Source organism: Arachis ipaensis, chromosome B7 (assembly GCF_059453495.1).
Source record: "Arachis ipaensis isolate K30076 ecotype BB chromosome B7, ASM5945349v1, whole genome shotgun sequence".
Taxonomy (NCBI): Eukaryota; Viridiplantae; Streptophyta; class Magnoliopsida; order Fabales; family Fabaceae; genus Arachis; species Arachis ipaensis.
This window is the reverse complement of record NC_142442.1, coordinates 140,607,518-140,679,606: the sequence shown is the minus strand read 5'-3', so window position 1 is coordinate 140,679,606 and position 72,089 is coordinate 140,607,518. Positions and strand designations below refer to the sequence as shown.

The 72,089-nt window shown below is 33.9% G+C and overlaps 2 protein-coding genes and 1 long non-coding RNA gene across 4 annotated transcripts in view; 1 reads left to right on the top strand and 2 right to left on the bottom strand.

The window, feature by feature from the left end:
- The first annotated feature begins 21,405 nt into the window (after positions 1–21,405).
- On the top strand, positions 21,406–39,729 carry LOC107606245 (symplekin). 2 transcript variants are annotated; one of them, XM_016308271.3, is made up of 27 exons: positions 21,406–21,872; positions 22,483–22,642; positions 22,904–22,996; positions 23,694–23,796; positions 23,897–24,059; positions 29,223–29,397; positions 30,018–30,146; positions 30,286–30,885; positions 30,990–31,607; positions 32,092–32,157; positions 32,584–32,697; positions 32,801–33,046; positions 33,667–33,714; positions 33,804–33,935; positions 34,654–34,815; positions 34,923–34,985; positions 35,319–35,429; positions 35,533–35,616; positions 35,689–35,736; positions 36,101–36,175; positions 36,353–36,448; positions 36,851–36,931; positions 37,011–37,082; positions 37,780–37,824; positions 37,900–37,983; positions 38,621–38,724; positions 39,251–39,729. In XM_016308271.3, exons 1-27 carry the CDS (start codon positions 21,670–21,672, stop codon positions 39,363–39,365), a joined length of 3,990 nt encoding a protein of 1,329 aa, XP_016163757.1. In that variant the 5' UTR covers positions 21,406–21,669; the 3' UTR covers positions 39,366–39,729. The 2 variants fall into 2 exon arrangements, with proteins under 2 accessions (XP_016163757.1, XP_020962202.1); XM_021106543.2 differs by having other exon boundaries at positions 21,407–21,872; positions 33,804–33,929.
- A 2,616-nt stretch (positions 39,730–42,345) lies between these two features.
- Positions 42,346–45,750, bottom strand: LOC107606244 (auxin-responsive protein IAA9). Its single transcript, XM_016308270.3, has 8 exons — positions 45,522–45,750; positions 44,673–44,741; positions 44,004–44,454; positions 43,561–43,787; positions 43,248–43,474; positions 43,007–43,148; positions 42,774–42,835; positions 42,346–42,649 (listed from the first exon to the last, which is right to left on the bottom strand). The coding sequence occupies exons 3-8, from the start codon at positions 44,412–44,414 to the stop codon at positions 42,627–42,629; spliced, it is 1,092 nt and encodes a 363-aa protein (XP_016163756.1). The 5' UTR covers positions 44,415–44,454; positions 44,673–44,741; positions 45,522–45,750; the 3' UTR covers positions 42,346–42,626.
- Positions 45,751–71,711: 25,961 nt separating this feature from the next.
- Positions 71,712–72,089, bottom strand: part of LOC107608482 (uncharacterized) — a 1,334-nt gene continuing 956 nt past the window's right edge. Inside the window, exon 3 of the long non-coding RNA XR_015892305.1 lies at positions 71,712–71,726. This is a non-coding gene — a long non-coding RNA (uncharacterized LOC107608482). The remainder of the gene's footprint in view (positions 71,727–72,089) is intronic.

Sequence of the window (72,089 nt, the reverse complement as noted above, 5' to 3'; positions counted from 1 at the left end):
GACAAGGAGAACCAATTGATCTAGTTGTGAAGCTTAGTTTGCTAAAATTAGTTTTGATTGTGTTAAAAAATTTTGATTATGAGTTCTGATTATGTATTTTATCTGTAATTAATTGATTATGTTAGAAATAAGAAAAGAGGTGAGATTGGAGATAAGGTGTTTGATTAAATGCCTTTAAGAGAGTTGAATTGATTATGAGTTCTGATTATGTATTTTATCTATTATTAATTGATTATGAGTTTAATTGATCATTGTCATAGAGGCATACAGGACTCTCAGAGATCGTGGTCCCTATCCTGCTGCCTAGGTCGTGAGAGATTTCCAAGGCAAATTTGTGGTTTATTCCGTTTGACAGTGGTTCTAAAACTGCATTTTATTGCTGCAGTGAGTAATCCTTGGTCTATCTATTTCCAAGGCAAACTTGCGGCTGCAGTGGCTTGTTCCGATTGACTTGTTGCAATTGAAGGGAATTTTGGATTCGGATTTGGTGCCATTGAAGTTGAGGTATATACTGCTGAACCCATGCTTATGTTTATCTATTTAATTGCCCTTCCATTGTGTTATGTGAATTGATGTCCTTATCTTTAGTTATATTTTCATCATCATATAATAGAATGGTTTTTATTTTAGTCTATACATTATTGTTAACTAACAACCAGAATTAAAATCTTATATGAGTGTCTTGCCATGTCGGAGTGTTCTTTCACTATGAGTGTCTTGCCAGGATCCATCTAAAGGAGGTGGAACTTGTGGATTTGATATATAGAGAGAGTTTCATGTGCCTTTATGAGAATGGAAATTCCACTACTCATTGCAAAGTTTCGATTGACTTGTTGCAGTTGAAGGGAATTTTGGATTCAGATTTAGTGCCATTGAAGTTGAGGTATATACTGTTGAACCCATGCTTATGTTTATCTATTTAATTGCCCTTCCATTGTGTTATGTGGATTGATGTCCTTATCTTTAGTTATATTTTCATCATCATATAATAGAATAATTTTTATTTTAGTCTATACATTATTGTTAACTAACAACTAGAATTAAGATCTTATATGAGTATTTTGCCATGCCAGAGTGTTCTTTTACTATGAGTATCTTGCTAGGATCCATCCAAAGGAGGTGGAACTTGTGGATTTGATATATAGAGAGAGAATTTCATGTGCCTTTGTGAGAATGGAAATTTCATTACTCATTGCAAAGGTATCTTACAACCTCAATAATATAATTCTGCCCTTTTAGTAATGATCATGAATTGAATTTTGTATGTTATTTTACAGATTATAATGTTGCACAGCACAATACGAGGGCACATGTAATTGCAGGTTGTTACTGCCAATTGAAGTGGTGTATTGATTATTATTCATAGCAAACTTTTTCAAGTTGAAAATGAGGGTAATGTGTTGTGTCCGCAGGAACAATAATTGGCATTTCGGTTGCTGGGGCATTTGGAATTGGAGCAGGTATCTGGTACTTGAAGAAAGTGAGAGCTAAAGCATCAGTAACATGTGGAGTCCAAAGCAATGAGAACATACTCTTCTGTCTGATATATAATTCTTTCTTTAGAATAAGTTACGTTAATAAATTTTTTATCTTGTTGTACTGTATAAAATTTGATTTGTTATACCTTTGGGGATAATTTTGACAATTCATTTTATATATATTTATTACTATTATTTCTGTTTCATTTTATCCAATCCCTTTTTTTTAGTATGTTCTTAAGATAAGATATTTTGAAAGTTAAAAAAAAAAGAGAAAGTATTTTTGGTATAATTTATATATAAATAAGCAAAAGAATGATAGTGACAACATAAAAAAGATTATAGGAATATCTTTTTTGTTGTAGAATCATTGAATAGGGATTATAGGAATATCTTTCATTGAATATTTATAGTTTTATCGAATTTTCAATTAGGTCCCTATACTTTTTTTCTTTTCAATTGGGTCCCTAAGGGTATACATGTAATTTCACAATTCACTAACATTTTTTTGACGTTTAACGTTATTAAGGACTAAATTGAAAAAAAAATTAACGTATAGGGACCCAATTGAAAGGAAAAAAAAGTATAGGGACCTAATTGAAAATTTCGCGAAACTATAGGGACCAATAGAGTAATTAAACCTAAAAAAAATTAAGAACATAAAAATAAAAGAACAAAAATTCTTTGGCAAACAAAAGACTAGTTGGTGCACGAAATTGTGATGTCCAGGCTCGAACAATCCCTGGTAATGGCTCCAAAGCTTGGTGCTTTGATCTTAATTCATAATTTTCACAACTTCGATACAACTAACCAGCAAGTGCACTGGGTCGTCCAAGTAATACCTTACGTGAGTAAGGGTCGAATCCCACGGAGATTGTTGGTATGAAGCAAGCTATGGTCACCTTGTAAATCTCAGTCAGGCAGATATAAAGTGATAATAGAGTTTTCGAAATTAAATAATAAAATAGGGATAGAGATACTTATGTAAATCATTGGTAGGAATTTCAGATAAGCGAATGGAGAGGCTTTTCGTTCCTCTGAACCTCTGCTTTCCTGCTATCTTCATTCAATCAGTCTTACTCCTTTCCATGGCTGGCTTTATGCAAGGGCATCACCGTTGTCAGTGGCTACATCCCCTCCTCTCAGTGAAAGATATGCTCACATGCTCTGTCACAGCACGGCCATTCATCTGTCGGTTCTCGATCATGCTGGAATAGGATTCACCCTCCTTTTGCGTCTGTCACTAACGCCCAACAATCGCGAGTTTGAAGCTCGTCACAGTCATTCAATCATTGAATCCTACTCGGAATACCACAGACAAGGTTTAGACTTTCCGGATTCTCTTGAATGCCGCCATCATTCTAGCTTACGCCACGAAGATTCTGGTTAGGAGATCTAAGAGATACTCATTCTAGCTTAATTCATGTAGAACAGAAGTGTTTGTCAGGCACGCGTTTATAAGGGAGAAGGATGATGAGCGTCACACATAATCATCACCTTTATCACGTTCTTGGGTGCGAATGGATATCTTAGAAGCGAAATAAGATGAATTGAATAGAAAACAGAAGTACTTTGCATTAATCTTTGAGGAACAGCAGAGCTCCACACCTTAATCTATGGAGTGTAGAAACTCTACCGTATGAAAATACATAAGTGAAGGTCCAGGCATGGCCGAGATGGCCAGCCCCCTATTGTGATCTAAGATAGCATACAACTGATCAAAGACGGTCAAAAAGACTAGTAAAAGGTCCTATTTATAATAAACTAGTCACTAGGGTTTACATGAGTAAGTAATTGATGCATAAATCCACTTCCGGGGCCCACTTGGTGTGTGTTTGGGCTGAGCTTAAGTGTAGCACATGCAGAGGCTATTTGTGGAGTTGAACGCCAGTTTCTGTGCCAGTTTGGGCGTTCAACTCTGGTTTTGGATCCTTTTCTGGCGCTGGACGCCTGATTTGGGCAGAAGGCTGGCGTTGAACGCCAGTTTACGTCATCTATTCTTGGCCAAAGTATGGACTATTATATATTGCTGGAAAGCCCTGGATGTCTACTTTCCAACGCAATTGGAAGCGCGCCATTTCGAGTTCTGTAACTCCAGAAAATCCACTTTGAGTGCAGGGAGATCAGAATCCAACAGCATCAGCAGTCCTTCTTCAACCTCTGAATCTGATTTTTGCTCAAGTCCCTCAATTTCAGCCAGAAAATACCTGAAATTACAGAAAAACACACAAACTCATAGTAAAGTCCAGAAATGTGAATTTAACATAAAAACTAATGAAAACATCCCTAAAAGTAACTAGATCATACTAAAAACATACTAAAAACAATGTCAAAAAGCGTATAAATTATCCGCTCATCACAACACCAAACTTAAATTGTTGCTTGTCCCCAAGCAACTGAAAATCAAATAGGATAAAAAGAAGAGAATATACTATAAATCCCAAACTATCAATGAAACAGAGCTTCAATCATATGAGCGGGACTTATAGCTTTTTGCCTCTTGAATAGTTTTGGCATCTCACTTAATCCATTGAAGTTTAGAATGATTGGCATCTATAGGAACTTCAGATTTCGAATAGTGTATTGACTCTCCTAGTTCAGTATGATGATTCTTGAACACAGCTTCTTTATGAGTCTTGGCCGTGGCCCTAAGCACTTTGTTTTCCAGTATTACCACCGGATACATAAATGCCACAGACACATAATTGGGTGAACCTTTTCAGATTGTGACTCAGCTTTGCTAAAGTCCCCAATTAGAGGTGTCCAGGGTTCTTAAGCACACTCTTTTTTTTGCTTTGGACCTTGACGTTAACCGCTCAGTCTCAAGTTTTCACTTGACACCTACACGCCACAAGCACATGGTTAGGGACAGCTTGGTTTAGCCGCTTAGACCAGGATTTTATTCCTTTAGGCCCTCCTATCCACTGATGCTCAAAGCCTTGGGATCCTTTTTATTTGCCCTTGCCTTTTGGTTTTAAGGGTTATTGGCTTTTTCTGCTTGCTTTTTCATTTTTCTTTCTATATTTTTTTTTCGCCTATTTATTTATTTATTTTTTTTCTGCAAGCTTTGTTCTTTGCTGCTTTTTCTTGCTTCAAGAATCATTTTTATGATTTTTCAGATTATCAAATAACATGTCTCTTAGTCATCATTCTTTCAAGAGCCAACATATTTAACATTCTTAAACAACAACTTCAAAAGACATATGCACTGTTCAAGCATACATTCAGAAAACAAGAAGCATTGTCACCACATCAATATAATTAAGCTAAGTTCAAGGATAAATTCGAAACTCATGTACTTCTTGTTCTTTTGAATTAAAACATTTTTCATTTAAGAGAGGTGATGGATTCATAGGACATTCATATCTTTAGGACAAAGTTACTAACTACTAATGATCATGTAATGAAGGCACAAACATGGATAAGCACATAATACAAAAAACGAAAAACAGAGAAAGCAAGAACAAGGAATGAATCCACCTTAGTGATGGTGGCGTTTCCTTCTTGAGGAACCAATGATGTCCTTGAGCTCTTCTATGTCTCTTCCTTGTCTTTGTTGCTCCTCCCTCATTACTTTTTGATCTTCTCTTATTTCATGGAGCATGATGGAGTGCTCTTGATGTTCCACCCTTAGTTGTCCCATATTGGAACTCAATTCTCCTAGGGAGGTGTTGATTTGCTCCCAATAGTTTTGTGGAGGAAAGTGCATTTGAGGCATTTCCGGAATCTCATGGTGATGAGCTTCTTGCGCCTCTTGAGCTCCATGACTGGGCTCTCTTGCTTGCTCCATCTTTTTCTTAGTGATGGGCTTGTCCTCTTTGATGAGGCTATCTCCCTCTATGTCAATCCCAGCTGAATTGCATAGGTGGCAAATGAGGTGGGGAAAGGCTAACCTTGCCATAGTGGAGGACTTGTCAGCCACCTTGTAGAGTTCTTGAGGTATAATCTCATGAACTTCCACCTCTTCTCCAATCATGATGCTATGGATCATGATGGCCCGGTCTATAGTAACTTCAGACTGGTTGCTAGTGGGAATGATTGAGCATTGAATAAACTCCAATCATCCTCTAGCTATAGGCTTGAGGTCCAATCTTCTTAGTTGAACCGGCTTGCCTTTGGAGTCAATCTTCCATTGAGCTCCTTCTACACATATGTCCATAAGGACTTGGTCCAACCTTTGATCAAAGTTGACTCTCCTTGTGTAGGGGCGTGCGTTCTCTTCCATGTATGGCAAGTTGAACGCCAACCTCACATTTTCCGGACTAAAATCTAAGTATTTCCCCCGAACCATTGTAACATAGTTCTTTGGATCCGGGTTCTTACTTTGATCATGGTTCTTGGTGATCCATGCATTGGCATAGAACTCTTGAACCATTAGGATGCCGACTTGTTGGATGGGATTTGTTAGAACTTCCCAACCTCTTCTTTGAATTTCATGTCGGATCTCCGGATACTCATTTCTTTTGAGTTTAAAAGGGACCTCAGGGATCACCTTCTTCTTGGCCACAACATCATAGAAGTGGTCTTGATGGGTTTTGGAGATGAATCTTTCCATCTCCCATGACTCGGATGTGGAAGCTTTTGTCTTCCCTTTCCCTCTTCTAGAGGATTCTCCGGTCTTAGATGCCATCAATGGTAATGGAAAAACAAAAAAGCTATGCTTTTACCACACCAAACTTAGAATATTGCTCGCCCTCGAGCAATAAACAAAAGAATAGATGAAGAAGAGGAAAAAATATGGAGAGGGAGAGGGAGATGTGGTTTCGGCCAAGAGGAGTGTAGAGGGGTGTGTTGTGTGAATTTGATGAAGAATGGAGGTCTTTATATAGGGAAGGGAGGGGGGTTAAGGTTCGGCCATATGGGTGGGTTTGGGTGGGAAATTGGTTTTGAATTTTGAAGGTATGTGGAGTTTATGAGGTAGGTTTATGGGGAAGAGTGGATGGATGTGAGTGGTGAAGAGGTGATGGGGAAGAGAGTTTGAGGTGATTGGTGAAGGGTTTTTGGGGAAGAGTGTTTATGGGGTTGTGTGAAAGAGAGTGGTGAGAAGAAGTGAGTGGAGGTAGGTGGGGATCCTGTGGGGTCCACAGATCCTGAGGTGTTCAAGGATTTACATCCCTGCACCCATTAGGCATGTAAAAATGCCTTTGTACCCAACTCTGGGCGTTCAACGCCAGGTTGGTGGCCATTTTGGGCGTTCAACGCCCATTTGTGTGCCATTTCTGGCGTTGAACGCCAGAACCATGCCTGTTCTGGCGTTCAGCGCCCAGAAGCTGCCCATTTTGGGCGTTCAGCGCCAGAACCATGCTCTGTTCTGGCGCTGAACGCCAGACAGATGCTCCTCCAGGGTGTGATTTTTCTTCTGCTGTTTTTGATTCCGTTTTCAATTTTTCTATTTATTTTGTGACTCCACATGATCATGAACCTAAGAAAACATGAAAAACAATAAAAATAAGAATTAGATAAACATTGGGTTGCCTCCCAACAAGCGCTTCTTTAATGTCAATAGCTTGACAGTGGGCTCTCATGGAGCCTCACAGATGTGCAGAGCTTTGTTGAGACTCTCCAACACCAAACTTAGAGTTTGGATATGGGAGTTCAACACCAAACTTAGAGTTTGGTTGTGGCCTCCCAACACCAAACTTAGAGTTTGACTGTGGGGGCTCTGGTTGACTCTGCTTGGAGAGAAGCTTTTTCTGCTTCCTCTCCATGGTTGCAGAGGGAGATCCTTGAGTTTTGAATACAAGGGAGTTCTCATTCCATTGAAGGATTATTTCACCTCTGTCAACATCAATCACAGCTCTTGCTGTGGCCAGGAAAGGTCTTCCTAGGATGATGAATTCATCCTCTTCCTTTCCAGTATCCAGGACTATGAAATCAGTAGGTATGTAAAGGCCCTCAACCTTTACTAACACGTCCTCTACTTGTCCATAAGCCTGTCTTCTTGAGCTGTCTGCCATCCCTAGTGAGATTTTAGCAGCTTGCACCCCATAGATTCCCAGTTTCTCTATTACAGAGAGAGGAATGAGGTTTATACCTGAACCAAGGTCACACAGAGCCTTAAAGATCATGGTGCCTATGGTACAGGGTATTATGAACTTTCCAAGATCCTGTCTCTTCTGAGGCAATGTCAGTTGATCCAGATCACTTAGTTCATTGATGAACAAGGGAGGTTCAACTTCCCAAGCATCAATGCCAAACAATTTGGCATTCAGCTTCATGATTGCACCAAGAAACTTGGCAGTTTGCTCTTCAGTGACATCCTCATTCTCTTCAGAAGAGGGATACTCATCAGAGCTCATGAAGGGCATAAGGAGGTTCAATGGAGTCTCTATGGTCTCTAAATGAGCCTCAGAGTCCTTTGGTTCCTCAGAGGGAAGCTCCTTATTGATCACTGGACGTCCCAGGAGGTCCTCCTCCTTGGGATTCACGTCCTCTCCTCTCCTCAGAGGTTCGGCCATGGCGCTTATGTCAATGGCCTTGCACTCTCCTTTTGGGTTCTCTTCTGTATTGCTTGGGAGAGTACTAGGAGGGATTTCAGTGATCCTTTTACTCAGCTGGCCCACTTGTGCTTCCAGATTTCTAATGGAAGACCTTGTTTCATTCATGAAACTTACAGTGGCCTTAGATAGATCAGAGACTAGATTTGCTAAATTGGAAGCATTTTGTTCAGAGTTCTCTGTCTGTTGCCGAGTTGATGATGGAAAAGGCTTGCTATTGCTAAACCTGTTTCTTCCACCATTATTGAAGCCTTGTTGAGGCTTTTGATCCTTCCATGAGAAATTTGGATGATTTCTCCATGTTGAGTTATAGGTGTTTCCATAAGGTTCACCTAAGTAATTTACCTCTGCTATTGCAGGGTTCTCAGGATCATAAGTTTCTTCTTCAGAAGAAGCCTCTTGAGTACTGTTGGATGCATCTTGCATTCCATGCAGACTCTGAGAGATCATATTGACTTGCTGAGTCAATATTTTATTCTGAGCCAATATGGCATTCAGAGTATCAACTTCAAGAACTCCCTTCTTCATAGGCGTCCCATTACTCACAGGATTCCTTTCAGAAGTGTACATGAACTGGTTATTAGCAACCATGTCAATGAGTTCTTAAGCTTCTGCAGGCGTTTTCTTGAGGTGAATGGATCCACCTGCAGAGGTGTCCAGTGACATCTTTGATAGCTCAGATAAACCATCATAGAATATATCCAGGATGGTCCATTCTGAAAGCATGTCAGAAGGACACTTTTTGGTCAACTGTTTGTATCTTTCCCAAGTTTCATAGAGAGATTCACCTTCTTTCTGTCTGAAGGTTTGAACATCAGCTCTAAGCTTGCTCAACTTTTGAGGAGGAAAGTACTTGGCTAAGAAAGCCGTGGCCAGCTTATCCCAAGAGTTCAGGCTGTCTTTAGGTTGAGAATCCAACCATAATCTAGCTCTGTCTCTTATAGCAAAAGGGAAAAGCATGAGCCTGTAGACTTCAGGATCTACTCCATTAGTCTTAACAGTATCACATATCTGCAAGAATTCAGTTAAGAACTGAAAAGGATCTTCAGATGGAAGTCCATGAAACTTGCAGTTCTGCTGCATCAGAGAAACTAACTGAGGTTTCAGCTCAAAGTTGTTTGCTCCAATGGCAGGAATGGAGATGCTTCTTCCATGTAAATTGGAATTAGGTGCAGTAAAGTCACCAAGCATCTTCCTTACATTATCATTATTTTCGGCTGCCATCTCCTCTGCCTGTTCGAAAATTTCTGAAAGGTTATCTCTGGATTGTTGTATTTTAGCTTCTCTTAATTTTCTCTTCAGAGTCCTTTCAGGTTCTGGATATGCTTCCACAAGAATGTTCTTGTCCTTGCTCCTGCTCATATGACAAAGAAGAAGGCACAGAAAAATAATAATAATAATAGAGATCCTTTATACCACAGTATAGGGATCCCTTTGTGAGTGGAAGAAAAGAGGGGGAGACAAAGAATGTGATGTAAAGGAAGAACACAACTGTACGGATGGAAGAGATGTGAGATGAGACGTTAGGATATGAATGAATAAATAGAATGAGATAGGGGAGGGATAATTTTCGAAAATTATTTTGAAAAAGAGTTAGTGATTTTTGAAAAATGGTTTTTTGAAAAAATGTTAGTAATTTTCGAAAATTTTTGAAATCAAAAATAAAAAATAAAAATAATTAGTTAATTAAAAAGAAATTTTTGAAAAAGAGGGAAGATATTTTCGAAAATGAGAGAGAGAGAGTTAGTTAGGTGGTTTTGAAAAAGTTAAGAAACAAACAAAAAGTTAGTTAGTTAGTTGAAACAAATTTTGAAAACCAATTTTGAAAAGATAAGTAGTTAGGAGGTTAGGAAAGATATTTTGAAAAGATATTTTTGAAAAAGATAAGATAAGAAGATATTTTTGAAAAGATATGATTGAAATTAGTTTTGAAAAAGATTTGATTTTTAAAATCACAATCAATGACTTGATTCACAAGAAATCACAAGATATGATTCCAGAACTCAAAGTTTGAATCTTTCTTAACAAGTAAGTAACAAACTTCAAATTTTTGAATCAAAACATTAATTGTTTATGTTATTTTCGAAAATTTGATATAAAAATAAGAAAAAGATTTTTGAAAAATATTTTTGGAATTTTCGAAAATAACTAAGATATTTGAAAAAGATTTGATTTTTGAAAAAGATTTAGAAAAAGATAAGATTTTCAAATTGAAAATTTGATTCGACTCATAAGAAACAACTTGATTTTAAAAATTTTTGAAAAAGTCAACTCAAATTTTCGAATTTGATGAGAGAAAAAGGGAAAGATATTTTTTTGATTTTTGAAATTTTTATGAAAAACATGAAAATTATGCAATGCATGAAATTTTTAGATCAAAACATGTGATGCATGCAAGAATGCTATGAATGTCAAGATGAACACCAAGAACACTATGAATGTCATGATGAACATTATAGACATAATTTTGAAAAATTTTTAATGCAAATAAAATATGCAAGACACCAAACTTAGAATTCTTTAATGCTTACGCACTAAGAATTCAAGAATGCATATGATAAACATGAAAAGACACAAAACAAAAAATCATCAAGATCAAACAAGAAGACTTACCAAGAACAACTTGAAGATCATGAAGAACACTATGAATGCATGAATTTTCAAAAAATGCAAGATGCATATGCAATTGACACCAAACTTATAATGTGACTCAAGACTCAAACAAGAAACACAAAATATTTTTGATTTTTATGATTTTCTAATATTTTTTTTTTGGATTTTTATTTTATATTTTTCGAAAATAGTTTTAAAAAGAAAAATAAGGATTCCAAAATTTTTAATATGAATTCCAGGAATCTTGCCATGTTAGTCTAAAGCTTCAGTCCAGGAATTAGACATGGCTCACTAGCCAGCCAAGCTTTCAATGAAAGCTCCGGTCCAAAACACTAGACATGGCCAATGGCCAGCCAAGCTTCAGCAGGTGATTGAGGATCAGCAGCAGGTTGATTAGCAACAACTAGCTTGCTCTTGATAACAAATTGCAAGCCTCAGTCCAAATAAATTTAGACATGGCTTTACAGCCAGCCAGGCTTCACATGCTTCATGAAACACTAGAATTCATTCTTAAAAATTTTGAATAGAATTTTTGAAAACATTTTTAAATTTTTTTTTTCCGAAAACAGATGAGAAAATTTTAGAAATATTTTTGAAAAATTTTTGAAATTAAAATAAAAAAAAAATTACCTAATCTGAGCAACAAGATGAACCGTCAGTTGTCCAAACTCAAACAATCCCCGGCAACGGCGCCAAAAACTTGGTGCATGAAATTGTGATGTCCAGGCTCGAACAATCCCTGGTAATGGCTCCAAAGCTTGGTGCTTTGATCTTAATTCATAATTGTCACAACTTCGATACAACTAACCAGCAAGTGCACTGGGTCGTCCAAGTAATACCTTACGTGAGTAAGGGTCGAATCCCACGGAGATTGTTGGTATGAAGCAAGCTATGGTCACCTTGTAAATCTCAGTCAGGCAGATATAAAGTGATAATAGAGTTTTCGAAATTAAATAATAAAATAGGGATAGAGATACTTATGTAAATCATTGGTAGGAATTTCAGATAAGCGAATGGAGAGGCTTTTCATTCCTCTGAACCTCTGCTTTCCTGCTATCTTCATTCAATCAGTCTTACTCCTTTCCATGGCTGGCTTTATGCAAGGGCATCACCGTTGTCAGTGGCTACATCCCCTCCTCTCAGTGAAAGATATGCTCACATGCTCTGTCACAGCACGGCCATTCATCTGTCGGTTCTCGATCATGCTGGAATAGGATTCACCCTCCTTTTGCGTCTGTCACTAACGCCCAACAATCGCGAGTTTGAAGCTCGTCACAGTCATTCAATCATTGAATCCTACTCGGAATACCACAGACAAGGTTTAGAATTTCCGGATTCTCTTGAATGCCGCCATCATTCTAGCTTACGCCACGAAGATTCTGGTTAGGAGATCTAAGAGATACTCATTCTAGCTTAATTCATGTAGAACAGAAGTGTTTGTCAGGCACGCGTTCATAAGGGAGAAGGATGATGAGCGTCACACATAATCATCACCTTCATCACGTTCTTGGGTGCGAATGGATATCTTAGAAGCGAAATAAGATGAATTGAATAGAAAACAGAAGTACTTTGCATTAATCTTTGAGGAACAGCAGAGCTCCACACCTTAATCTATGGAGTGTAGAAACTCTACCGTATGAAAATACATAAGTGAAGGTCCAGGCATGGCCGAGATGGCCAGCCCCCTATTGTGATCTAAGATAGCATACAACTGATCAAAGACGGTCAAAAAGACTAGTAAAAGGTCCTATTTATAATAAACTAGTCACTAGGGTTTACATGAGTAAGTAATTGATGCATAAATCCACTTCCGGAGCCCACTTGGTGTGTGTTTGGGCTGAGCTTAAGTGTAGCACGTGCAGAGGCTATTTGTGGAGTTGAACGCCAGTTTCTGTGCCAGTTTGGGCGTTCAACTCTGGTTTTGGATCCTTTTCTGGCGCTGGACGCCAGATTTGGGCAGAAGGCTGGCGTTGAACGCCAGTTTACGTCATCTATTCTTGGCCAAAGTATGGACTATTATATATTGCTGGAAAGCCCTGGATGTCTACTTTCCAACGCAATTGGAAGCGCGCCATTTCGAGTTCTGTAGCTCCAGAAAATCCACTTTGAGTGCAGGGAGGTCAGAATCCAATAGCATCAGCAGTCCTTCTTCAACCTCTGAATCTGATTTTTGCTCAAGTCCCACAATTTCAGCCAGAAAATACCTGAAATTACAGAAAAACACACAAACTCATAGTAAAGTCCAGAAATGTGAATTTAACATAAAAACTAATGAAAACATCCCTAAAAGTAACTAGATCCTACTAAAAATATACTAAAAATAATGTCAAAAAGCGTATAAATTATCCGCTCATCACTAGTCCATATAGGTACCCACTAAAACAGGCACAACACTGTCCAAAATTAACGCTTTTGATTTTTCGTGTGGGAGAGAGAAATGTGTATGACAATATGGTGTGAAGAGAGAGGTGTTTTATTCGGCTATGGGATGACACAAATCGGAGGCACCGATTTGTGATTTCGAAAAAAAAAATTTTAATGTTAAAATCGGACCGTCCAATTTTTATTTTAACAAATAAAAAAAAATAAAAAATACAAATCGGACCCTCCGATTTGGAGTTTAATTTTTTCTTCAAGCAAATCGGACCCTCCAATTTGTAATTTATTTTTTTCATCAAACAAATCGGACCGTCCAATTTGAATAAAACACCATATAAAAAAAATACCTAATTTTCCAATAACAATGTATTACACATATATTTCAATATAAAAAAAATTAGCCCAAAATTAAACATAAAAAAAAAAAAGTAAACCTTGATCAAAAAACAACAAAAAAGCTAACCCCTAAGTTCAGTAGGTTGCACTACTCATATATAGGGAATATCCTCTCTAGTAGAAAAAATAATTGACACTATCTAATGTTTAATCTTAACTCTTAATAAAATTAACGTCTTAATTATAATTATCATTATGACTATCTCTTCTCAAATTCTATAAATCTTCTTTTTTTTCTTTTCGACTCCACACTTCAATTGTCTCATTTTCTTCCGCAGTAGTAACAACAAGAAAAAATTTTTTTCTCATCTTTTTTCTCCTGTTTCAGCAGTTCTATGGGACAATCGCAATCGTTGATGGCAAATAGAAGTCTCGCATTAAAATTAGAGGGCCAGAACCTAAGGTTGTGTTTGTTTTATATATGGATGAAGACATAGACACAAATATATAAATATTAAAGATATATAAATAAAAAGACACAAATATTTTTACTTTGTTTGGTAACTATGCACAAGACAGAACATAAATTACAAATATCAATATTATCCTTATCTCCCAAAAAAAAAAGAATCACCACAGTCACTACTATTAAGGATAAAAGTAGAAAAACTTATGTCTTAGCTTTTGTATCTTAGTGTCTCAATAAAATGGCAGTACACAAATTTTATGTATTTGTGTACCAATGTGTACCACCGTGTCTTTGTTTATTTTATATATTTGAAAATCAAACATGAAACATGGGTGTGAGTGTGTCACCGTGTCTCAAAATTTGGTGGACACACCCACTAAACAAACACTGCATAAAGGTTCCATTTTCCGAGGTATGGCTGCACAACACGATGAACAAGAAGAGAAAATTGTTGAGACCTAAAGTGGAATCTAAGGTTGGAATGTACGTATATGGTGTAACCGCTTATGATCTTAGCCATATTGGCCATGCTCGCATCTACGTCAACTTCGACCTTCTTTTCAGATTCTTTTCTCTTTTTCTCCTTCAATTACTAAATCCCTAAATTAATAATCCTTGTTGATAATAATTAGTTTGAATTTATGTGGTTAACTTTATAATTAGACAGATACCTTAAGCATTTAAGATATAAAGTGTCTTATGTTCGTAATTTTAATGATGTGGATGATAAGGTGAGAAAAATTAATTTATTTTTCTTTTTTATTTGAATTGCGATAGTTTGGTTGTGTAAATTTTAGATAATGATGTTGTGGTATATATAATAGTTTTCTTTGCTTGCGATTAGATACTGAAAAAGGAACAATACAGTAGATAAAAAAAACTCATTTGGTTGTGTTTGCTATTCTACATTATTTTATTTAATTCTTTTAATTTTTTTTTCTTACTTGTGTTTGCTTCTGAAACTGCTATCTTTTTTCCCCAAACAAATATATTTTTAAGATTCTATTTTTTGAATTAGGCATTTTGTGTCACTTTAAAATAAGTAGAGGAGAGAAATGAGATTATGGATGTAAATTTTGCCTGCCTGTGTGAACAATTTTATTATTTCTATCATCATTTTATGTTTAAGATTCTAATTTATAATAAAGTTCAATGACTTTACTTGTTTATGGCCATTTAAGTAGTACCCTGTTTTCATCATTTAGACCTTAATAATATTTAATGGTGATTAAATTTTGATTATATTCTTTTGTTATGCAAAGTAGTCATTGCTTTTAATTGATATAGGCCCCGCACACTTTCTGCAGCAGAAAAGGAACCAACCACAACAAATCATGTAGCAGAGCAATCTGCCACGCTGGGAATATAGGCCCGCACACTCTCAACATTCAACAAGTCATACGACAGAAACATCTGCCACGCCGGAGATATAGGCTCCGCACACTCTTAACAACAACTCGTCATGCAGCAGAACAATCTGCTACGTCAGAGATATAGGCTCCGCACATTCTCAACAACAACTCGTCATGCAGCAGAACAATCTGCTACGCCGGAGATATAGGCTCTGCACACTCTCATATAATCCAATAATCTCATCATTACAACTCCGAGTCCTCGACTCATCTCAACCATTGTTCATCGACCTCAAATCATCACTAGTCATCACCATTTCTCATCTCAATTCACTTTCAATTACCAAATCTCAACATTCCAAGGATATAGTGCCTGGCACACTTTCCATATCCAACAAGATCATCATCAGTTCTTAGTTCTATCTCAAACTCATTGGTTCATCAATTTCTCAAATTCGTTGTCAGCAATCACAATATTCACCACTCTTCCTTCTCTCTCAACTAACTTATCTTCCATACGGCAGAAACCTAAACCTCCGTTTGCTAACTTTTCAAAGTAAAACTCAAATAAATTTTCTTAAGACATTTCCCATGTTTCAAAGCCCGAGAATAAGCCAAAGAGTCATAAATAGGTGTCACAGAAGCTTACAAACTTGTTGGGAAGGTGAAATAGTTGAAAACAAAGTTTAAGTTTGAGAAACAGGGCATGTGCGTACGCACAAGGGTGTGCGTGCGCATGCCCAAAGGGATTTTTAAAAAGTGTGCGTACGCATAGGGGTGTGCGTACGCATAGGTACCAATTTTCACAATTTTGTTCACTCGCACAAGGCGTGCTAGCGCCCCCAACAGACTGACATTCCCAACATGTGCGTGCGCACAAGTTGTAAAACTCCATTGGTTATGTGCGCGCACAGGTTGTGTTAGCGCTCGAAACAGAAGCCATTCCCCTATGTGTGCGTACGCATATTTGTGCGTACAGGTTTAAAACTTCACAGGGGTGTGCGTGCGCGCAAGGCTGTGCGTGCGCACATACCAGAAATTACAAAATTCTGCAACTTTGTAGAATTTCAGATTTTGACACCAATCTTTGAATGATCATAACTCCTTCTACAAAAATCCAAATTTTACAAACTTTATATCGATTTAAAGAGTTTCAACAAACTTTAATTCTAAATAAGTTTCAACAAATTTTAAAAACTGAGGCATAAGTTATGATCAGACAAAGTTCACCAAAAATAAACTTTTACCAAAAGTTCACAATTTACCAATTTCTTCATTTTACAACTCAAACCAACCAAAACCAAATAACACTTTTCCAAACTTCATTTTCCATCAAAATCTACCCTTTATAACAGATTATACCATTCTCAACCATCAAACCTCAAATATATGATACCAAAGTCAATCCTCCACCAACACTTTCATCAATCATAATTCAATCAATACTAAACATCAAAATCAATCTCATTTCATTTCAATTTCAATCTCTCACACCATCTTTACCAAATTCAACATCATGACTCATCAACATTTTCCAAAGAAAAATCATCAACTCATCATAATCCACATCATTTATCAATAATCTTAACACTCACCTTCAATTTACCAATAACATCAATACTCATCATCAATCATCAACCATATCAACAAACCCTCATCAACAACAATAAGTCACACATTCATCATCAACCTTCATAATCATTAAATACTAACAATCATCATCAAACTCAATATATTCCTCATACCAAAACTCCATATCATCATCACCATCATACAAGTTATTCCCAAACACCAAAATCACATACAATTAAACATACACCCAAAACATTCAATCCTATCTTAAGGTCAACTAGCCTAAGTTTCCAGAAACATTACATATTACATAAAGAAAACCGAAACCATACCTTGGTCGATTCCCAAAACGCACCAAACATCAAAGCGAAGCCACCAAACTTGATCCAAAGCCTCAATCCAACTCCAACAAACACCAAAACTTAATCTAACATCATAAAACATACCAACATCAAACCTAAAATTCACAAAACAACCAAACACAAGAGTTTTAGTGAAACCTTACCTTACCCAACGAGATTAGGGGTAAAATCCAACAATTACCCACTACTAGAGATCACATAAACAAGCAAAATCACAAAATCTACTCAAAACCAAACCCCAAAAATGCAGAAACTTAGGGCTGGAAACTGGAGTGTGAAATGAGAGATCTTACCAGATTTTTTTAGGTAGAAATGAAGAGCTCGACAAGAGCTTCGCGTGGCCGCAAATGACTCGTCAATCGGAACTCTGGATCAAAAGTTATGGAGCTTTGAAGGAGGAGGTGAATAGTGACAATGGGGTTTCACCCCCCACCATCACCTATCCGAGTTCTCTCTCTCTCTTCCCTTCAAAATGAGTTTGAAACCAAATCACACATATATATGTTGGACCTTAGACCCGGTTTGGACCTGGTCCAACCCGTTAGCGTTTTTAGTCCGTTTGGCCTACTTTTGGCCAAAACCTTTAAGACTAGTGTCCGGTTTTCAATTATAAATTATTTTTATCCTTTCAAAATAATAAATCAATTTTTCAAAATCTTATTCTCCCAAAATACGCGATACTAGACAGACTAGAGCCGGTACTGCCAGCTTACGCGCCAGTGCGCATTTTTACAAAAATCTTTCGAAAAAGATACATTTTCCAACTCAGGAAAATTCATTGAAATCAAATTTCACCTTTAAAATTTCAAATTAAAACTTCTAAATTTTAAATCTATCTCGGGCACTTAAAATTATTATTTTTAACAAAACGGTTTTACGGAAAAAACTCCGATTTTTACACCAAGAGATATGCGACTCATGAGATATTGGTATGAGCCATTGTGCAGGTTATGAGGCTCAGGAATAGGCTCCACATTTGGTTCATCCTTGGGTAACATGAACCCCATTTCATTAGGAGGATGTTGTTGTTGCGTTGCCAAGAATGGATGAACCGGCATCAGAGGAAGCTTTGCTTATCCATGGCCAAATCCAGGCATCGCCAAGTTCGATAGAAGAAGTTGATTGGCAGAGCTGCGAATTGTGAGGGGAAAGGTGGTATGGTGGCCGGACAGCGCTACTGCGAATTGCGAGGGAGAGGTCACTGCGGTGGTCAAGCGGCGCAGTTGCCAACACGAGGAAGAGGGGCTATGGTGGTCGTCTTTGTTGCTGCAAATTTTGGAATGGAAAAGGATTGTGATGGCCGGGCGACGCTACTACGAATCGCCAAGTGGGGTGGGGCTAAGGCGTTCGGCAGTGGCTGCGGTGCGCGAGAAAGAAGCCGCGATGGCGAACGGCGTTCGACGGTGCTGCATCTTGTGGTGGTTAAAGCTACGACGTTATTTTCCATCGTGGCATGGTAAAAGGAGGAAATGTGAGTTAAAGGAGAGGAAGGATTGAGATGGAATGGGAATGTGATGTGACAGAAGAGGTTACATTACTTAACCCTAATAATTTAAATTCAAGATTTGATTATTCTAATAAATTGAAAATCTGATTTCAATAATTAATTTAACTTTTTTTTTAAACGGTTGTTTACGTTGTTTAATATTTACATTGTTACCTATACTTTCTCTTATCCAAATTACAACGCAAATAGTTTGAAACCTAATCCATATGTCTTTTTCTTTATTTTGCATCAATTAGGATTGCTTCATGAGTCACTAACCAGATGAAAGAATTAAACTTTTCTAGTTCATTCTGTTTATACCCTGACCCAATGCTAAGACCCAGGATCTAAGTAAAAAGGCCCAACCCCAAGGGGTTGACCTCACCCAGTACCAATCTTCGTCTTAGGAAGTCGGTACTCGTCACGACTCGCTCTAAAGAAGTCGGGAACGAGGGTTAGCTGGCAGATAAGCACTCATTTGAATGAATAACCGCCCCTAGAATCTCTCTACCCACTTCCACAAGCCATATCTTAACTTCCCTAAGATAAAGGGACGGTTAACACCCTAAAAAAGTGGCACTACTCCAACGGTGGTTATTGGTTCACCACTATAAATACACTGACACTTCTCAGGTATCTCGAAGTCCCAATACTCTCTAGACCTGCTAACGCCTTTGCTGACTTAGGCATCAGAGTGTCTTTGCAGGTACCACCCCCCTCTCCTCTCTCGAACAAGTCGGACGGAGCCAGTGGATCGTCAACCCACTTGCAAGCCTCCTCTTTCATACGTTTGGGCCAACCAATACCATCTAGCCCATCAATCTCCGATTACCCAGCGTAACACATTCTATTTTTAAGCGAGTCTAAAAATACGATCAGGAGGACCCGTGTCGTCTTAAAGGAGAGATAGGCTAACTTGAGATTGAAAGTGCCATTGAAGGAGGGAGTCCAAAAAATACAAGCAGGACCTTACCAAGATGAAGGAGGGAAAAGGGCTGGAATTTTGTTCACAATTGAGTCCAATAACCATCTTCGAAGTTTATCAACATCCCAAGAGTGAATATATAATGTTAGCAAAGAGGGTGGCCTTCTTTTGTCCAAAGGCATCTCTTCATCCAACCACCTACCACTGCATCAATGATTGAACCATCAATTGTCATGCTGAGAATTGTTTCATGAAAACTTCAATAATAAGATGCTTGAATGATTCAATTTCAATTAGGATCATATTGGTTTATCAAATTTCATTCGCCATCTCAACTAGTTATTACTTAATTTAGCATGGAAGACAAAATTCTATCTCACTTAGTATGAGGAGTCACTTAATAAAAAAAAAAATTAAGAGATTAATATGATATAATTTTGTCAATCTTATATATGTAATTAGTATAATTAAAATTTCATAGACTATTTTAATATACATAATTGATCTTATCTATCTCTTTAAGACTTAACTCGTGAATGTTTAATGAAATAATTTTATCAATAATAAAATTATAAATAAAAGATAATTCAACTTATATAAAAATAATTTCAAACCAAAGAATTAAATTTTATTCTACTAATATATTAATATATTAAAGTCATTTTAATCTATAAAATTAAATTTTAAATAAAAATAATTATTTTTTATGAAAAATTAAGAATTAAATATTATTTTGTTCCTTTTAATTTTGGCTAAAAAAATGTCTCTAACATTTTTTTATGTTCAAAATCATATCTAACATTAATTTTAGTTTTAAAATCATCGTTCTCTAATTTGCCAAACACTTAGATAGCATTTGGTTGTTGTCCATGTCTTCTAGACACGTAACACATTTTCTATTTGGTTTAGTGAGACAATTTTTAGATGGACATGAGAGGACAACAGATAGACATGGAGACAATTATGTTTAGTTGATGTATAGGATGAGACATAAATACAAAGACATAAACATTAAAGATATAGACATAAAATATTTGTGTTTATATATTGTGTTTAGTAAAAATATGAAGTATTTGTTTAGTGAGTGTGTCCACCAAATTTTGAGACACGGTGACACACTCACATCTATGTTTCATGTTTGATTTTCAAATACATAAAATAAGTAAAGACACGGTGGTATACATTGGTACATAAATATATAAAATTTGTGTACTGCCATTTTATTGAGACACTAAGACACAAAGGTTAAGACATAAGTTTTTCCACTTTTATCCTTAATAGTAGTGACTGTGGTGATTTTTTTTTTAGAGATAAAGATAATATTGATATTTGTAATTTATATTCTGTCTTGTACATAGTTATCAAACAAAGTAAAAAATTTGTATCTCCTTATGTATATATCTTCAATATTTGTGTATTTGTGTTTATGTCTTCACCCATAGATAAACCAAACATATAATGAACAAGATACACAAATATTTAGAAAAAATTAAATTATTTTTCATTCAAAAAAAATTTAAGAAAATAAGAAGACAAATTTTAAAAATTTAAAAATTGAACAAGAATAAAAGAGTAAAAAATTAATGTCTTAGTGTCTCACCGTATAAATTGTAAACGAAATAATTTTAAACGTATTTTGTTTAACACTGTAAACAAAATATGTGGAGTACAACAAGTGCTACATATTACATATTACGTGTGTAATACATGTTTAGAAATTTTCACATCTAAAAGAAGTACGTTTAAAATTATTTGGTTAAGTAATACGATCCAATTTCGAAAAAATATTGCAAATTATTTATATCCGTATATAATACATTTATTTAATTTATATAAAAAAAATTCCTGTTCCAAGTACATAACACAAAATAATATAAATATATATAAAATAAAATAAAATAAAATGGTATAAAAGTAGTAGCAGACATAAAAAGCACGGGGTTGAGAGGTCCCAAATTTGTAATCCATCGTTCCCGTCTCAGCTAATCTCATCTCTCTTCACCCACTCTCATTACAATTACCCATCCCGCCGATTTTCTTGCTCTCTTCCATTCCCAACCCTTCCCTCCTCCTCCATCTTCTTTTTCTTCTTCTTCCATTCCACATTATAATAGTCATTAAAATATAATATTATAAAATATAAGACCAGTTTTCTCACTCTGCCCGCAAACCCTAACTTCTCTGACTCTGAGAGACAGCCATGGCCTCTTCCTCCAGAGACCAAGCCCTCTCTCTCTTCGCCGCCGCCAACAACCACGGCGACGTCAACGTCAAGCTCTCATCCCTCACCCAAGCCAAGGACCTCCTTCTCTCCCTCGACCCTTCTCTCTCCGCTGACCTCTTCCCTTTCTTCCTCGAGCTTCAGTCCTCTCCCGAATCCCTCGTTCGCAAATTGCTCATACAGTCAGTGCCCTAACCCTAATTCTGTTATTTATTACCATTTTCTTTTCTATTAATTATGTCGCTTTAGCTGTATCGTTACTCGGTTATGAGTTTTCTTGGTTTTTCTCAATATTGATTGGTATTTTAGGGCAATGTGTGGTGCTTAACTGCTTATTTCTTTTAAATCTATGATTTTATTGCTGCAAACATGCCAACGTTGTTTTTACGCTAAATCGGTCTTTCAAAGATGGTCTATATATTGGAGAAGAAAAGCTTTCTTTGTCAAATATTCATGGAATTCAATCAATTTTATAGATTTGGGTATGGCTTAGTTGGTGCCGGAATGCAATGCACTCGAATATTGTGGCGAATGATGGTTTATAATAGGACTCTACCTGAGAAAAAATGTTTAGCTGTTGTATTTGCTGTATTCTAAAGTGGTTCAGGGCCGTTCCATAGTGCTTGCAGCAGAAGCTTGTAGCTAAGTGCAAGTATAGGCTGAATTTAGTTGTTTACTTCTTCCCAATAACTTGTGCCGTGTCTCTGTGTTCTGCCCTTCTTAAAAACTACCAGTTGGTGTGTGTTTCTTGTTTTATTTTAGCTTATAGATGATTCCTCCACTGTATTCCAGGTTAATTGAGGAGATTGGTTTTAAAGCAGTCGATCATTCTCCTGCACTTGTTTCTATACTATTAACATTTTTGCGAGATGCTGATCCGATAATTGTAAAGCAATCTATTGTTAGTGGCACGAACATCTTCTGTAATGTTTTTGTGGAGATGATTGTGCAGGTACCATCTCAAACCCTCTTTAATAAAACTCAGTTGTGCATCATATCACTGGTGACTGTTCATGAATTATATTTTGGATTTTTTAGCTGTTTGATGGATTTTGCACCTTCTTTATTGTCCTTTGCCAAATGTTTTAGATGGAAGGAAAAATTTGTTTAGACGAGAGTCTTTGCTCATTTTACTTCTCCCATTATCCTGACATTGGTAGGTAGTGTACTTACTGTTGTCTGACGAGTGACACTAATTTGGAAAACTTTACAGTTTCAACAATATGGTAAAGTAGAGAGGTGGTTAGAAGGGGTTTGGATGTGGATGCTTAAGTTCAAGGATGCTGTTTTTGGGATTGCTCTTGAGGTAATTAGATCTTTTCGGTTCTTCAGAATATAATTGCTGTTCTTCAGATATTCTTACTTTTTGGAAGGCTGGTTTATCAGTGTGAAATGTACTAATGAACTGTATTCAACTAATTCAATAATGCAACTGTATGTTTGAAATTCAATTTAAATATCTAGTCAAATAAACATCTTCAAAGGCTTTGCCGAATTGATCTTGATCATGACGAGCTACAGTATTGATAAAAATCACTATTCTCTTGTTTTCTTTGTCATGACTCATGGAGTGCAAGATCATTATATAGGTGGTTGTAATATGGTGCTTTGAGATGTTGAATTGATTTATTTATTATTTTTATTTTTTTTTAAGGTCTGTGGTGCTCGTCTGTGGTGCTCCTCCTTAAATAGGGGCTTGTAAGTTATGCATGTCTATGCATTGGATGGTGTTTGGAGTTTACTTGTCTTTGTTGACTGTCATAATCACTTGTAACTTTTTGTCTGGAGTTTTAAACTTAATAAGTCAGTTGCTTAGATTTTAGATAGCAAGATAGCATGTTACTTATGACTTATGTACATAACTAGCTTCAGAGCTTCTATTCATCATCCCTAGAAACATTTTGCATTTTTCTTGTTTTTAGAATATGAATGTCACTCGTTATAATTTGGTCTGTCGGTGGTTATTCCTTTCTGATTGGAGAGTTAACTGCTTGATATTTTAGCCTGGTTCTGCCGGAATAAAGTTGCTGGGACTGAAATTCTTGGAAATATTCGTCTTGCTTTTTACTCCTGACAACAATAGTCCTGAGAAATCAACTGGAGAAGGTATTGTTCTTTAATTTTTGTGTAATGCTTCTCTATGGAGATTGAGTTGTTTTGGGTAATTTTCATCCATTTGTTCATTTAAATCTTGATCCAATAACAGGATCTAGGCAAGCTGCTAATATATCATGGTTGGTTGGTGGTCACCCTCTTCTTGATCCGGTGGCTCTCAAGTCGGAGGCAAACAGGACCATTGGCATTCTATTAAATTTATTGCAGCCTGGTGCAAGTCTCCCTGGTTGTTTAACAATTACTGTTATAAATTGGTGAGTTTTCATGTGCTAGTGGTTAATAACAAGGGTTTGCATAACATTTAACATTTTGTGCAATCTTCATTTTCGGATAGCTGTAGAACCTGTGCAACATTTCTGGTATCCCACTTCTAAATTAGATGGTTGGATCTAGAGGGTTATTTTCCTTGACTTACTGCTAACTACTACTGGCAGCAGATCATTACAGAGACAAAGCTAGGCATGCTAACAGTATTTCCCCATGGAAAAGTCTTTTATATATCTGTTATTTTTCTACATCTTGGCTAACATTTATTTTCTTCATGTGCTCCCCTGCTATAAACTTGTGAAACGTTGTTGGTTGACCAATTCTTTCCTTCACCTCATAAAATAAAGTACAAATAACTATCACAATGCTTTTCCTCGTATTTTTAAAACTCTCTACTTGTTATTGCATGTTTGTATTGAGGAATTTGAATGTACTTTTCGGGTTAGTGATGTAACAGTCTAGTGTAGGTATATGACATGCTTTTATTTGTTTCTCTCCTGATATGTGTGTGCATGTGTATGTCATTTAATCTATTTGATTACTTTCATTGGGCTCTTTTGACTATGTCATGCGTTAAGTCCACTGCTTGTAATGAACCTTATAGGTTTATAAGCGTTAATTCTTCACCTCTTAATAAGAAACATTGCAATCATATATGAAATTGCATTTCTAGTGATAATGGTTTATAGGTAGCATCAGATTTGAAGTCTGGGTCTCATAGCATGTGCAGAATGTTTATATCTATTTTGCTTGTCTTCCTTGTTATCAATTTATCATTTGTCCTTATCTTTGCAAATTGTTAGTAGATTAAGTGATTTGTTTTCATTTTGTGGCAAGTCATGAAGTCGATGATCACGTGTTGATACAATTACTATTCATGTTATCTCTGTGACTTGGTACTTAGGTTTTGTTTATGGTATTGTGCTTGTACAAACTACTGGATCATGCTCCTCTTTTTTGAGTGTGCTTAGTTACTTATTCATGAAAAAAGATAGAAGGAATTTATGCACTCCTTCATTATATCTCTTTTATTTACCCCTGCCCCTTTGGCTTAATGAAAATTGCTTTCTGGTCTCCCTGTTTGTGAAAGATTTCATGTGTTCTAGGGTGTATGTATTTAAGTTATCTTAGCCCAAAAAGTTTACTTCTACGACTAGAAAAGTCACTTTATATATTTGTATTTTCAAACATAATCAAAATCCTGAAATAAAGTCATTTTTTCCATCCAAAAGTTTAAAAGAGAAATTCAGTTTTAAGCCTTTTCAACGATATATATAAATTCCAAGTTTTAAAATCCACTTGCTCCAAAAGAACACGTGTATCCAATTCTGTGGCTAATCTGGTGTTTTATTGCTCTTTATCTCTTCCCATTTGATGGATGTTTATTTATTCTTGTCTATTAACAGTGCACACATTTAGCAGCCCATTAAATTTGATGTGTTGATGCATTGTTTCCATGCACTCATCTTCAGAGTTACTTGTTACATGGAAACCTTTGTTGCAGTTGTAAGATACACCTAATCAGTTAGTTCCAAATTTGAAATCTCGAATTGTTTCTATTCAGCCTTACTTGTATATATTCATGTAGGAAGGTGACAAGTGTCTCTCCTACAACTCCATTGTACTTTTTTGAATTATGATTTCATGTTTTTGTTAGTAAATGGTGCTGTCTCTTACTCAATACTTACTGATGCAATTAAATGTGTTAGGATCACCTAAAGGTTTTAAAAATTTTCCACATCTTTTACTATGTTCAAAATTATGGAGGGAATCATTGGAGCAGGGTCTCATGGATAGAACAAGTTCAACTGCTTGTTTGTTTTATAACGTTGCGACATGCTGACCAGTTCCTTACGAGGAGTTAATGGCCATGGATACTGCTGCATTGGTGGTTCATATAATGGAAGTTATGGTGATTGTCTATGTAAGATGATTCGTTAATTTACTGTGGCATGCCAGTTGGTCGGGTGATAGATATCGAAATTGAGGCATTAAAATGGTCATCTCATGAACCAAGGATGGTGGTCAAGCAATGCAGTTTATTGTTGTAAACTGTTGAGAGAGACCATTTACTGTTTAAATTTTTGTGCTGTAAGCGCATGCCCAGATAATGTATTTATTATTATAACAGCTGATACACAGTTAATATCTCAATAATTCAAATAATATTTTCCCGGGCTTCTATTATATACTCTGGCTCATTTTCTATAAATTTGTGTTTCATTTCTCACTTGTTATCTTTTGCACAAGTTTTACCACAAGTAACTTCAGGTTTGCTTGGAAAATGAGATAATAATTTTACCAACAGTTGAAACAAAGCATATTTTCTGATTGAAAGTTTAGCATTTGATATTCTCTTACAGCAGGATTCATTGAGGTTCTATTTGTAGCGATGATATTTTATGTGCATGGTCTTAATAATATGTTTGATTTTCTGATTGTCCTTTCCCCGCAATATTGATGCATGCAGAATATTTTCATTCACCATTTTTGAGAAAAATTAATGTTTGAACACATCAGTTCTTTCATTGGAATATTGACAGTGGTGATGCCAAAAGGAATTCAGTGATTGATTTAGATCAAGTGAAAAGTTAAAGTCTGATGTCTCGGAAGTATAATTTTGGATAATTGTCTGGGACTCCAATCTAAAATACCTAAAACTTGGAGTTTTTCAAGATATTCTGTGTTTATTTGCAACTGTATTGTTCAAAGCTGAGTGAAGGTTTCAGAATGTATATACAGATAACTTGTTATGCATTTTCACTTGGTAGGGAGAGTTTTAGAAATCCTGTTTTCCGGTGCTTTTTTGTCAACATTTGAGCCTGTTACACTAATCTGTGAAGGTGTGTAATCATATTTCATGTGTTCTCTTTGATTTTGATTAGGACTCATGCTGGATATTGAACTGATTTGTTAGCTGAGGTGCTGGTGTCAGATATATTAAAATGACAAGATTTTTTTGATTTTTTCTGAAACACAAGTTATGGTTTGCTACTTTTTTACTTCTGGGAGCTAAACAATCTAAATTGGCATTTGGCTTGTTTTCTCTCAATTTCAGTTGATGGATTCCGTTGATAATTACAAAAATTCCATTGTTTTGTAACTTAATTTCCTGTTTGTCAAACTTCTGTAAGGAAATTGTGAAAACAACTCTGCCTTGATTCCATCATTTTCTGCAGAAATGTTTTAAAAGCATGCAATAAATTGAAAATGAGGTGATGTTTGTAATTATTAGTGAGAACATACCTGAAAACTAAACAGAAAAAAGCCATGCACCCTTTGAGGTCCTTCCATATTATTTCAGGTTAAGTATAAAAAAAAGCTAAATACCTCACATACTTTTTTCACTCCTTTTCTTTCTTTTTACTTCATGAGAGCCTCCTTTTAAACTAAACTCCTTTTGTTCTTATTTTCTAATCACATCTTCATATTCTAAGGAATGTTGTTTCAATGGAAGTTTTGATCTGAAACTGCTTTATGTGATCTTTTTTATTCTCTCTGTATCTTTCCATCTCAATCTGGAGTTGATATCAGATCATTTATAATGTACTTATTGACTAGTTTGAATTGTGGAATATAAATGGGTTATACTCATACCAGTTTGCTATCATCTGTTATCTTCATCACTGAGTTTCTTTAAGGCAATGTTCTTTTGGTGAAAAGAAATGCAAGGGATTGGCATGTGTATATTTTCTACTGTTATTTAATTTTATTGTGGATCCCTTTTTTATTTATTTTTTAAAGGATACATGTTTTTGTATACAGGTAGTTGTGGCACTATGTTTTTATCTTGTTGCAATGACTTGTGTTTGTTTTGGCCCTATTTTTGTTACAGTTTTCTTCAATTTTCTGCAGAATTATAATAGGATTTCATTTTATTAATTTGTATGTTCCCCCGAGAAATTGATTTCAAGAAAAAGGAGAAAAGAGAATATGCTCCTTAATTAATATATGATGCTGTGTCTGATTGAAAACTATGTTATTTCTACTATCCACTACATTCCTGTCTTTTCGCAAAAAGTGGATGTATTTCTGGAATCTTAAAATCTAGCCATCCAAAGCTGCTTCTAGAAGTCTCCAACATTTCCTTTTTAATGTCTCATTATTCACTTTAATTAATTTTATATTTGTCTTGGTTTATAAGTGGAGCATAAAAATCTAGTTTGTTGAAACAACAGCACACAAATCTGATTCTGTTGATGTAGGTTTGGTCTGCCATTGCTGCAAGCTTATCTCTGTAATGCAATGAACTGTTCCCATATTGTGCTTCAGTTTTCTATTTCTTGCATGATCACTACCTTTGTAACTTTGAGTTTGTTTATATGGAAATGGCTGAAATGAACAAGTTTAGAAGTTATATGGAGACGATAGGGTAATTTCTAATATTGTGAATAGTTTCACTCGTATTTGTTCAAAGATGACTGTAGAATACAGGGTTAAGGACTAAGGAGATTGTTCAGCATTTAGGCTAAATTTTTGTTTTCTCTTTATATATATATATATATATATATATATATATAAAGCATAAAGTTCTATGAATTAAAAAAAATGAATCTGCTTTCTAGTGCTTCTAGTGAAATTCCTTGATTCTTCTGAGATGCAAAAGGGAATAGTATAAGTGAATCTATCTATATCAGCTATTCAGTGGCAATGGGTTCTATTTGAAACTCCCATTTTATTAACATATTATCTATGCATTTAAGTGAGCATTTGGTTATTTTTGTCCGATAAAGATAGTTTGCCCACCACCCAAGTATGCATTTTTCTACAATTTCCTGAGCTGCCAATAATTTGAATTCAAATGATATATTGGTTAGGAGCATGATCACGTATTTCAAATGAAGAAAGTTAGACAAGTTTGCTTAACTTGATGGATTTTATGGATATTCTAAATAAAATATCCCTGTTAGGGGCTTAGATTGTGTGCAGGTGTAATGCTGAATGATGCCCAGCTGTTACTTTTGGGGGTTTTGATACTGATATGCCGCTTCGCTCTTTGGATTTAAATTTCCTCTAGGCTTTCTACAAAGTTTATGTAGCATTGCTTTTAGCATTAAATGTAGTTGCTGTGGATGGGTTGCTGGGTTTTTTTTGGCCTACCTCATTGTCACTTGAAATCTAACCAACCGTTTATGTGTTTCTTTTGACAGTTTATCAGCTATTGCAAGGAAACGGCCGCAACACTACGATACAATTTTTTCTGCATTGCTCGATTTTAATCCAAATTTTCAAACAGCGAAAAGATATCATATTGCCAGTGTTCAGTACTCTTTAAGAACTGCTTTTTTGGGGTTTCTTAGGTGCACTTATTCACCTATACTAGAGGTAAATATGTGCTTGAATTTTGCATTTCACTTGGCCCCTAGCATTCTCTGTTCCCTGGTTATTTATTCATTCTGTCTTGCTTTATCATAATCCTCTTTACAGAAGCTGTCTAAATTATTTTACAATTTTGGTTCCTGCTAAAGATTGAATCTAAATTTATTACTTTTGGACCCCCAATAGTTGGCCCAATGGAATCATTGATTCATTATGGTAATTTATTTTGCAAGAACTACTAGTTTTGCCTTACATATTTATACATCATACCTCCAAATTGTATTTTAGTATTACTATTAAGCTTCTAGTCTGAGGTTTGCTATAAGCTTCTCATAAATTTCACATGCTTATGGCAATTATACTCTACAGATGACATCCTAGGAATATATCATCTAGATTACAAGTCTGTCTATTCTGTGTTATTATCTGGTGCTCCTAGTATATAGTTTAGTTAAGAACAAAGCACATCTGAGCAAGCATGAGTGGCAAGAGAACAATAGTATATAAATGGCTTTATTGTTACCTCATAGGTTGAATTGGGATTTGGGAAGGACTGGTATCTGTGTGGTTAACCATGATGAGGTGTATTTTCTTAAATAAATAATTATTCTCTTGATGTTTTGCAGTCTCGAGAAAGATTGATAAAGACCCTGCGGGCCATGAATGCAGCGGATGCTGCCGATCAGGTCATCAGACAAGTTGACAAAATTATTAAAAACGGTGATCGTTCTACACGTGATGCTCGGGTTATCAAGGTATGTAGCCACTTAGTGCATTTAACAGCAAGCTGCCATTATTGAGTACAAGTTACTTTTATCCAAATAAAACATTGAGCATGAGCTGCGATTCCTTCTCTCCAATTTTATCACATCCAGTTTGATTTCTATCTTTCAGGATGATCAATCATCAATTCAGTCACATGTTTCAGGGGAATTATCTAGAAAAAGAGCTATTCCTTTGGATAATGAACATCTGGCCAATGGTCACGAGGCAATCTCTAAGCGGATTCGATCTGGTCCTGACCCTCACTTAACTTTACCAGTTCAAGTAAATGACTTTGGACAGGATCTTAACTCTGTTAATGGAGTATCACTTAATGCTACTGCACTAGATGGTGAATTAACTGCAGTGGAGCAAATGATTGCTTTGATTGGTGCTTTGCTTGCTGAAGGAGAAAGAGGTGCTGAATCTCTTGAAATCCTTGTTTCCAAGATTCATCCTGATCTGTTGGCGGATATTGTGATAACAAATATGAAGCACTTGCCTAAGACACCCCCACCGCTAGCAAGGATTGGGAATTCGCCAGTACCTCAACAAGTTGGTTCCCAATTCAGTCAATCAAAAGTTTTATCACCATCTGCTCCAGTAAGTTCTATCCAATCATTGGCTGTTACTGACCAAGCACCATTCCCTTCAACTACAATCACTGCCACTAGTTCATCACTGTCTGACATCAATAATTTGCCTGCTGATTCTAAACGCGACCCACGCAGGGTAAGATTTGTTATTCGTTGTAGAAGTTTTTGCTGCTGGTTAATATTTCTATTTTAAAATGCCAATTTTGCGTTTACCTTAAACCATCTGGTTCAAATTTTCAGGATCCCCGTCGCTTGGATCCACGGCGTATAGCTGCAACTCTTGGTGGGGCAGCTGGGTCTGTTGGAGATGATATTGTGGCAACAAAATTAGAGTTAGATGATCCTGTATCTTTGATTAAGCCTTCTTCACCTCCTGTTGCCTCCGCTGAAGAAAATAATCAATCTGAGGCAACAATCAATCTGAAAAATGAGGATATCATTTCTGAAGGTCCCTCACTTTCTGGACCTGATCGGCTAACTCCCAAGACAGAGGTTCTGGAGAGGCCTGGAGATACCCAGCACATTGCGGAAGCAATTGCTTCTTTGGATTCCTCAGTCATTCCCTCTGATGCAACTGATGAAGATCGTAGTACAGTGAAGCTGTTGGAGGATACTGAAGCAAATGAGACCGACTCATTAGATTTTGATCAGTTTTCTCCTGATGTCCAAGTTGCATCTACATCAGAAGATACCTGTCTAGAACTACCACAGCTACCACCATATGTGGATCTAACCTATGAGCAGGAAACTAAGGTGAAGCACCTGGCTATTAGGCATATTATAGAGTCATACAGGCATTTGGATGGGACAGGATGTCAGCAATTTTGCATGCCACTCCTTGCTCGGCTTGTAGCTCAGGTAGAGAATTGTTTTTTCCTTTTAATGTTTATCAGCTATTTACTCTCTCTCTGTGTGTGTGTGTGTGTGTGTGCTGTTCGTTTAGATTGGTAGTCTAATATCAATTTACAGCTGTTTTTGCCTGGTCATGTTTTACATGTTACACGTGGTACAATACCCGTATAAACCATTGGGAGGAGAAATGACAAGTTAGAGGAGAAGCCTTGGTTATGTTCTGGACTGGCTCTTCATTGTTTTCAAATACATGCCCTTTAGGAAACAAACACACGCCCCTACTTTTTTTGTAGTTAAGAAATGAAATGGGAGGAATGTTTTAACCCAAAACAGAAAGCTGCTGCTATTCACTTGACATAGAAAGTATGAGCTGCATCGCAAGATGCGAATGAAGAAATGTGTATTTTATCATGTATCTTTTTCAGTCATTCTTTCGGCATCAGAGATTATAAATAGTATTAGCAAATAATTTGTTGCTCCTACCTTGCAGATTGATGACGATAATGAGTTCATTGTGATGTTGCAAAACCAAATTGTGGAAGACCACTGGCAAAAGGTGCCCTGTTTACATTTTAATATCCTACTACAAATTTTTATTATTATTATTATTATTATTATTATTATAATATAGAAATTGAATTTTGCTTTTTCTTGTTTTATAATGTTAGAATATTGCTGAGTCTTTTTTAAGTGAAGTTGCTGATAATTATTACACGTCATTGAATAATTTGTATCTATATGAGGGATTTGATACATGCGAAGTATGATCTTTTAGTTTAAATGCACCAAATTCAGGCTTTGACAGTATTGTTGCATCAAAGATCCTAAATGGACTAGTTTCATACTCGAATCCCGTTGCTTGTAGTTCATGATCAAAATAGTTCTGAAAATTTGTATTTTTTTGCCTTTTTGGTTACTATTACTACTAATATTATTATTTTAAATTATTCTGACTCTTGGCTACTTACAAATGGCTTTGCAGGGTCATGAACTAGTGCTGTATGTTTTGTACCATCTGCACTGCCTCACAGTATTGGATTCAGTTGAAAACTCTTCCTCTTCTTCTGTCTTGTATGAAAAGTTTCTCTTGGGAGTGGTATGTTCATTATTGATTGTTTGGATTTATTTAGAAACATTGATTTCTATCCTTTATTTTTTATTTATTTCTCAGGAAACTTAGATTTACCATTTCCTTCTAGGCCAAATCTTTGTTGGAATCTTTTCCGGCTTCAGACAAATCTTTTAGTAGGCTTCTTGGTGAAGTTCCACTTTTGCCAGAATCTGCCTTGAATATTTTGAGTGATCTCTGCTGTTCTGACGTTGTTGATCATAATGGAAAAATTATTCGTGATATCGAACGTGTAACTCAAGGTCTAGGTGCTATATGGAGTTTAATTTTGGGGCGTCCACAAAATCGCCAAGCGTGCTTGGGCATAGCATTAAAGGTATATGATCATTTACAGGTCTCTGGTAGTTGAATATATAACTCATCTGAATTGTATGTTATATTCATGTCTATTTAGGGTTAATCTTTTGTATTGGCCAGATTGTGGCGGCATACCCATTTAAAATATTTCATGTTGCTTCATTTGTCTAAATGTACAGTAGGGATGCAAATATTCTTTGCCGTCGATCATATATTGAGTTTTCTATTCATGTCTATTCTTTTTAGCAACATGTTATATCTGGTATACTTTTATCATACACACACTCCAAAACTTCTAATTGGCTGTTCACCTAGTGCAACAGGTGTAGCATAGGTCCATAGCATCTCTCAGAGAATGTTAAATGAAACTTGAGGCTGCAACTTGCAAGTTGCCCTTTAGCATGTCAACAGAATGTTTAATTTTGCAAGGTCGCTTTAGGGGTTGGATGTTCAATTTTGACCTCCCATGATTTTTTTGACAATGTTAATTTTATTTTTGAAAAGTTGTTTTCTAATTTCCCTGTCTTAGTACCAATTCATTAATTTTGTGAAAATGGTCATTCTGATTTACATAGGCTTTCCTTCTTTCTGTTACATCTTCACAGTGCTAATGTATTGATTGGTGTATAATATTGACAGTGTGCTGTTCACCCACAAGATGAGATTCGAGCAAAAGCTATTCGGCTGGTATAAACTGTGAAAGCTTATGATTGCATGAAACCTATTGCATATTTCTAGCTAATAATATACAAAATTCTTTTATTTGTATTGAACAGGTGACAAACAAGCTCTATCAGCTTAGTTACATTGCAGAAGATGTTGAGAAATTTGCCACTGATACTCTTCTTTCTGCCGTAGACCATGATGTTTCGCAATCTGGACCCTCTGAACAGAGACCTGAGGTAGAGGTATTAAGCTTGTACTATTGTTCTAATATCTATCTCACTTCAATTGTTTTTAAAATATAGGTTATATTCTTCGTGTTGTCTGCCATTAAGAGATTGATGATATTATTTTTTGAATTTGATTCTGATCCTGTAGCTATCATCAACCATTTTCTGTCTCATACTCCTTTATTTTTAAAGAAAAATGAATATCTTCTTACTAGAAGAGAGGAAAAGAAATACAAAAGAAAAGGGGATCAGCTATCGTTACAAAGATGCAGAAATAACAACTAATTTCTATAAGGATAAACCTTGTATCAAGCACATCATTGATACCAATCCCTTTGCATATCAGCTAAAGCAAAACTATAAGCAGGCCATGAACAGCGACTCCAAAAGGATGCCAAAAAGTGATCTTACTAGAAATAAAATGAATTGAAAAATTCTAGCATTCCTTTCCATCTATATACAACCCAAAGCACAAAAGAAATCATGGTTTACCATAGTATCTTTACTTCTTTACGAGAGCTAAAGCTGCTGACCTAGAGAAGGGAATCTAATACAAGGCCTTACGGTTAAACTTACAATTCTTCAAAAATCTAAAGAAGCTTCTTTTATCAAACACCCCCCCCCCCTTTCACAAAAAGAAAAAAAAGCTTCGTCGTGGGGAGTAGACTCGGTTGCTGTTTTGCTGACTAGACTGGTTTTTATTCATGGCTGATTTTCCTTTTCCACTTTCCAGGTTGCATGTCAGGAAATAAGTGGCACATCACAGGTCTCAGAGTCTACCCTTTCAGAACACGACTCTGATAGAACCACTAAGCCAATGGCTCAAAGTCTTCCGTCTATATCATTCTCTGAAGCTCAACGCTTAATTTCTTTATTTTTCGCTTTATGTACAAAGGTTTGTTTATGCATACTTAAAAGCTAGCTTATAAATTGACATTGGCTACATTATAATTTCTTCAGACCAGTTCCAAAAAAACTGACCCAATTTTTGTATCCTTTCAGAAACCTAGTCTTCTTCAGATTGTATTTGATGTCTATGGGCGAGCCCCAAGGATGGTTAAGCAGGTCTTATTTTCTTGAATATATGTTAATTTACTAGAATTCTTTTTGGTCTATATGTTATGCTCACACAATAGTTAGCTGTCAGTCTTTTAACTTAGAATACACCTTTGCCATGGTTTATAGAATAATAGCAGGTTTCCACAAAATGTTTGTGGTTTGAAACTGTTTGTTTTATCTTTTGGATTAGGTTTAGGTATGCAAATATATGCTGCTTCACATATGATTATATGAAAAACAGATTTCATTGTGCATTTTGATTTTGCTTTTGCTTTTCATCTAATGCTGTCGCCAGTGAATTTTATTTTAATGCTTCTTTTTGTTCACGTGTTTTTGCAGGCTTTTCATCGCCACATTCCTATTCTTCTGAGGGCATTAGGGCAATCTTATACTGAATTGCTTCATATTATATCTGATCCACCACAAGGAAGTGAAAATCTTTTGACACTGGTAGCTTTCTGTTTGCATTGTTCAAAATAGCCTATATTTTGGTTCATGGAACTTAGATGAAGATGATCTTAATGAATTAACATTGACTTATGTGTTCTTGAAGGTACTGCAAATATTGACTCAAGATTCAACACCATCATTGGAACTGATATCTACTGTAAAACGTCTATATGAAACTAAATTTAAGGTATGTCGTAGGTGGAGAATGGTACGATATGTTTTGGCTTGTTTCCTTATCCACACTGGTTCTCCATTTCAGGATGTTTCAATTCTGGTTCCACTGCTGTCATCACTCTCCAAAAAGGAGGTCAAACTGTTGAACCTTTTCTGCTGTTCATTGTATATTGTTAAATTTTCCTTGTTCCCCATTATTTAGTGATAAGACATTTCTAGGGTTTCTTTTTTTTTTTGGCCATGCTATTCTACAACTTCAAACTACTACATCTTTTCCATCTTTAAAAATTTCCCCATATCAACATTCTTCCACCATTTTCTACGGCCCAAATTAGATCAGTAAATTCTTATAAGATTGCTTGCAATTAGTCCATTTACACATGTGATAAAGTATTATGTGGCTAGAAAAAATATGACTATCGTAACATGTTTTAGGATACAATTTATTTTGTAATTAGTCCATTTATACCCCTGATCAAGATTATTTGGTTTTGCAGGTGTTACCAATATTCCCCCGCCTTGTTGACCTACCATTGGAGAAGTTTCAGAGGGCACTTGCTCACATACTACAGGTATATGTGAATTATCAAGCTGAACATCATATTTAATATGAATTATGCTCTTTCTGGGTTGCCTTGAATATGGGGCATTGAACACTTTTTCCATATTCCAGTTTTCTTCTTGGTACATGGGACCTGTTATTTCTCTATTCTTCTAGATAAGCTAAGCATTCAATATGTTCATCACAGGGATCGGCTCATACAGGTCCAGCATTAACGCCGGTTGAAGTGTTGGTCGCAATCCATGGAATTGTTCCCGAGAAAGATGGCCTTGCACTTAAGAAGGCATGCATTTTATTGTTTTATATATAACGAAAAATGTTATCTCTCTTCTCCTGTGCTTGGCAAAGTTAAATTTCCCCGTATTAGAAGTGTTATACTATACTTTTGGTTGATTGTCTATCAAACTTTTGCTATAAGTACCCAAAATAAATGGTTAGTTGTATAATAAAGGAGTCATGTTGCAACCCTTTCTGATAAAAGAATACATTTATGGTTTCTTAGCCTAATTAGATATTACGGAATTTGGTTAGGTCGGTTGTATTTTCTATTAGGATTTAGCTGACCAGAGTTTGTTGACTGTATCTGTATAATCTGATTCATCAGTTGCGTTTCATATTGCTTCAACTTTTTAAAATCCTTAATAGTGTAAGTTGCGACCTCTGAATTATTCTTTTGCACCATCAGATAACAGATGCTTGTTCAGCATGTTTTGAGCAGCGTACAGTGTTCACACAACAGGTTCTGGCAAAAGCATTGAACCAGATGGTACGAAGATTTGATTTATATGACAAGTTTACGTATTTACTTCAACACTATTTTTGTTCCTTATTGTGGAAACTTTCAGGTTGACCAAACTCCGTTGCCTCTACTTTTCATGAGGACAGTTATTCAGGCAATTGACGCTTTCCCTGCATTGGTAACCCCTCCGTCTCCCTTTGCTACTTATGTTGATTAGGTTATTGATTGCTAACCTTTTCCTTCTGATTTCCTCTATAAAGCACGGACATTTTGCTGCCGTGTCTGCGTGTCGGAAATATTTTGGACATGACACTCATTGGCACTCGTTTGACACGCGTGTCAGTGTCTTAATAAAAATAAAAAATATTTCCGGACCTGTTTGGACACACCAAAATATCATCACGTGTCAGCGTATCCAGTATTATTCTTAACGTATTTTTTAAACGAGTTTAGAAATAATATATATTATTATTTATTGAAACAAAAAAATATTTTAAATACTTTATATAATTAAAAAAACACTAAAAATAATTAAAAAATAAATTTATATTTTAATACAATATCAAAATATCATTATAATTTATCTAAAAAATATTTTATATTTTATATATATACCATTTCTCATGTCTTGTAAGAACTTAAAATTCATGTGTCCACATGTCCCGTGTGCCTATGCTATGCATCATAGGATTTCCTCGAGTATGGTTCAACCAATATGTTTTCTCTTTAACCTTTATTTCGAGGCTTATATATATATATATATATATATATATATATAAGCCTGGATATATAATAATCTTTTTCCTATGGATATATGCAAGGTGACATCACAATGTACCATTTTGATCCTTTTGACAATATGCATATTATTTCAGGTTGATTTTGTTATGGAGATACTTTCAAAACTTGTGACTAAACAGGTATGCTTCATTCCAGAAATCAGCTTATTTTGATAAAACTCAAGATTGCTGATGTTCACTTTATACTTACTGCAGGTGTGGCGCATGCCAAAACTTTGGGTTGGTTTTTTAAAATGCGTATACCAGACTCAACCGCGTTCTTTTCATGTATTATTGCAGGTACTGTATAAACTGAGACTATTAATATATTTAAAGGCTAAAGTACTGATTTAGTCCCTAATGTTTGAAACTTTTTTTTCCCGTAAATATTTTATTTCGTCTTATTTTTGTCTTTTGGTTAAATTAGAATTTTTTTCTCTCCCAAAAATGCCCATTTTTATCCATTTTAATTTTACTTTTTTCTTAATTTTTCTACCACTTTTCCTACCAAATCACTACAACCACCAGTCCACCACCACGACTACCATAATTACGATTATTGCCGCTACTTAAGGATGATAATGGAGTAAAGAGATATTTTTAGGAAAAAAAAAATTAATTTTTACCAGATGACTAATATATGATGTAATAAAACGTTTGAGAAAAAAATAAGATGTTTTAAATGTTAGGGACTAAATTAAGACTTAATTCAAACTATAGGTACTAAAACAATACTTTAACCGATTTTGAGGGAAAAAAATAATTGTGGACGAGGCCCATAAAGAAGGAAAACACTATTTGAGCTACAGGGTTGAACTATTATCCCTCAGTATTTGAAACAGAAACTGAGGAGCATTACTTTATAAAAAGCTTCCAAAGTCAACAAAAAAACTCTCACCTGCCAGCGGATTAAAACCATTTTTTGTCATTCTTACAGTTGCCACCGCCACAACTGGAAAGTGCTCTTAACAGGCATGCTAACCTCAGAGGTCCCCTTGCTTCCTATGCCAATCAACCAGCAGTAAAATCTACACTTCCTAGGTAAAACTTTTCTAGTAGACTCGATTTGGTTGTTCATCAACTTATTCTATAGTTAACTTTCAGTGCATCTTCACTCATCAGATTGCATCCCATAACTCCTGCATTGAACATTTGAACCAAAATTGTCCACTGATCACGTAAAATATATTGGGTTTTTGTTTTATTACTACGATGGTGCATGCTATTTTTTCAATCTAGTGACTCCTATTATAGGGAGAAGATGCTCAGGAGATTGGTAAAGTAAAAAGTGAAGCTTTAATTACTAATAAATTCGTAACCTTTATAATGTGTCAGCTTAGCTATCTTGATTCAAGGATGATTAGATCTTCATTTTTTAAACTTTATTAACTTACTCATTTTAGAGAAATTTGATTCTTCCACCTATTGAACAATGCAATGATTAGTTGACAAAGCCTAGCAAAAAATTATTTTCTGGCTAAGTCCTTTGCATTTTACCTTTTACCTTGTACAAGCTAAGTCTAATTGCTGTGGATAATAAAAACCTACTACATATACCAATGTACAGAGCAACTTTAGAAGTTCTGGGTCTTGCAAGTGAATCTCACGTGCAGCAACATTTGCCAACATCATTGCACCCATCTGACACAAATTCTTCAGTTCAAGGAGCAACACTGACATGATAGTTAAGTCGCTGACAGGAATTCAGTAACCTGGTCGGCATTGAAAGTACTGTTGGGGACAGATTGGCCAAAATATCCCGCGTTTGCAGCCATTGAAGGAGATCTCTCATAAATGGATATTGCGCATTTTGAACCAGAATGTTGATGCATCTGTCTCAGTGTATATTATTTGAGGCACTTAATGATATCAAGATTCTGTGACCAGAATCTTATCTCGGTGCTCCAGTAAATCCAAGTATGCTTAGGGTTCCAGGAATGTATCATAGATGTATTTTTTTTTTCTTTCAATTTTTGTTTCCATTGTTTGTAATATTATTCATCCAATTTTGTTTAATTTAATTCCTGCCTTTTCCAAGGGAAGAAACATTGAATTTTTTTGTCGTATTACAACTTACCACACTAGACACACACACAATACCAGAAGGGGGTTCACATCCACAACTGGACCTTGGCCAGTTTTCGAAGATGTGGCCTTTTTAGAGGCATAAGATGTGCAATTAGTAAATCTCCAACCACAAAACATTGAATCGCGAACATATAAATTTGGTTGTGCAGTGACGAATCTATAATCAGACCTAGAAACTTTTAAGGCAGGGGTTTTACAGTACCAAAATGTAATTGACTAATTGTTATTTGCCTAAGTGAAATGATTGATGAATCTTAAGATTGTTGATAAATTATTTGATATAAAATATTCACATGAAAATGATGTTAATCATGGCCCCGAGAAATGGATCGATTCTTGGTTTACTGGACTAAATGAAATTGTCTACAGATTGGTGTGATTTTTTTGTTTGGTGACATTTTTTTGGGTGATTTGTGTGATTTAATACAACTTTATGTATTAGTGTGTAATTTAATACAATTTTAAATAGTAATGTCAGATTTAATAAACTAACAGGTAAACAAATAATATATTTTTGAATAGTTTATATTTTGGTAGTTGTCCCACTACTTACAGATGGACAGCTTACTATTATCGAAAGGCAAGGGGCAATTTAAGCCTGTAAAAGTTTATTCTAAATTTCTAATGCCAACCAACTTGGGTAGATCTAGCAAATAAGTATCGGGGGTTCATTAATTAGTAGTCAGATCTAAAATGAATTAGTCTTTGATTTATTGATTTGTTGGATTCTGAAATATTGTGAAAAACGAAAAGGCTTATTCTGATGCCTAATAGGATTTGGATCCTCTAAAGTTTGAATTTCACTTTAGAGAGTAAAGTATGATCTCTCACCATTTATTTTATAGGTGGGACCAAGAATAAATATGAAAGAGAAAGTATTCAATGGTAGAAGATCACATTTTACTCTCTAAAGTGAAATTCAAACTTTAGAGGATCCAAATCCTGTCTAATGTCTCAACTATGCTAGTCGTAGGTGGGAGTGCATCCTCTTCGGTGGAAAAAAAAAATGGATGGTATTTAGTGTAGGATTTCACCCTTCACTGCTCTCTCTCTTCTATTTAATTTTGGTACCACTTATAAAATTATAAGTGAGAGATAACACTTTATTCTCTCAAGTGTTAAAAAAAATGGAAAAATAGAGAGGATCCATTTCTGTCGTAGGTTAGAAGTTAATTTTTTTAGGGTAAAGTACTAAATTGGTCCTCTAAGTTTGGGCGTAATTATGTTTTGGTCTTTAAGGTTTAAAGTGTTCTATTTGAATCCAAAATAGTTTCATTTAGCATCAATTTAGTCTCACAGTGAGGTCAAAATTAAATTATTAACAAAATGTCCTACATAACAACAGTTCAAGAACAAAATCGATAATCTGGAGAACAAGTACAAGCTCCAGAGGCATAAAATCAACCATTGATACATCAAAACATTTATTTATTATTTTTTTATAATATAAATAAAATATTTTCTATAAAACTAAAGAAAATGATAAATAAATGTATTGATGCATCAATGGTTTATTTTGTGCCTTTGGAGCTTGTACTTGTTCTCTAGATTATCGATTTTGTTCTTGAACTGTTGTTATGTAGAACATTTTGTTAATTATTTAATTTTGACCTCACTATGGGACTAAATTGATGCTAAATAAAATTTTTTTGGATTCAAATAGAACACTTTAAACCTTAAGAACCAAAACAGAATTACGCCCAAACCTAGGGAACCAATTTAGTACTTTACTCATTTTTTTATTTTTTCTGATTTTAATTTTGCTGTTTCTTAACTATTTTTAAATTTATTTACAACAACAATATTATAGCAGTTCATTTTTTAACAATTTATTATTTTTCTTAATTATTCATATCAAAGTTACAATTTCAGAAATAAAAATATAAAATTTAATTTCGTAAGATAATTTTTTATTTTTAAAACGAGTTTCCATAAAACTAGTTACTTTCTAGAAACCAGCTCTTATTTTTAAACCAATTTAAAACCGATTTATTACTTTAGAAATGGGTTAAAAACAATATGGTCCTTTTTTTTTGTCCGTGGATTGAACAACCTCCAATCCTAAGTACACAACACACCCACACATTCTTCACATATTTTATCACATTTTTTTTCAATTGCATTCTCTAGGGTTTGATCCCTAGACCTTGAGGTGGGGAGGGGGGAGAAATGCCATTAGAGTCAAGGCTCATTGGCAATTTGGTCCTTTAAAATTAGTTTGGCTTCTTACCTAAACCTAACTCAATCCCCCCAAAAGATCCATAAAGTTCTCTAAATATTTTTTTTTTTTTTTTTACCAAAGATAGGGAGACTCGAACCGACGATCTCTTAGATTAGTATCAGAAGACTATGGCATTTGAGTTATAACTCATTGGCAAGTTCTCTAAATATTAACACATTATTCCTTTAGGTTTGTTATGGGTACTAAATACTAATTTTATATAAAACTTCATCTGATAAAATTCCAAATAAATCTACATTTTATCCAAAAATGAATGATGAATAAACAAGTCACATGACACAGAACAATAGAACATGCTATCATTTTAAATCACAAAAGCACACAAGTCAAAATTTACACGCTACATATCATATCCTCCTTCAACCACATCATTAATTAACTCACAAATAGTCAAGTCTTAAGGGGTTATAAGAGTTGAAAATCATATGATAAAAAACGGCTTAGTTAATATATAAAATGCCGTGAAGAACACATCAAACAGACACATAATGAACATTAACACAAATATTAAGGTAGCTTAGTATTATAATCTGAATCTCTCCCTGGCCAAAATGTCTTTGGTTATGATGGACTCTGTTGTTGTTGCCATGTCTAGTTCCTGCTCTTGCTTTTTTCAACAGCCCTTGGAGCTGCAAGCTGACACAAAAAGGGTAAACTCGAATAAGATATGCTGGGATTCGAAGCCGAGTACCCGTGTCGAATAAGATATACTGGGATTCCCTTGAATCTTATGTTTATAGATAGTTTAAAAAATACTAACCAAGGCCAATTGCTTCTGAACTCTTCATGATCCTCAGCCTTCGGCATGTTTCGATAAACATCCTGCAAAGATAAAGGGTTGAAGTTACTTTGAAGATGAACAAATATTATACAAGTTCAAAAACCACATGAAAACAAGAACAAAAAAAATGTAAATTTGTATCTCAGATGAGTTTTCATCTCTTCAAAGAAATGCCTATAAGAAAACAAGTCCATGAAAGAATTAGAACTTACTCCCATGGAACATCACCCACAAGCATCCAATCATTATCTTTGTCTTCATAGGTAAGAACATATTCCGACCCATGAAGAAGATCCTTCAGCTTGGTTTCATTCAGCAACTCCTTTCCCAGAGTCCCATAAGATCCGCATTGACCTGAAATCATACCGAAACAAGCAGTAACTGGATCCAGGCAAACTGACCATAAATTACTAAAAGACTAAGTTTTCTTGCATAAAACGAATTCTTCCTTACTTATAGTAAAACCGCGGAACATCTTCTCTAGAGCAGAACATAGTTCCGGGTATGTAGAGTAATTCTTCAAGTCTACTTTCCTTAAATAGGGAGCACCCTCCAAGCTGACCTTGACAAACAGTGGACCGGACCCCGGTTGTCCATCTACTTCTTCTGTGTTTTTCGAATTAGTTGCCAGTGAATTCTTCCTAAATGACCTTAGGGGAGGCCACCCCACGACCTGAGCCCTGTCGCACGAGGAATATCAGAATTCAGAAATCATTTCCACAGTTATGCTCAAACTTAATGTGATCGGTTCGAGTATTCTACTTACTTGGTAGCTGGTGCACTGCTATTATTATTCGCAGAACCATTAAGACTGGGTCTGGTCTCATTGAAAGCATGAGGCTTCTCGACCCCAACCTTTGTAGTCGAAACTTCTTTCTTTATGGCTTGTTGAACCCCAAGACTCTCAAGCATAGAACCAGGTTTCAATCCTAAGTTAGAAGAAGGCCTCGGCGACAGAATTGTATTCACTTCTGAATTAGATAAAAAATTCCCCTGCATGATAGATTGGCGACTCAGTATCTCGCTTAGCGAGCAGATAAAAAGCTATGATCAGAGCATGTTACAGTCTTACACATACTAAAAACAAGATTGCAACCAAGTAAGGAATACAGATTATAGATGCATGCGCGACTATTCTTTTAAGATTACTTTAAGTACCCAAAGATCATAGTTAAAAAGGATATTTCCTCAGACTAAATTGACATTTACCTTCTGGAACCCATTCATTACATCTAAGAATCCTCTTTTGTTACCCAAAACAGCAGCCTTTGCAGGGGATTGATGATGATCGTCGGTCAAGGGGCACAGGGGGAAAAAAGGTTTCTCATCAAACTGAGTTGAGCTTCTTAAGCAATGATCAGAATCTCTCTCAGGAGACTGAGATCCCGGGAGACCAAGCCTGAGTTCGGTAGCTTTCAGGTTCAGATTACTTTTATGCTCGTCCGGTAAGGGCGAAACCGAGCTGTCAGCAGAAGAACAACCAGACAATTCCATGTAGTTGCGCACTTTCAACTCGGAGCTCTCGATGCGAGCACATTCCATAGCAGTCGACGAAACCAACAAAGTGACATTGCTTTTGCCCTCCTCCTCCCCCGCTATGTTAAATACCGGCGGTGACATCAAAATTCAAACCAAGAAGTTCCCAAATTTTGTGTTTTCCCTATCAAACAACAAAAACAGCATTTGAAATGGTTCATGAAACAAACAGAATAACAAATCATTTTGACTAAACAGAATCTTGCACTACACTCCACAGCCTTCAAACTTATCAATCAAACAGAGAAAACAATACATTGAAACACAGCTTTCCCACAATCGATTCATAAGCAACCTCAATGTCATAAATTCCAATAAAATAGATTAAAAATTGAATCATACCTTTGCTCAAATTTTCTTTGCTTTGATCCAAAGAAGCTCCAAATGAACAACAATAGCCAAGTACAAATTCTTAAATTGCAATAAGGCAAAGTTAGGAACTTTATATACCCAATGAAAACAAATAAATATAACACAAAATTAAAAGGAAAATGAGAATCGCCATTCATTGCTGCAAAGACTCACAGATAGAATGATAGATACACATATTAAGTAATAATTACTTTTCGGTGGAAAAAGTTACAAGACAAAGTTCTAAAAATAACCCAAGGGGAATAAAAACATAGTACAAAACAAGCTGCAATAAATAATAATAATAAATTTAAAAAAATTCACATGAAAATTTATGAGTCAGAGTCTTTCACTCTTGGCTGAGTCATCTTCCATCAAAGCACATTTCAGTAGATAGACGAAAAACAAAAAGCAGATTCTTTTTTCAATTTCATTTTTTGAAAATAAAATAAAATAAAATCATCCAGAAGTGAAGATAACAAAACACGGACTCAGTTTGGTTTTGGTCAGAAAATAAAAAGGGAAAGTGAAGAAGAAAAGTTGAAAGAACAAATAGAAAAAAAAAAAAAAAAAGAAACTAGTGAGCACTACTTTGTGTTAATAATGCACTGAAAGAAAAAGGAAAAAAAAAAAAGAGTTTTTGAGAGTTTTCTCATCCATTACTGGAACAAAAATAGGAATTAAGAAAAAGTGGAATAAAGATGCATGTCACAGTTGAAAGCAAAAAAGGGGAAAAGCAAAGGGACACAGAGAATTGCAGAAGGGTTTCAATGAAAAGTCCATGAAGCAACATAACAAATTAAAAACAAATTAAAAAAAAAACTTAGGAGTTTTACTTACTCGTGCTGAAGAATAATGAGAAGATCACAAAGAGTGAAGAAGAAGAAGAAGAAGAAGAATGGTGTTAGGCTAATATTGAAAGAGAGAGTGGAAGAAGAGAGAACTAAGGACCCTCCATTGGGGAATAAAGTTACAAAAGCTTATTTTTGGTGTCTGATGTCAATGAAGAAGCACCATGCATTTAATTAAATAAAAAAACATTCAGAGCTCGATTGAAACTATTTAACATGAGAAAAAAATATTTTAAAAAATATTTAAATGAGCCAAGCTCGTTTGGAAAAAAAAATTAAATATCAAGTTAATAGTTAAATTAATCCCTAAAAGATAATGTATTCATTAAATTCGTTTTTGAGGTTGCATTTGTTTACAAGTACAGGACACTGAAATAGAAATACAAAGACAAAAAACTGTATTTGACATATGAGATATGGATAGATATTGTGTCCAGAAATACGGAATTAATATATTTTGTGTCCATCCTGACAGGAAAAACACAGAAATATTAATAAGAGATGCAACTTATTTTTTTATTTTTTCTTTCGTTATTTTTGTTAATTTTTCATAATTATATTTTTTCTCTCAAATTTTTTAAATGACAAAAAATGAGAATAAATTAGACTTTCATAATATGTTCTAGTTTAACACCAAATAAAATACAAGAACACTAACTTTGGTATCTCTGGTCTTTCTCTCTTGTTCTCAGTATCTTATCTTGTCCTTTCTGTCTTGTTCTCAGAGTCTTGTGGAATGGGGAAGAACTTGAATGATTCACCCCTTTTAGAGACATCACACAGGGTGATCTGATTTTTTCGTATATCTTTGTGCTATGTATTGAAAGGCTTTCCTAGTTGATTAGTGCCACAGTTGATCACAGGTTTTGGAAATTGATCTGTCTTATAAAGGACGGCCTCGAGATCTCATATTTGCTTTGCAGACAATTTGATCATTTTCTCGGAAGCAAGGATCGAGCAATCCAACGTTATCAACCAATATCTTAAAGCCTTTTGTGATAGCTCAGGACAAAAAGTTAGCTATGAGATGACCAGAATCTATTTCTCAAAGAATGTAAAAAATCATATTACAACGGAGATCGGTGAAGCACTCCAATTCTCCAGGACTGATAATCTTGAAAAATATTTAGGAGCCCTTTGTTGCACTTTAAGGTCACCAAACAAACTTTTAAGTTATCAATAAAATGAATGCAAGGCTGAACTCTTGGAAAGCCAACCTCTCTCTAGTCGGGAGGACTACTCTAGTGAATTCTGTTTTATCTATTCTTCTCGTTTATTCTATGCAAATCACTTCTCTGTCTGCTGCTATTTGTAATGCTATTGATAATAAATGCAGGTCGTTTCTTTGGGAAGATTCTGATCAAAAGAAGAAGATCCATTTTCTGAACTAGGACACAACGTGCAATATGAAACGTTTGAGAGGCATTGTGGTCCAACATGCAAGCAAGGAATGTGCAAGGGCATTTGGCGCTCCCCCTCCCCCCATTTTTGGACTGACTTCTTTAATACTAATTTACAAGACTGTTTATCTTTTAATCTTTCTAAGCTTAAGGATTGGCAATCCATGTTTGGGTTGCTGCATCCTCCTTATGGTACCTCCGTAATAAGCTAGTTTTTTACAACAACTCGATTACTATCCAAGTAGCAAAAGAACGAATCAAAGCAAGGAATGATGAGTTCTCTCGAGCCTCCTGAGCTGTACTCCAACCAAATCCTGATAATCACACTGTTGAGTGCCTCATCCGCTGGTTACCGCCCCAAGAAGATATTGTTAAACTCAATGTTGACAGATCTTTCATGGCACACACAAATAACATAGCTTGTGGGGATGTCTTTCAAAATCATTTGAGTGCTTTCTTGAAAAGTTTTGCTTGTAATCTTGGGAGTTGCTCCATTATGCATGTCGAACTTTGGGCCATCATTCATGGGTTACAAGTTGCTATCACCAATGGTTTTAATCAGATTATTGTTGAATTGGATTCAAGTGCAGCTGTGAAATTCATAACTCAACATCTCCCCATTACCCACTCATGTGCTCCCCTGGTTGAGGAGATAAAGATTCTTGAAACTCGCTTCCAAAGTGTTATTTGGACTCTCACTCCATGAGAAGGAAACTTTGTTGCGGATGAGCTTGCTAAGGGCAGAACCTCTCCCTAGGCATCCATATCTTTGATTCTGTCCCAGCTGATATTAGTCTAGCTCTGTTATATGATGCTTCTGGCACCTCTTTAGTAAGAGGCTTTAGTTATTTTGTTTTTTCTTTGGGGTCTTGGATCCTCATTTTTTATCTAAAAAAATTAACGTTTTATATCATTAATCGTTGATGAAAACTATTAATTGAGTAACTGAAGGACAAAAATTATTAATTTATGATCTTTGAAGGAATAATTTAATTGATAAAATTTTTCAAAAATAAATTTAGAGAATATTCCATCTTTTAGGGACTAATTTAATCATTAACAAAAAAAATCCGTAAATTGTTTTCTAATTGTTTAAATTATTTCAATAATGAAACTTGGCTTGAGTGGAAGGTAATTCATAATTGAAACTTGAAAAGTAGTTTTTGTAAACTTGATTGACATTGCAATAATAGCATACTGGACATTTTTAACAAGTATATACACTTGCTCAAACATACCATTAAGTGTATGCTAAAGTTCGAAGAAGTGGTTGGGAGTTAAAAACAACTTCACATTGGGGATTGGAATGTCTCTCTTTCTTGGATAGCACGCACGAAAAATCCTTGTTGAGGGCTGCCGCGGCCGTCTTAGCCTAGGCAGCAATGGCCCTCCATCTCCACTGATCTCTTTTTTCTCACCAAGCTTTCACTTCCTCTCCTCTTCCTTTTCTTTCTCCCACCCACCTATCTTGTTTCCCTTTCTCTTACCTTTGTTTCCTGTTTTCTCAAAAATTCTTTCCTTTCTGATTTTATATCTGGAAAAAGACTCTTCTTTTTTCTTTTTTTCATTTTCTTCCACTCTCTCTTCTTTTTCTGCCAGTATTTTGGGCTCTAATTCCTGGTTCTACTTTCGTTTGTCTGTTTTTTTTCTTTTTCTTTTAGTTTTATTTCATAGATTTAGTACGATAATAACTCTCTGGTGATTATTCTTTCCCTTTTGTGGTGTTATGAATCCCTTTTATGGTGTTTTGATTTTTTCTTATATTTTTCCTTCTGTGATGCAGGTCTTGTTATGGAAGGAAGATATTTTGAGAAAAACTGGATATTTACAGAACTTTTTACAAATCTAGAAAGTGATAAAATCTATTTAAGAGTAATACCCCAAATCAGTCCCTAAGGAATTTTAGACCGAACACTTTAGTCCCCAAGGAATAAAAATACCCAGATCGATCCCCAACGTTAAACGCCGTTAGTCGTTGCAGTCCTCGTCCGTTAAAAGGTAACGTCTGCTGCTGAGTTATAGCGTTAAGTTTTCCACGTGGCCGTTAAGTGCCAGTGGAGCGAAGAGGACAGTTCAGTCCCTGTAGAATTAAACAGAACGACACCATTTTAGAGGCATGGAACGCTGCATTTTGAATGGAATTACGGTTTGTCTCTTTGTTACCCCCCACTCCTTCACAAGGCTTGACACAAAAAGACCTGAGACCCCAAACCCTCATCTTCTTTTTACAGAGAATTGCCCTAACCCTCTCCACCGTCATCTCCCACCTCATATCCTACATCACCCTCAACACACTCTCTAATCCATTTATTCTTCGTCGTTACTCTTTCATCCATGAACATAACGTCTGTTTGCTACACCGTAACCGCCAAAGCATAGGAGCAAAATAGTGGAAAGGCTCAATTGTTGATCAAGCCTTAGTTGCGTTGACCAAGGTAACCCCGTGAAACCAAGAATATAGTGCTTACTGCAAATATTGAAGGTGTTTATTATACTACATAGTTAATCAAATTTTGAGTAGGTATTAATATGTTTTCGTTGATAATAGCAGAGCATCTTCAGCATAGTGTGCTCTTATTATATGATTATATGGTTCTTATGTTTCATTGCATTGTATCTTTGTAGCCCATGATTATACCTGATTATGTATGGTGCTTATTTAGAATAGTTAAATAGAGTAATTTATAAAATTGAAAATTAATCTTTTTTTACATTTCTGGGTTTGTGGTGTATGTAATTTATGAAGTAAATATTTTTTCCACCATATATTGCAGATGGAGGATATGGTGGTTCCTGTGTTCCACCATGGAGGCAATATTGTAAGGGATAATAAAGGTGTTATGCTATACATTGATGGAAAGGTTGAGAGATTCCCTAAGATGGATGTTGATCTCATTTGCTTCTTTGATCTTCAAACTTTGTTCAAAGGACTAGGATACAGTGATTACAAGACAATGTACTGGCTTGATCTTGCTGCTTCAGACTTTGAGTCTGGATTACACCCAATTAATGGAGATAAGGAGATAAATGAGTTGCAAGAGAATAAACAGAAGAACAGAAAAACTGATGAGTTTCACCTTTACTTTGATCACCCAATAATGGACACTCCGTTGGATGATTCAGAGTTTGAGTTTGATACAGGTGAAGGTGATGATGACTCTAGCGATGACGGGTATGAGAGCATGGAGGATGAGCCATACAGACCACCTCCACCAGGAATGGAGGATGACAGTGAAGAAGATTGTGTAGTGGTGAGGAAGAAGACAAAGAAGAAAATAGATAGTAAGTTAGTCTCCAAGAAGAAGGTCAGAAAGAGAAGCACGATAACAAACCCAATTGCTCCAAGGCAAACCCAAAAAGCTTATGTTTTATGAAGTGCTGGAGGGAGTTCTAGTGGACCCAACAATGTTGGTGGAACAAAAACTGATATGACCAACAGGGGTGGTAAGTCAAAATCTGCAACAAATAGGACTGATCAGCCCAATTCTGAAGGACCAAACACTGTTGGGCCCACACCTGAAATACCTTTTAAGTAGTATTTTGGTTGAATTAGGATAAACTTGATCCTTTGTTTTGGTTCATGCATGAGTATTTTGGTTTAATCAGGATAAACTTGTTCCTTTGTTTTGGTGAGGGCATAAGCTAGTGCATGCATGTATCTGGAACACATTTTGATGAAATTATCATTGCCAAGGATAGGCTTCTTGAGACAATTACACTTATTAGCACAAGGTTTTACATGTATTACTTAGATATCTTAATCTATGATGGTTGCTATTTGGTTTTTCATTTCTTACTTAAATATCTTAATACATGGTAAGTCACTCATCATTGATTGTTGAGGTAGGATAAATTCATCGCACAAATAGATTTGCACTCTCCGTAAACAAATTATTGCTTTTTTCATTCATCAGGAATTTAGCAAAGAAATATACAACTCAGTCAATTCACATCCAAGTCTAAACTACTAACATTTTCCAGAATGCTTGATTAAACAAAGCCAACTTATCATCCATAAACCTATAACAAATACAACAACATTAAACGTTTTGCTTTTCCAATCAATTTTTGACACTGAATTACGAGGTTTCTCCAGTGCCCCTATCCTATTTTCAAGCTCCAAAAATCTCTCTTCAACCCATCCATCATCACCACTTATGCCATGAAGATCAGTCATCTTTTCCACATCAACTTTCTTGTAATCAAAGTCAAAAACTGATTCAAACCATACGAAAAAATTGCAGTGGATTTGTTTTTCCTACTTAAAAAAAATAATCTTTCTGCTTAGAACCAATTCACAACCAAATGCATCAACAATGATTTTTCAAACCACTATCTAATTAAAATCTAACCTTGTATTTTGGGAACCAAAGAATAGTCTTCCCGAATTATCAGGAGTCATTGACTTCGATACGATTGCATACAATCCACATCCACATTTTGGATGCTGTCCTTTGGGGATTTCGCATGTTTCCATGCCTGGGTTATCAGCTCCGGCGTGGGTCGCTCTCCGTCGACGACCACTTGATGCCAAGGTGCTTCTTACACTGTGTGACATTATAGCTGTGATGTATTTTCCAGAGGAATTAAGCTCTTAGGGTTTCAAATTCAAGCAGGATTTAAAAAAGAAAATGAAAGAAGACCTCTACACCTTCATATACAAAACGCAGCGTCGTGATCTCCCCTAAATTGACGTTACTAGGACTGTGTCTACAGGGACTGAACTGTCCTCTTCGCTCCACCTGACACTTAACGGCCACATGAAAAACTTACGCTACAACTCAGCAGTAGACGTTACCTTTTAACGGACGAGGACTGCAACGACTAATGGCATTTAACGTTGGGGATCGATCTGGGTATTTTTATTCCTTGAGGACTAAAGTGTCCGGTCTAAAATTCTTTAGAAACTGATTTGGGATATTACTCACTATTTAAAATTGATGAAAGATTATCCTGTTGTGTTGCAACACGTGTAGTTTTAGAAATAAAACTCAGTGTTGGCTCTATTTATATTATTTAAAGTTTTTTGTAATGGAATATTGTATCTTTTCTCACTTCATAATTCAACAAATAGAATATTTATTTTTTTAATTTAGATATAGATTTAATGCTCTTGCTGCTTGTACGTGGCATATGGTGTTTTTTATGAATGAAAGTTGTTATTCTTTAAAAAAAAATACCATTAACATTTTTAGTTCTTAGATAAATCTCAACCATTGAAATGGTGGGCAGAATTGTCTTTTTAATCGCATTCCCCCAAATCTATAACATGTCCAAAACGCTGTCACCCGATGTCGTTTTCTTTCGTTTGGTTTAAGATTGTACCTCAAATTAATCATTTTTCTTTTTTGTGTCCTCCGCTTTTCGGGCAGCAATTGTTATTCCTTCATATAAACGAATACCCATCAAATGGCGATTTTACCCTTGAAAGAAAATTAGAAAGCACTTAATTATTAACTTCCTCAGAACTCTCTTACTCAATGTAATGATGATGCCCTCCATGTACTCCCTCATATTTATTATGCTGTTCCTTCCATTTTTCCTCTTAAATTTTAACAGCCAATAAAAAAAAAAAAAAAAAAAGAGACAAATAGGTCTTGACTTTTTGTTCTGTGAACATTTTTGTTTTTGACCATTAAAAAATACTTTTAAATTTCTGACTTTCACAAAACTTGGACAGATCAATCCTTGACGAAGATATTTGGACGGATCAGTCCTTGACGGAGGCATTTGGACGGAGGGACTGATCCGTCCAAGTTTTATAAAGGTCAGAAACTTAAAAGTATTTTTCAATGGTTAAGAACAAAAATGTTCACAGGACAAAAAATTAGAGACCTATTTGTCATTTTCTCTAAAAAAAAAATTAAGAGAATCGTGATTGTGAAGCCAGATGGGGAAAAAAAAATAAACAATAGCATGCTTAGCCAAATGTTGATATTCATCAACATTCAACAATTTCAACTACCCCACTTATTACTCTCTTCTCTTTTTAAGCAAAGGATGTTAAGATTCCCCTTCCTCCTTCTACGTCTACCATATAATTTTAGAAAATATGACAAATTAATTCCATATATACCCCCAACACATTCACATGGATACACTATATTGGTGCCGATTACCGAATATTACTTTTGCTATATGTTGTATAGAGTATAGACTTGTAGGCCATAAGGGTCCTTAAGGGCAAATGAGGAAATATGGGGACCAAATAATATATGCGGTAGATTTGTAGCCCTGTAGGCCATAATTATATAGGGTCCTTAATCGCAAATAAGGAAATATGGGGACCAATAATTAAATTGTACAATTTCTTAAAGGTTGAAACTGTTGCCCTTCTGAATTGTGAATTTGTGACATTAGCAATGTAGCACAAATATAGTGAAACCGAAAATCACATACTAGGGTGGGGAGAATGACAAATAAGAGTATCAAAAGTGGACCAATAAAATTTTATCAAAACCAATAAAAAAAATAATATTTTATCAAAAATAAAAAGAAAAAGAAAAAAAGAAGAATAAAGATGATAATTTATTTTTTAAAAATATTTTGTGTATATCAGAATCAGTTACTATATATATGTATATAAATATATATTGTTCAACTCATTTTTAAAGTATTTTTTGTATTTTAATATGTATTCGTATTAGTAATTTATTTTAGATTTAATTATTCTTTTGGTCTCTATAGTTTTATCAAATTTTCAGTTAGGTCCTTGTACTTTTTTTCTTTTCAATTAGGTCTCTACAATACTTTTAATTTTGTAATTATGTCATTTTCATGTTAAAAATGTTAAAATTAACATAATATTTTTACCAAAATATATGCGGTCAAAGATTTAATTAAATTTTTAATTATAAATATCTTCAATTTGCGAAGAAATATTCAGTTAATTCTAATATTTTTTATACTAAGAAGGACTTAATTATAAAATTAAAATAATGTAGGAATCTAATTGAAAAAAAAAGTATAGAAACCTAATTAATAATTTGATAAAACTATAGAGACCAATAGAATAATTAAATTTTTATTTTAATGGTTAATTTTAGTATACTTCTAACATGATTATTTAATTTTATAACAAAAAAGAAATAAATAAGCTGGTAATATTATATTGTAAAATTGAAATAAAATTGTGTTATTTGTACACCTAACAAAATAATTATGTAAATGCCAATTTTATTATTATTGTACCAAATTAAATTATAAATTTTATTTATTTTTAATAATTCATTATATATTGCAATAAATTTAAGAAATATTTAAAGCAAATACTTACTCGCATATTTTGTTCTATTCAAAATAGCTATAAATATCAAATTATAATTACACACAACGGTTAAGGAAATAATAAAAAGTATCTTCATTTTATATAAATTTAGGTGGGTTTATAATTTTTTTATTAATTTCTTCTTATATAAATTTAGGTGAATTTATATTTTTTATGAATTTTTTATTATTTTATATTTATTTAATAGGATTAATGGCCTAAAGTGAAAAAGTTGATAAAATGGTAAAGTAAATGGTTACCATTAATTTTGTAACTTTTATGAAAGGTATGCCTCACTATTTTAATTTAAGAGTGAAGTAAACTACCATTTCTACCCACGAAAGTTGAATACACTGACACATATACTCACACAAGAAGGAAATTACTATTTGTACCCATAAAATATGAATTTCGTATAACAAAATAATCCAAACACAAAAAAATATCAAATTACTCTTCTTTTTACCACCACTACTCTCTCTCTCTCTCTCTCTCTCTCTCTCCACATTTTTTTTTATTTTTTCTCATTCTTACCCCTCTTCGCAATGAACTTCTGCTGCTGGCCTCCCCAACGCTACTGCAGCGGGCAAGAGACTCACAATCACCACCACTATACCTTCTCCTCCACCTCCCGAGGCCTCCGACGCCTTCCCACTCCCGATTTGCTTTGCCGAGAAGCAAATCCTATCTCTGTCTCCAAAAACCTTGAATTTGCTGGACTCCTTGAAGCACTGTCGCGCGACCTCCATTAGCCACAGCGACTTCAATCCACCAACCATCAGCACCGTCGCGCAACCTCCATCAGTCACGACGAGCCGACGTTGCAGAGCACAAAGACGCTGTCTTCGACGAGGACTGGACTCCGTGGCTTCGCAAAAAGATTGGAGGAGAATTTCATCCACCGGTGGTTGTTGTCGCCGGAGAACCAGAGGGAGGAGAGTTTGCTGAGGACCATCACCAATGACTTCAACGTCTTTGTTCTATTTCTTCTGCTACTGTTGTTAGTGCCTCTGTTGTAACAACACGCATGTTTCACAGAGAAAGAAAGAGAGTAATATGATGATGATGATGATGATGATGATGATGATGATGATTAGGGTAATTTGAGATTTTAGGTAATTTTTTAGTATTTGGATAATTTTATTGTGCATAATTCATATTTTTTGGGTACAAATGGTAATTTTCTTTTTTGAGTATTTATCCATTTTGGTCCTCAAAGAATTTTGGACCAGACACTTTAGTCCCCAACTAAAATTAGTTACTCGATTGGTCCCTAACAATTAATTCCGTCAGTCACTTAGGTCTTTGGCTTCGTCAACTCTAACGGAAGACAAAATGGTCCCTGACAACTCTAACAGGGGACAAAATGATCTCTGACCCCTTTGTTAGAAAACGATATTGTTCTTCCCCAATTTTCATCATATCTCGCATAACCCTAACATTCATACTCTCCTTCTTCACTTTTACAGTCTTTTTTTTTTTCCATCTTTTCCTTCTTCATCTTCAACTCCAAAATCATGCCATGGTGTAACTGTCACGCGTGTCGCACCTACCTCAACATGTCATGAACCACACACTTCCTAAATCTTTGTGACTGGTACACCCACCTCCTTCGCACTTCACCCACTAGAAGCAACTACTTCCACATCCTCGATAACAGCATCACCTCCAACCTAGATAACGTCCACTACATCCTCAAGACCAAGTTCTACAACTATCCCAAAGGCACGCCTTTCTTCACTCTCCGGCAAGCAATATAGATTGTTGGACATTAGGACATCATGAGAAGATTCTCTTTCGATATCATATGCAAATTCTCATTTGAAATGGACCCCGAGTGCTTCATTCATTATTTTTTGGAGTCCAAGTTAGCAGAAAACTTCGACCTCACATCCAAGCTATTAGTACAACGAGCAATGTTGCGCATTGCCACTCATATGGAAACTACAACGATTACTGAACATTGGTTCGAAGAAGAAGTTGAAGAAAGCGCTCAGGGTGGTGGACAATGTAGTCATGGAGATGATAGGGCAGAGGAAGAGGGAGATGGCGACGACGACCACAGGTCTTAACAAATCAAACTTGCTGTCTAGATTCATGGGATCCATCGAGGACGACAAGTACTTGAGAGACATAGTCATTAGTTTCATGAGTATGAATTGGTTGAGAACAAGTTGAGAAATTTTCTTCTTGTAAACATTAAAGTTGCAGAGTGCGCATTGTGTAGTTTGAAGTTACAGTGCTAGACTGTTAGTGTTATGCGAGATATGATGAAAATTGGGGAAGAACGGTGTCGTTTTCAAACAAAGGGGTCAGGAATCATTTTGTCCCCTATTAGAGTTGTCAGGGACCATTTTGTCTTCTGTTAGAGTTGACGGAGCAAATGACCTAAGTGACTGACGGAGTTAATTGTTAGGGACCAATCGAGTAATTAATTTTAGTTGGAGACTAAAGTGTCTAGTCCGAAATTATTTGAGAATCAAAATAGGTAAATTTTTTTACGGGTAAATGTGTCGATATTTTTAACTTTTATCAATAAAAATGGTAGTTTACTCTTTAAGAATGATTAACTTTTTATTTTATTTTATTTTATTTTATTTATTTATTTTTTTTACCAAAAGATATGAGACTCGAACCCGCAACCTCTTAATTGAGTATGTGGAGATTATATCATTTGAGCTATTACTCATTGGCTTAAAAATTTAGAAGATAGAATACTCGAACCCGCAACCTCTTTATTAACTTTCTCATTTTAGAGGATCTTGATCCCAAATTATTAATATTGTTCTATAGAAATAAAAATATGTAGATAAAAAATATTTAAATATAAAAATAAGAATTTAATTTTAATACATTGTCAATATAAAATAATTTTATATATATATTCAATTACATAATGATACATAATAAAATATAATTATTATTTTTATTAATTATATAAATAATTATCTAAAAAACAAATATAATTATATGAAACTACAAAATTATATTGTTAATACATGGAAATTAAACTCATAAGAATAATGCCCTTCTGTTTTAAATTCGAAACGAGTGTTGAGGCTTAAAGGGGGGACAAAGAAAAAGTAAGAGGTGGCTAAATAAGGTTATTAGGGGGACAAGAAAGTGGGTTTTCTTTGTGGGGTTGCTCGGTTCAGAGCGTGACAGATAAACTCATCACTATGAAATCTTGGAGTATGCTCCACGCGCTTATAAACCGGCGTCTTTTGCACGACCCAACCGTAATTGCCAGAATTGCCATTTTCGGTAACATTATTTCAACTCATTCATCATTCATACGACTCCACCAAAATTTTTGTGAGAAAAGGATAAATAGATCCTGATCTTTTGTATCGCGGGTATTTTTGTTTTTAACCATTGAAAAATATTTTTAAATCTTTGATCTTCACAAAATTTAGACGGATCAGTCCCTCCGTCCAAATGCCTCCATCAGGAACTGATCTGTCCAAATTTTGTGAAGATCAGGGACTTAAAAGTATTTTTCAATGGACAACGACAAAAATGTCCGCGAGACAAAAGGTCATAGACCTATTTATCATTTTCTCTTTTTTTTTTTTAAAACACTCTACGACTCCGCTTAATACTTAACTATGAAATTACTATTTCGTATAAATTTTTCTTATGAAATTGGATATTCAGGTAAAAGAATTTTATGTTTATATTGTATGCAAGTAAGGTTCATTTTTAAACGTTTTTTTCTTGCCCAAGTCAAGCTATTATGTTTTTGTTCATTAAATAAATTTTAATTTTTTTATTTATTATATTTAATATTAATAATTTAAATTTAAAATTTAAATTTTAAATTTTTTTTTGTTTTTTTTATTTTATATTTAATAACAAGTTAATTTTTAAAAAGCAATGCACTTCTTATTTTTCCTAAAATACATTAACATTTACTACAAGTGAGTCCCCTATATTATCTTTTAAAATGTTGCAAAAATTAATGATTAGTTGTTTTTAATAAAAGTAGAAGGATTTAAAGTATAAATTGTATGAAAATTTAATAAATAAAATACTAATCTATTTTTCTATTTTATTAGGAATTAATTTATCCTAAACAGAAGTGTTTAGAGATCAATTTGAGTGATTATTATATTTTTAATTATTAGATAAAGACAATTAATTATCTTCTAATTGTTGAGATACAATTTTGTATGTTTTATTCTATTTATTGAGAAAATATTTAAATTATAAAGGTTAGGTAAGTTAATTGTTGAAAAAGAAACATTAAATATTTAAAAAAAATATTTACTCAATATTTTATAATAATTCACTAATATGCATAGTGGATTAAAATAACTAAATTAAAAAGTAAATGAAAAATACTAGTTGAAGAGATTATTTTTGTAATCAAGTTTAACTAAAACTTTTAAAATTTAAAAATACTATAATAGAGATAAATATAAGCATTAAATTTTAAAATTAGTTAACATATGAGATTATATTAGACTTTTAAATTTTGAAAAGTATAAGCCAATTTTAAAAAACTCTATCTTAAGTGCTTTTAAAAGTACTCTAATCTTTTAAAAGTTATAAGCACAAGTACATAGTGTTTTTGATTTATCAAATATAAAATGAGTAATTTGAGCCTTTAAAAAGCACAACTGCACAAATACCTATTCAAAAAAGTTTACCAAACAAAAATTAAATTTTTTTCTTCTTCTTGTGTTCTTTCTCTTTTTTTTTTCAACTAATTTTTATTGTGTCAATAATTTATTGAACCAATTTAATTAAACTTAATTACTAAAATAATTTAGATATGCAATATCACTATATATTTTTGTTATCCATATAAATAAAATAGCAAAATTGTCCTAACATAACTTTGTTTACATATTTATCATCTTTTAATTTATGTAAATCTTTATAAATCATGCAAGACATCAAAATTGAGACTTGAAACTAGCCACCATACTCTTAAAAAAATGTAGACAAATGATAAAATATACAAAAATATCTAAGTAACGATAAAAGGTGAAAACTCAGGTACAGTTAATTTCATGTGAAGTTGATAGATAAAAATCATTAAATGAGTTGACAGATTTGATTAAATTATTATCTAAAGACTCTTAGCTATTAACTTCACATAAAGTTAACTGCACCTGAATTTTTACTTAAATAAAATTAAAACACAATTCTGTCATCCGAAACTCTTTTTTTTAAAATCTTTCTGTTTAAAGGAAAGAAAATTGTTTGGTGGGATTATTTTCATTTTCTTTTTGTTCTTTGTTTGTGAATTAGTATTGTACTAAGAGAGAATGATTAAGTAGCGCAAAGCTTGGCACTCTTTGTTGTTAAGTGATGCATGTATTGATGCGTATATTGACAGCAAAGTCATTATAAGCTGTGCTCGTTTTTATGGTGACGCCACTATCACGCCATTCTCATGCCTCTCTCTCCTCATCAATCATGCCCAATTACATGAAAATATGGTTTATCAATTCAAATCAATTTGTCAATGAGCCATAGTTCATAGGACATTCTGCCCCTTCTCATTTTAAAGGTCTTGGGTTCGAGTCCTATCAACTGCAGCTAACCACACCCATACACACATGATATCCCCTTTTTCTTGGTCAAGTTTGCACTAAATGAGACTCGAACTTGAGATCTATTAGTAAGAAAGGGAAGCATATGCCACTTGAGTTAAGACTCATTGATAAGTGTTGGTTAAATTAGAATTTTATTTAATATTGTTCTTGTTTTTGTTCTGAATATATTTAGTTTTTTTTATAAGATTGTTAAGTTCCATTTATAAAAAAGTTTGCTTCTTGGGCCTAAGTCATCATAGAATTTTGGGTGGACCTAACAAAGCTTCAAACTACAGAACTGATCCGCTGTTTGTTGTTGTTGCTTTTTTTCGTTTGTATTTTATGAAAGGCGGGCCTTTTTACGAGAAAACATATTATCCCCTTGTTTGGTGATAATAGGTTGGGAAAATTTTCAAGTGTAAACTAGTGTTCCAGTTATTTTAACTGTTGATTTCAATTAATATATTATATATATTTTTTATAATTAAGATCAACGGTTAAAACAACTAGAACACCGGTGTTCCCGGTACACTTGAAACTCTTCCTAATAGGTTGTCCTCCAATACCTTAAAAAAACAGCTTATTCCTTCTTAGTCATGGTTTCATACTCTGTTTAGTGATAAGATCCTTGTTATAGGAGGCAGTTCAAATACCAAAAATTGAAAGAAAAAAGGATCCATGTTTTTGTTAGATGACAAGTGATCGGTTCAAAATTAGGCACATACTACAATAGAAAAGAAAAATGGCAAAAAGAATTATGATTTTCTTTTTTAATAGATCTGAACAAAACTATGTAGAGTAATGAATGAGAACTGAGCAATGAAAGAGAAAAATTGTGAATGTAAATTGTAATATGTATTTTCTAGAATAAAAAAAAAATCTGTTTTCTACAAATATGTGTCTAACTATATATAGCATGGACTTAACTAATTTGGTTTTCTCACTAACACAAGCCTAACAAACTTTCTATACATTGACACTTCTTGAATCTTGAATATTAAGTAATATCAGTAACCAATTCTGGTTTTCTCTTTTCAAGATCATTCATTACAAATTCAACCCACGTAAAAAAGAGAGAGGAATGCTAGGTGCCAGTAATTTTTGTGATTTGTAGTCATCAAATAGCCATCAATGATGGTTTTAATGGTGTGAGATTGGTGTAAGATTTCATCCAATGACTCACTTTTTTTTGCTGGTTATATACTGGTCAGAATTTAACAAAGTTGTTGATCCCTAGACTTTTCCAAAAAGAGAAGGACAAGATAGTATCCTAATCCTATGGTTAATTAAATCTTCTCTTTTTGTCGTTGCCATAAAAAATTAAGTAATCATCCATAGAATATTTTATAGCATATCCATAAAATGAAATGGAAAAGTCTAGGGCCAGCAGTTTTGTTGAATTTTGGCCAGCATGTAACCAACAGATAAAGATGAGTCATTGGATAAAATCTCACACCAATTTCACACCTTTAGATCATTATTGATGGCTATTTGATGGCTACTAATCACAAAAGTTACTGGCCCCTAGCATTGCTCAAATGAAATTAGCATGCAGTACATGATCACCATTATTACATTCCAACACCTTTGCATGCATCTCCTATGAACCAAGCTATTTATACCCTTTGTCAATGCCTTATTCTTCTTGTTCCCAAGGCACCCAGTGGATGTTATTAGCCATTGCCTCTAATCCACTCAACAATGTTCTTACTGTCTATTATCATCGTAGGCTCTTCTTCACTCACCCGGGCTACTTTCATAAAAAAATCCATCGACTTCTAGCATAGCCTCTCCCCTTGATTTTTCTATTGCCACCTCACTCATATATAGCATCTCACTCCACCTTGTGCTCTTGTTAAGTAACCACCAGCAGCATGCCTATTTATTACAGAATTATAACACACACATAATCACTACATCCATTTACACCCATTTTCTTCTCGAGTTGGTATTACATGCCCATCTCTCTTCATTCGCTTCATTCACTCCATTGATTTACGAAACCTTGTTTTGTTCCCAGCACTCTCTACACACTATTTCATTTTCAAATACTTTCTACTCTTCTAAGCAGATCACACAATAGCAAAAAAATCGTCTACACTATTTATTTTTACCCATGTTTTTAACATCCTGTTTTCAGACAATGTTATATTTAACAACATTTGTGGGTCCATGGTTTTGGTTGCTATATATCCACATATCCACAATCAATAAATAAAAATATAGATCATAGATAAATTCTTATTTATCTATACGTTTTATGGGTCTTGTTTAGTCTCTTTGTTTTTTCTTTAATTTCTGTATTTAAAGTCCACAAAAAAACGTAAAAAAAAATTAAGTATTACGATAGTAACGATGAAGGAATCTCGTATGCGAAAAAAGATTCTCAATTTCAAATTCCTGCATTTAAAGGACTTATTTCGGATGGGAAAGGAAGGTAGAATCAGATCTTTACAAATCGCATCCTTTTAGAGAAAAAGAAAGTTAGACTGCTACAAGCCAATTTTTCCAATAATGCCGTCTGAATTAGAAAGATCTAAAAGACGGTACAAAAGGAGTCCAATACTTTTAATCTGTGATATAACTTACTTCACCCTTAAGTAGCTGGGTGATATTTATAACCATTTTGCATCTTCACTTAGTCCAGCAATTCAAAATTCATGAAATATGTAATATAATTAATAAAGATGTCTACGTGGCAAAACCTAAACCACACATTCTAAAACCACATTTTTTACTACAAAACACTTAAAACCGTAGCTTTTTATAAGAAAAAGCGTTACCTAATGGAAAAAAATAAATTAGAAGATTTAAGAGAAGAAATTATTAAACTATCAAAATTAATAGATCAAAAACTAATGATTTTAACTAATGTTAATTGTAATGACACCGAATTCCTAAAATCAATACAAAATGATTTTTCTCAAAATCTTTATTTTACTATAAGTTTTATTGAAGGACTTCAAAAACCTGAAAAAACTTATATTTCACACGGAATTTTTAAAAAATGCTACCATGGAAATGATTCCCCACATCTTTATCATACTTTTAACCCACAATTAAATTCTATAGTAGATATGCTTGAAAAAATTTTAGTATCCATAAAATTTCAAAGAAATAAGGAAAAAGAGGAACCTAATATAAACGAAATCAAACAGATATTAAATAAATACTTTCAGAAAGAGAATCCCAAAGAAGAAAATTTTAAAAATATAATCAATATAGCAGAATTAAAAGTAAAACCACCATTGAAATTATGAATATTGAAGAAAAATTAGAAGAAGTTACAATGCTTTTTAAACAATTAAAAATGGCTCAGGAAAATAATATTATGGAACAGGGATTTCAAATAGAAGAAGAATTAGTAAATTCTGAAAATATAGAAAATGAAGAACACATCCTAGATTATTCAAGTGACGAAGAACCAGCAATTCCAATACAAGTAAAAAACGAAGCTGGAACATCTAAGGATAGTCAATCTCAATTTAAATGGGAAACAGGTTTTGATAATTATGCTTTTAAAAAAGGGTTTATAAACAAAGATTCAAAATATACAAAAATACCATCAAAATACGTTCCTAAAACCCAGGAAATGGAAGGAGAAAGAATGCTCGATTTAGACTGTAAAAAGAATGAAAAAGAAATTTTCGAAAATTAGTTGAACTCCTTCTTATTAGAAGCCTTTACTAATCCAAAACTTAGTGAATTATCTGGAAGAGATATTTGGAATTATATAGGGTTTCATACTAAAGGAACTATAAGAGATTATATGACATCAATAGAAAACCAAATAATAGAAGAATTAGCAACAAAAACAACAGCTTATGATAAGATATTACATATAATGATGATTCTATATAAAGAATTTTTTGGAAAAAATATTATAGATCATAGACAAGAAGTCTATAATAAAGAATATCAAGAAGCAAAAAACCATTTAGCTAATATTCAGATATATGATTTATGTAATGTGGAGTCTTATATATGTGAATATAGAATACATTATTACAAATTAAAAGAAGAAGATAAAAATCATTATCTTAGTATGTATATAACAAAACTTCCATATCCTGCTAATGAATTTATAATGGGAAGATTTATAAGAGAAATAAATAGGGGGACAATTGAAAATAATTTTGGTGGAGCAACCTCTGCAATAAGAGAGGAAATAAAAGAACGTTGTATGCAAGAAGCGACTCAAAAAAGATTTGCAAATATAATTAGAATTTGCTGTCAGGATAATGAAGAGATACCCCAAAAATATGGTCTTAATAAAAATTTTCAGAGAAAAAGAAAATATCAATTTAGAAAAAGAAAATACTATCCAAACTGGAGAAAAAAGAGGTATTTTAGAAAAAGAAATAACAATAAAAACAAAAAACAAAAAAGTGACTATTGCCCAAATAAAAAAGAAAATTGTAAGTGTTGGTATTGTCAAGAAGAAGGACACTATGCAAACGAATGTCCAAAAAAGAAGGATAAAAATGATCTTACCAAACAAATAGAAATTGCTAAGTCTTGTTTCATGAACCATTAGAAGAATCTGATGATAATCTAGACTATATTTTTGAATATGTCTCAGAAACAGACTCAGAGACTGAGTAATAATGCCACATTTATTACTATAAAAATAACAGAAAAATTTATAAATACTTTCATAGATACTGGAGCAACACAATGTTTTGCTAGTACAAATATAAAACTTGATTGGAAAAAATTAAAGAAACCATTAAGAGTTAGAATAGCTGACAAATCAATACATAAAATTGACCAAAAAGCAGAGATGGCTGAAATTTTTATTCAAAATTATAGGTTCATTGTTCCATCTATATATATGTTAGATTCTGGAATGGATTTTATCATAGGAAATAACTTTTTAAAACTATATCATCCATTCATTCAAGAATTAACATATATAGTTTTAAAAGCTCCACACGATTCTTCAATAAATCAAAAATCAAAACGTATAAAAATACCAACTACTACTATAGATAAGATCTTAAAATTTAAAATATTTTCTATATTAGAGACATGTTATTTAAATTTATACTTTCAGATAAATATTCCAAAAAATAATCTTGAAATAAAGATAGAAGAACTTTTGGATGAAATTTGTGCTAAAAATCCTTTAGATATTAAAAATACAAATAACGAATTAGTAAGCATTAAATTAAAAGATCCTACAAAAGAGATAAATGTTCCAAATAAAATTTCTTATTCCGCAAGAGATAGAGAAGAGTTCTCATTAGAATGTAGAGATCTTTTGGAAAAAGGAATTATAAGATTAAATAAAAGTCCTCATGCAGCTCCAGCCTTTTATGTCGAAAACAATAATGAAATTAAAAGGGAAAAACGGAGAATGGTTATTAACTATAAGAAGATGAATGAAGCAACTATTGGTGATGCTCATAAACTTTCAAGAAAAGATTCTATTTTAGAAAAAATCAAAGGAGCAGCTTGGTTTTCATCTCTTGATGCAAAATCAGGATATTGGCAACTTCGTTTAGACGAAGAAATAAAGAAATTAACTGCTTTTACTTGCCCAACAAAAGAATCAACAAGTGTGTTGCTCTATGAATGGAATGTATTACCATTCGAATTAAAACAAGCCCCAGGTATTTATCAAAGATTTATGGAAGAAAATCTAAAAGAGTTAAATGAATTTGTTTTAGTGTACATTGATGATATACTAATTTTTACAAAACAGGATAAAGAAGATCATTTTCAAAAATTATTAATAGTTTTAGAAAGATGTAAAGAAAAAGGATTAGTTCTTAGCAAAAAGAAAGCAAGAATAGCAAAACAAGAAATAGAGTTTCTTGGATTAATTCTATCCACTCAAGGAAAGCTAAAACTTCAACCAAATGTTCTAGAAAAGGTAAATTTATTTCCTAATAAAATAGAAGATAGAAAATAATTACAAAGATTTTTAGGGTGTATAAATTATATTTCTGATCAAGGATTTTTAAAGAATATAACAGAATACACTAAAAGCTTATTTCCAAAAATAAGTACTAAAAAAGAATGGAAATGGGATGAAAAAGATAGTATGCAAATTCAAAGAGTTAAAGAATTATGTGAAAAACTTCCAGAACTTTATATTCCAGAAGAAAATGACTACTTAATAGTAGAAACAGATGCTTCAGACATAACCTGGTCAGGATGTCTAAAAGCTAAGAAAGCTATAAAAAGTTTGGAACAAGAAAAAGAATCACTAGATTCTAAATATTCCCCAAAGGAATTACTTTGCAGGTATATTTCAGGGACTTTTACTCCAACAGAACAGAGATATACCACTCATGAAAAGGAAATTCTAGCAGCAATTAAATCTCTTAAGAAATGGAAAATTGATTTACTACCCAGAGAATTTACATTAAGGACAGATTCAAGTTACCTAACAGGTTTCATACGATATAATTTAAAAGTTGATTATAATCATGGACGATTGGTAAGATGGCAATTATTTTTGTTACAATATCCAATAAAAATTGAATATATTAAGGGTGACAAAAATGTTATTGCAGATACATTAACAAGAGAATGGAGTTCGTCTACAACGCATTAGATCAAGAAATTCAAAAATATGAGCAAGAACTCAAAAAATGCAAGCATTGTCAGCAAATAAGGACACAGATCCAATCCCTCAAGAAGGCCATTGAAACAATGAAATCAACACAACAAGCAAAACCATTAGAGTTCAGCCAGCTAAGCATGGTGGATAAATCAGGTGAAGAAAAAATTTCAGAAAATAAAACAATTGCTGAAATTATTAAAAAATCCACCCAAGATAAAAAATATTATGTAATTTATAATGACCCTATGAAAGGAGTATATGATGCCTGGGAAAAAGCGGCACCATTCACACATCAATCAAGGATAATTCATAAAGGAGGATTTTTAACACTGGAAGAGGCAAAGGAATCCTTCAGGGAATATGAAGCTTTCCATCCAGAGCAAACCCTAAAAAGAGCAGATAAAGCTCAAATTCAAACCCAGAGAATAGGGATAATTAGAAACATTCCTACAAGGGCTGAAATCAAGGAAAAGAAAAGGGTCTGTAGATCAAATCTCAGAGAAACCCTTAACATAGTCCTGAATTGGACTGAAGAAAAAAGGGCAATTTTGGGATATTATCCTATTGCCAAAGAACAGCTAACAAAGCTGGTTATATTTTCAGATGCTTCCCCATCTGACACCTATCAGTTTTTCCAGTATGGATTAATTGATACAATTTTAATTTTTAATGATCTAAAAATTATTAGTGAGTTTCCTGCAAGATTCGTTGATGCAGTAAAGAGATTTAAAAATATGATTGACAATGTAAATCCAAGGGATATATCCCTAAAATTTACAAACAGTCAACCTATTTTTAATGAAGAAGAAGAATGATTGGTTCCAGCACACCAAGTAATATTCATGTCCGTCTTCCCATGAAATTTTCAACCAATTGATCAGATTCAAGATTTAACAATTTACAGTCATGAAGGAAGGCTAGCTAGCACATTAGCAAGGGTCTTTGAAAGAATTCAAAAAATAACGAAGGAATCTCACACAAGGATTAATTATAAAAGTAGAAATACTCTGCTTGTGTCTAGAAAAAGAAATGAAATTAAAGAAAGAGAGATGAGACTCTTGGTGGAATTTGAATCAACATTCTACAACTTATCTGGACTTTTAGAAAAGCTCCCTGAAGGGATAAAGAGGAATCTCTGCTATTTGATAAAAGACAGAGAAGATCACAAGTGCCAGCTATGTGCCTCAGAGATATCTGAAGAAAGCAATAATGAAACGGAATCAACCCACATGATAAAGGAAGAAGACAATGCATCTGAAGGTCACATGATAAAAGAGGAGGACAGTGCATCTGAAGCATCTCTTAACATTATTGTATAGTGACGTAAGCACTTAGGTCATAAAGCACCAACAATGTAGCTGGTGCAAGATAACAAATAATGACGTAAGCAATGACGTCATAAGAAGGGTAAGGATGGGAATTGTCCATCAAACCCAACTATTATAAATAGGTTGCTTAGGCAATTGTAGAAGGATCAGACAATAGAAAGCAGAAGGCTAAGAGTACTCATATGCTAGGAGAGCAAGGAGGAAGCTGCCGAGGTGATTCTATAGTCTGAGGAAGAATTCCCTTAGGAAAAAATAATTCTAAACTCCCCTTTGGAGTTAGTATCTACAATCTCCCCTCTGAAGATAAAAACACCTTATGTAAAATATACTAAATAAAGGAAGTTTTTCTCCAGAAAGGTACATCTTCATCCTAGTCTTTAAATTATGAATTATTTAGAAAGTTTAGAATTAACAGAAGAATCTGATTATTATAGATTAACTGCTTTATTAGATAATGAAAAACAGGCTGTTCTAAAAACAGAATTAAATCTCAAATCAAATGAAAACTTTAATAAACAAAATCTTTTAAAAGAAGTTTTTAATAGAAAAAATATAATATACTATGGAAAAATTCAACTTGAAGCCCCTATAAAGATAAAATCCGCCAATGGAGAACTTGAAATAGCTTTGATAAATGATGAAGAATTGAGTAAACAGATTGAGAAAATTAAGGATCAACAAAAAAGATCTAAAATTGGATGGATTCATATTAGTACTATACAAGTCTTAATCAAATCTACATATATGAAAGGAATTAATTCATCAATAAGCTTAGCAATCTGTGACAAAAGAATTACTGATGACCCAATAGATCAAATAATCGGAATTGTTCATGGAAATTTGGCAAACGTAAATGTTAAATTCAATGCCCATCTTGGATATGCTATACCTTTATCAACTGAAAATCTTGGAAGATCTATAAGTTTGGCTTATAAATTTCACAGAAAGAATCTAATGGAACAAGATGATGAACCATTTTCAATTACATATGCAATAAATTATGCTTTAACAAATAGTCATCATAGTATAATATTTAAAAACAGAGAAAGAATTTATGTCGATGAATTATTTCAGAAAATTGTAAAAACAGAAATACCAAAATATAAAGCTATTGAAAACCCGGTTCTATTATTAAAAGAACCATCAGGAAAATTAGTTTCATCAAATTTTCAAATAAGAGAATCTAAAATTAATAGCCCTTTAAGTTTATCTAAGTTAAAGATTAAAGAAGAAAATTCTGAAATAAAAGAATTAACAAAAAATGTTGAAAAATTAAATGAAACCCTAAACACTAAATTATGACAATAAATAAAGAAGAAATATATGTAACTTATCAAGACAAGAAACAAGAGCTCTTTGAAAGAGAAAATCGTTTGAATTATTTACAGTTCTCTGAAATAAATCAAAGAACATTTGAAGCTCTAAAGATAATCTATGACAAGTTGAAAAGAGAAGTTGAAGAGTTAGAAAAATTAATAGAATCTCTAGAAAATAGTGATGAATCAATGATAGAGTTTGCGAAAATTTTAAAATAAATAATGAAGTATAAAAAGATTGAAAAACCAGAAAATAAAATAAAAAGAAAAAGGGCGGAAAAATTAAAAAGTAAAATAAAAGAGTATAAAAGGGAATTAAATAATCTTCAGATCGAAATTGATGACCTTTTAATAAAAAGGATAGAAATAAGAATAAATATAAATAAGTTAGAATTAAACTTAAAAAAATTATAAATGCCTGAAAAACCATATTATGACTTAAAAGAATTAAAGCTGTTGAAAGAAAAAATGGAGAATGAAGTCGAAAAATTAAAAAGATATTTAGAAACAACAGAAAGTGTAGAAATAAAAGAAGTTTTTGAGGATTTGAGAAATTATATTAAAGAAAAAGACAAACAGATAAAAGATTTTATATACAATAATCCATGCAAAAAAGAATATTATAAACTAAAACAAGATTGAAAAATTATAAAAATGAAATCAGAATTATAAATATACATCAAGGACTAGTAATAAATGATCATATAACAAATACGAGAGAAATAGTAGAAATAGTCAATACTTTAGATTATGAATTTGCAAATTATTTTTATCAAAATCCTTTAAATAAAGCACCACCAATTGAATCTATACAAATTATAAATTTATTCGAAGTAAAATATGAAGAGTTAATAGAAATTTCGAAAAAGAAATTAAAAGAAAAGTCGACTATAAAAAATTGGTATCAGAGCCAAGTTAACGATTAAGGGTAACACTTTCTCTTTAAGCAACACTTTTAGTGACATGCTTTTAAATCAATAACAACCACAAAATAAAAAAACATCTTTAGAAAAAGTTGAAATTGACAACTTTATCAGAGTGGCCACCCATTAATAAACTGATAAAATTATTGAATAAGACGAAATGTAGTCTCACTTCACATCAGAAGCAACAAGGAGAACCAAATTGGACTAAAACCCTCTGTTGCTTTCACAATTTCTATTAGAATTATATCAAACCAGCCAGAATTTTTTATTATTATTATTATTATTATTATTATTATTATTATTATTATTATTCCCACCGTCCACCAAACACCCCAATATTCTTCCTCCTTGTTATCTATCTGGGAAGAAGTTAGTTAAGTTAGTTATAATTGTAAATCTGGAATCTTGTTTCTAATCTTGGGTTCTACACATCTATATAAGGAACTCTGTTCTGTATTTGAAAACACAACGAAGCAATAATATTTTTCATAATATTCATTTCTTCTTCCCTCTGTCTTAGTTCTCTGGTTCAACTCTTGAAGTGTTTTTAGAACACTAATATTATCAATAAGGCCAAGGTCTTCTATCCCATCCCGACGCACTCCTTCTCTCAAAGAACTAAATCCCAACTTAGGACTCCAATTTCATAATCTAAACCTACGACCTCGTCATTTCAATTCCTCAAAGTCATCAAAATCATCCCAATCAAATAAAAAGGCACAAACAGATTCGCTCCATCACAATCATGGTCCGAAACAGAGGAGAGAAGTGGTGGGAATATAACCAGCCTCACAAAAATCTGCAGCCGGGATGCTAAGACTGCGATGCTAAGGCCGCGAGGAGGCAAAAAGACACGGAGAAGACGCGAAGCAGGGGCAGCAAACAAAAGAAGCGAAGTCTCCAGTTTTTGAAGTGTGGATATTAGCCCTTTTAGACCACGTTTTTGAAGCGTGGCTTAAAAAAATAGCGACAGGACATTTTTTTTGTAGTGAGGTCAAAGTCAGCCACCACAGTTTATAAGAACAACGGCATATTACTCCTAGAATGTGTTATTTTATTTTTATTAAATTTTTAAAATAATTTTTTTATTCTCTGTACAAAAGCCTTTTCATAATTGACCTCAATTAAATGTATTAATAAAATTTGACACAAATATTTTTGATATTTTATAAGGCCACAAATATGAGAAGTGCTGCTAGTTATGTTCTATTAAAGATGTTATTAGCCAATAAGTAATAGTTCAAATGGTATAGACTTTCCATACTCAATTAAGAGTTTGCGGGTTCGAGTCTCCTATCAAATTTGAAGATAAGGTAGTAAATAGGTAACAGGTGTAGTTAAAAAGTCAAATACACGAGAGATGATGAGAGGAAGCAATCAAGTAATGCATGTTATTTTCTTGAATGGTAGTGCTACATAACATGCCTAGCTATTTCAGTCCCTATTATTTACTATGATTTTAATTACGGGTTATGATAAAAGTGTGAGGAGTATATAAAATTAATTTTATATAAAAAAAACAAAAAAAACAAATAAGATAATAAAATTTATAAGATAAGACACCTATTAAATTGATAACGGTTTAAAATTTAGTATCGGATAGGTAGCCGTTTTATCTTATTTTTTAATTTTAGGTGCCGAGAGACATGTCAAGAATTGATTAGTTGCAGAGGGTGCAGTTGGAGAAAGCATTTTGTTGTGTTAATGGTGGCTTCTGCAGTTGGATTTGGATCATTTCATGATGATGAGTTGGAGGCTGACATGCACATGCTATGGCCATGAATCTTGGTACCACATCTCCTGGCATCACTACTGGCAAACTCTCACACTCCTTCCCCTGTTTTAATTGAGGATAGATATATGATTATTTATGTAATTTTTTATATTAATTAATTAAAAGTGATATCATAATATTTTATTGGTAAAAATTTAGGTGTAGTTGACTTTATGTGAAGTTGATACTTGAGAGCCGTTAGATGAAAATTTAGTCAAATCAAAATTATCTAACGACTTTCTGTTATCAATTTCACGTGAAGTCAACTGTACTTGAGTTTTCGCCTATTTTATTGACACTATTTATATAAAGATGATAAAAATAATTTTTTAAAATTATTTATTTGACTACAGTTAAAAACCATACTCTAAAAAATATATTAATAATAAAAGTATAAATTATGAATAAAATTAAACATACAAGGGA

Excerpts from the sequence above, each read along its gene's own strand:
- LOC107606245 (XM_016308271.3), top strand. The coding sequence starts at position 21,670 with ATGGCCTCTTCCTCCAGAGACCAAGCCCTCTCTCTCTTCGCCGCCGCC. Across the intron at positions 23,797-23,896 it reads TGAGAAATCAACTGGAGAAG|GATCTAGGCAAGCTGCTAAT; the intron begins GTATTGTTCTTT and ends ATCCAATAACAG. Across the intron at positions 31,608-32,091 it reads TTGCTCGGCTTGTAGCTCAG|ATTGATGACGATAATGAGTT; the intron begins GTAGAGAATTGT and ends CCTACCTTGCAG.
- LOC107606244 (XM_016308270.3), bottom strand. The coding sequence starts at position 44,414 with ATGTCACCGCCGGTATTTAACATAGCGGGGGAGGAGGAGGGCAAAAGC. Across the intron at positions 43,475-43,560 it reads AGCAGTGCACCAGCTACCAA|GGCTCAGGTCGTGGGGTGGC; the intron begins GTAAGTAGAATA and ends CTCGTGCGACAG. Across the intron at positions 43,149-43,247 it reads GTTCCGCGGTTTTACTATAA|GTCAATGCGGATCTTATGGG; the intron begins GTAAGGAAGAAT and ends GTATGATTTCAG.